At 37.3% G+C, this 72089-nt stretch overlaps 1 protein-coding gene across 1 annotated transcript; it reads right to left on the bottom strand.

Moving 5' to 3' along the window:
- Window positions 1-23907: 23907 nt before the first annotated feature.
- LOC145674452 (uncharacterized) lies at window positions 23908-66364 on the bottom strand. Its single transcript, XM_081744521.1, has 6 exons — window positions 66278-66364; window positions 54937-55081; window positions 42006-42189; window positions 37332-37451; window positions 29429-29613; window positions 23908-25032 (listed from the first exon to the last, which is right to left on the bottom strand). The coding sequence occupies exons 1-6, from the start codon at window positions 66336-66338 to the stop codon at window positions 24645-24647; spliced, it is 1083 nt and encodes a 360-aa protein (XP_081600647.1). The 5' UTR covers window positions 66339-66364; the 3' UTR covers window positions 23908-24644.
- Window positions 66365-72089: the final 5725 nt, after the last annotated feature.

Genomic DNA, 72089 nt, shown 5'->3' with positions numbered 1-72089 from the left:
AACGTAAATATTCTATTAACAGACTCACTTTTATATTTATTTCAGGTTTTGTGCGTATACTACATACGATTAAATCTCAAGAAAATGTAAATTATTTATCTGAATATTGAATCTTAGGAATTTAAATTATTTTCGCACTACATACGTAAGCACAGATAACGAGTCTTCAACGTGAACTAACTGGAAGATGCTTCGAAAGACAAAGTTGAAAGATCAGAAAGTAGATAAAGATTCTCCGGAGAAGTTCCGAAGTTCTAAGATGAAACCTTCAATAAAGTCTCCCTCAAACTTGAACAAACCTTCCTCGAGTAATACAAAGAACTTGAACCATTCGCAGAAGGTCAAGAAGACGAGAGATCTCAGACAGATGTTATCTCCATCAATTAATAAGCATTATGATAGTGAGAAAATAAGGAAAGGTCTAGAAAAGTATACACAACAAATAACAGAGCTAGAGAAAACAACACAATATCTGCAAGAAGCCATTTGCGAGTTGTTATTAAGGAGGAGAAATCGCACACCAACACATATTTCTTTCAAGAAAGCTGTTCGTAAGATGAAATCTAGAAACAAGATTGAATTGAATTTAATGAACTATCTCTCGTCAATAGAATCTTATTTTGGAAACAACACTATGGAAAGAGAGTCAGAGGTTAACTTAATGAAAATGTATGACAAGTTTGTTTGCCGAGTTAATCGCTTAAAACGTAGGCTGGGGAATTTAATAAAATATTATGCAACATCCACAATGTCTACTGGTGTCGAAGGAGCAAGTAAGGAAGACATCTCGAAGGAAACTATCAAAGCTAATGCAAGTTCTCTTTCCTATCTTTCGAGAATTCCAGAGAGAAATGTAATCTACATTCATGATCCTTCTCGTAACTGCTCGACCTGTACATCGTGGATTCAGGGAAGAAAAGAATTCCATCAGAACTTAAAGGATGGTCGTAAAAAGCCAAAAGTACAAGGAAAGAATTCTACTGCGAGGAAACAAATGATAAACCAAAAACTGAAATCGAATACAAGAAGTGTTAAAGAATTACCAAGTGAAGCGAGAAAACCACATATAAATAATTTGACATCTAAAAATCGCAGCTGCAGAAGAATGTCTTCAAAGAGATTAATGAAGTGCAAGGATTCCCCTCGAAAAATAATTCCAAAAAAGTCCAAATTCTCAACGTGTGGAGTTGTCGCAGCTGCCAACAGGAACACAACTGGTCAGCAACTAACATTTCACCAGAATTTCGCTAATAAGACCTCGAAATCTAATCAACGAACGATGACCTCCGAGAAACGTACTAGTCCCAGAGCAATTTCTCCAGAAGTTAAAGGCAAACCAAGAGGACGTGAGATTTCTAAACTTCGTTCGCTTAGCACTAAAAGTTCGACCGTTGGTAAGATGAACAACGGAGATAAAAGTGCAGAAACAAGTAAAAATGTAATTGGATTGATAACAGAATCAGACTACATAAAACTATTGTTTACTACTTACTGTATTTTCACAAAAAAGGTGAAAACAAGACGTAATCAATATCATGCTTCTCGTCACCGTGAACTACGTCAGATGTCAAATAAACTCACTGCACATAATACAAAATTCGAACCTCGTTGTGTGCCAACTGTACCGGGTGGAACTAAGGTCAAAAATCAACGGAGACGTTCCGAGAAACTTTCTTCTCAACACATATCCAAACCAAGAGCAGCTACTTCAACAAATGGGAGTAATACAGTTAAAAAGATCTCTTCTCAGAAACACAAGAAATTAAATAAACGTAAACAGGCGAAATTAAAAGTTAAAGAAAATGGTTCCGAATCGTCACCGAAAGGAGGAAGCAGCCACGTAACAAAACTATTAACGTTAGATGAATGTTACAAAGTGCTTTGCAATTCAAGGTATTTAGGTCCTGATGATTTTGTGATTGGAAAACAACAATCTACAGCAGTAAATGAAAACGAAATTACAGCAACGGAGGAATCATTAAGGAAGCGAAAGAGAGAAGTATCGCCATGTAATATTTCATGTGAAGATAACAAAAACAAAAACCAAGAGTTGGATGGATGCGGTGAGGAAATAAAACAAAAGACCAAAAGACCAAAGCTCAAAACCAGTAAAGCAAAGAAGAACAAGAGAAATAAGAAAACTCAAGTAAATGAGGACAAAATATTGAAATATATAATTAGTCAGTATTTGGATGCGCTTTTCGAAGGAAAAATTGAAGTAAAGCAACTGCAGGATAAACATTCATTTAGTGAAGATGAAACTGAAAAAGATGAGTTGAGACCCCCAATCCGTGATTTTATCCTGGAAGACCAAAATGAAAGAACTGATTTGCGTTTCAGTGAATTTGAGGAATATTTCGAAGAAGTTTTTCAAGAATTGCGACGATTCGAGATGGACAGTTGTTCTACCTACTACCCTAAATCTTCAAACTCCAGGATCAAATTTGAAGGGAATACCGACGAAGCTTTAATCACGTGTCTTCAGGAATCTCAATGTGAAAATCAACAACTGAATCGTAAGATCTGTTCTTGTGTTGCTACAAACACAGCCCGGATTAGATCACGCAGCACTTCATCAGGGAAACTTGTAATGCAAGGAAGAAATAACAAAGTATCTTTCAATGCTAAGAAAGTCAGGAACACTGAGAACTTTACCGAAGAAAATTGCGAAGCGTAAGGGATGTTTCCACATCAAGAATGTCCAATATGCTGATTAACTTTTCAAAAAAAAAAAAATCAAGTATTGTCATTCCTTTATGAACAATTTCCTCCAAATCTTTTGGATATGTTACAATCAGAAGTTTATTATAGAAATTGTAAATTCTATTTTCTAAAAAGTTTAATATTGTATTGCATGAGAAGTATCGAATACGTCCTATTATATGTTAAAATTTTCAAATTTTATATTCAACAAAAATTTTCGTTTCTATGCTTTAAATTTTGAAGAAATGTTCATCTATATAAATAACTTATTAATGATCTCATAGAAAATTAAAATTTAAAATGTATTATTTGTTTTGTTTTTTCTTTGTGAAGTGAGTTGCATCTTGATATAATCCTGACCAGCGAACGAGTGCGGGCGGCCGGTTTTGGAACTAAAATACAAACAACAGTGTTTCTAACCGGATTACTTGTAATTAATCTATCACAGTTGTTTCTGCCCTGTTCATAATAAACCACTTCACGCATATGTTCAAGTTAAGACAAACACAATTTCAAAAGTTATGTAAGTTATTTTCAGAACATTTTAAGGTACTGCAAAAAAAAAGTACATACACCCTCCATATTAATTTGGCAATAACTTGCGAATAAACTAACCTCAGTGTTGTACAAAGGAACACTGAGAACTTCGTAGCATTAGAGTGTAAGGAATTCCTACTTCATCTGGTAACAAAACCTCGAAATTCATCTTTGTGAATCAAAGTTATACTTTGGTAACTGCGCTTTCATTGTTTAAAGCAAGTTTTATTGCGTAGTTCTGAGATAAGGCGTCTTCGAAATTGCTACCAATTTGGACCATGTGATCGATCGATTGACAGTACCTTCAGTAACAAATTTGCATTGAGGTCATTTTCGGATGTGCTGCAAAAGACTGGTGACAGAGAAACTGATAATCTAACCGCCTCCGAAGGAGATTTGGATCCGCCCCTAATTAAGATGGTAGATAAAGATAACTTTCTCTGATATCTAACCTGTCATTATTTAGCATGGTTTGGTAATTTAAAAATCCAGTATTTCTACCATATTTTGAAAAATTTACTTAAAAGAAATAAGCCCAATGTTACATTGGGGGCGGTAGGGGAGTGATTAAAATTTAAAGTGTAGAGCCTGACAATTGATTTCTTATAGCTCCAGCGAAATTCAGAAAAAAATGAATTTCATATTAAAAAAGAAATACAAAATACATTTTCATGGTAACTCTTACATTCATTATGTTATTATAAAGTTAATGGTACTTTTGAAATTGATTAGAATGAATAGATATGTATTTAAGTAACAAAACCACTTGCGTAAGTTTTTCAAAATATCAAGTTAGAAGAACGAAGTTTGCCTTCCACTGCCATCTCATTGCTCAAAGATACCGGCGATGAAACAATTGGCCGGAAATCATGCGGCTGCTTCTTACATCAAATCATGAAGAAGATGAGTTCCAATGTATGGTAGGTAAGTTCAGTACTTTTTTTTTAATACAGCTGTTTAAAGACGATTGATTGCCTTTGTCTTTGAATTTCATATGTGCACACAGGATTTGTTAAACAAGATCGTACATCTGATATGTTTGAACTATATGCAACCAGTCTTCTGAAGTTAATCGACAAATGATTATGTATTACAGACACAAAGACAACACTAGGCTCCCAAGTTTCCAAATTATATTGTGTATGAAAACAGATAGTAGAATTAATTCTTTGTGACAAGAGACCTAGGGTCTGAAAGAAATTCAGAGGGAGTTCAAAGGGAATTTCTATACTCATAAATAAAAGTTGTGAATTTATTGTGTATTGAACCAATGATATTTATGCTTACATTACCCATACGCTGATGTTTTATCGATACTTTTATTTCACATTTACCAAAAGGCTGGATTACGATAATAATCCTAAAAGAAAGATGTAATCTGGTTTCACAAGGCAATCCCGAAAGATAAGCTATCCAATCCCGTAGCCCTTTAAAAAAATTAAGGAACATTTCTTCTTCACTTCCTATTTCCCCCAAAGGGTTCACATTCATCGAAAAAATAAAATGAAATTTCTTTAGTTTAACGTCCCATGATTATGCTCTTTATGCTAGAGGAGACAGATGATTAATGAAAGTGAAAGATTGTAAAATTAATTGTTGGGCTCTCACAGAACCACGTACAACAAAGACACATGCGCTAGCCAGTAGACCAACGAAGAGAACTTCCACAGTTCTCGAATGGAAACGTATCGGAATTCTTTCTTGTCTACAACTCAAGAAAATAATTTAGTTGTCAATCGATAGACCTACATTAAAACAAATACAAGCATCGTGAGCCTTAACTTGATTTAAACTTACAGTTACAAGATATTGCGCAAGTATCTAAGCTACCAACCCATAATTAATCTTTTAGTCATTAACATCTTATTACTGAGTTTTACAGGTTTCTACTGTTTTATAATGAAATCAAATAAAACGTAATTATTTTATATATATATATATATATATATATATATATATAATCTGCTTAATACACGGATTGTTAATTTCCATGCATATGCCATTATCCACAATACATCTGCATTACTGCAGGAATAACCATTACTGCATTCAATAACAACTATATAATTTATGGAGTTCTTTATTAAGCGAAACAGATTAGGCTACTTATAACATGTAAACTGCAACTTTTGAAAATCGTTGGATACACTGCAGAGTGAAGCTCTCCGTTCCCCTGTCCCACCGTGCTTACCAAGAAACTGATGTAAACACAACACTAGCGCCCTCCACGAAAAACCGCACTAATATCCTGGTCAGGTAATACCAGATACGGCTCTGGCTTGCTGAGAAGATGCTTCCACATTGAGAAAAAAAATGTAGGTGGCGTACTTAAAAAGATAGGTTAATTCCTGTAGTTTTTGGACTTAACGTACAGCAGATGTATAACTGAAAACGCATGTTTTATAATAGTTTCTGTATAAGTGTTCCATTTATACGTACTTTCTGTATGAAACAATGTAGGCGGTCAGGATTTCACATACAAATGGACATATATAACATATAGCTGACAAAGGTAACATAAGTATATGTATGTGATATACGGGAAACTGTTATATGTCAGACATCCTGCAACGGCATGATGTAACATCTAAGGGCAGTGCCTATGCAGCATACGGATAACGTATGTTCCGTACTGATTTCTATAGTAAGCAAGAGGATACCGTATATTTGTACAATATACCTTTGTCCGGAGAGCGGATTTTTTTCTGTGCAACATCTGCAGTTGCGCGCTCTTGCTTGTCTTTGGAGAGTTTACACGGAGGAGTGGAATTCAATTCCGTTGACTGTGCTTCGTTGAAGCTTACTTCAACGAAAAATAAGGATTTGTGAAACCTGTTTTTTTAAATATGAAAACCGGAAATTGTTTTGTAGAATAACCGAAAACCAAAAATATACATTTCGATTTTCTCCAGAACCGGTTTTGCTTTTCACTGAAACCGGTTTAATAGAAAAGCGAACCGGTTTTAAAACCGAAACCGGTCGTTGAGCAGTCAAAATTAACTTCATTCAATCTGGAGACTTTTATCTAATTTATTTGTGAACGAAACAGGATTATTGCGCGTTCCATGTACAGTCAAAAGCAAAATTATTTTTTCCCTGAACTGCTATAACTCTTTTAGGTAGTGTCCAGTGATTTTGCTGGTACCACAAATGTGTGGACAGATGCTGTCGAACTTTCACCTAACGTGACCACAATCGGTAAACTTCTCAAACATTAAATCAGGCTTTCGTTGTGGTCTTGATGCTGGAAGAAATTTATATAAAACTCTCCTCTATTATTTGGAGTGTGTTGCCCAATGAGCACTATATATCAATGATATTAAAATTCGTTAGCAAAATATATTATTCCATTACATACTGCAAGCAAGAAGAAAGAAAAAAACACTGTTCATACGTGAGTTTGAAAATGGTTGAAATTAACGGAAAATATCAAATCTGGAACAAATAAAGAAAATATGTTTTTAAATCTTTGTCTCCTTTCAGGGACGTATCCAAGGAAGGAAGGGTGGGTCATATCTCTCGAAATTTTGATCAAAGAAGAAATTTCAAAGGTTTTAAATGGGCTAAAAGAAAAACAGAGGGAAGGAAAAAAAAAAGAAGAGAAATAGAATACAAAATAATAATCCTAATCAAATCCACTCTGAGCTTCGGTATTATGAAAGTAGAGTGGAATTCAATAACCATAGGACGAGCTTCTCCACACTAGATTAAGCTGTTACTCTGAAGTAAATAGGCACTTAATTGGTAGTAGAATACCCACGACGCTCTAGGTACGAACCTTCAGGAATCTCCATGTAGAAACCAAGACCTTAATCCCAAGATCATTCCTTCTGTTACTATGAACACACCCCGGATTAGATCATGCAGCACCATGAAGGAAGCTTATAATGCAAGGAGGTTGTAGCAAGGTATCTTTCAATGCTAAGAAACTTATGTCTGACGCTACTTAAATGAAGAAAACTGGAGTGTAAAGGCTGCATTTATCATCAAGAATTGCCAAGATTACTTATTACCTCTTCAGCGTTGTTTCTTAGCGCAATTAGCCTGAGTAAATAGACTACTCCAGCGATAACATTTACTCCGCCAAATTTGGGCAACTAAATTCAAAATCAGTCAGTGAAGTGTGAATTCCTGCACAATATATATATATATATATATATATATATATATATATATATATATATATATATATATTAGGAAAATTGAGACAGTTATGTTCGGTTGCACCAACCAAGGATTAAGATCGGATAAAATAATCCGTTGATTATTTTTATCTTTGGATAAGAATCTTACATCGTTGCAGCATCAGTTTGTGAGAAAGGATCAACTTATTCACGAATAATCGGTACCCGTAGAATAAAACTATGACTTTTACGACATGGCTAAAACAGTGCCGTAACAACTGAAAACTGATTCACGTAGCATGTAGTAAGGTTTCGTACTAGATATGGGAAGGAATCGGGCTAATTTGACTCTTCGGCAAGGCAAATATATTTTAATGGTTGTGGACCAACATATACTTTAACAAAAAAAAAAAAAAAGAGCCATATCAAATACTGGAAAGGAAGGTGTTTCTGACATTTCAAAATATATACAGAAGCACATTTTTCTGTTTTTTTTTTTTTTTTTTTTTTTTTTATAAGAGGGTGGTGTGGAATATCTGCCGGCGAGAGCTCACGTAGATCGGATCTTACGTTAAGCTATAGTCTTATATAGCCTCGCTGCTGAAAGGGGTGCAAAGAAATATACGAATGTCAATATGTCATCAATTGTAATATCGTTCTTTTTCTGAAAGCGTTTTATTGTTTTGGAAATAAGCTTAAGTTCAACTTCCACACTACTTTCATCACAGCCATAATATTTAACCAATGAATGAAGTTTCTCTAAATTCAGAAAAGAATTCGTTTCTGGATGCAAACCCACCATACCTCTGTTTATCTTCTCTCCAACTCAAGCAAGGTTTTATCAATAAATGGCGAAAAAAAATATGTTTGTAAAATTCGTCCTATGACTTAAGTACTTTGTCATGACAACGTTGAATTTTCCCAAATGTTCTGGGAGGCGACGCTTCTCCATGCCGAAAGCAGTGGTGCTGTTCAACCGGTTTGCAACGGTTCGCTAGAACCGGTTGTTAAAACATTTGGAGTTCGCAGAACCGTTTGTTATGCCCAGACATAAACACACACGCATGATCTAACCAAGAGTGAAAGAAAGAAGCCAAAGAAATTAATGAAAACACATCTGTACTTTTCCCGCTCGCTTGTATTGTTCTGAAAACAAACAACTTTCAAATGTTTCAATTCAATGGGCAGACAGAAATTTGAATGAGCAGATAGAAATTTGAATATGAATTCCGAGATTTTGTCCGGAATACTGGGATCTGTGAGTGTAATGAATGTGATACGTACCTCAGGGGTCGTCCACATATTACGTAACGCAGCAAAGGGAAGAGAGGGTTCGGCCTTGCGTTACGAAGTATGACACGAGGCACGAGGGGGTTAACGTCTTCGTTACGTAAGTCTTTATTCTGTAATCTTTATTTTTAGTACCACGTTTATATCCAATCTTTTAAACAAATGATTCTATTCAGTTCTTCTAATTTTTATAAATAAATACAAGGTGAGTCAAAAGTCCTTGGACACCTGCATAAGTTTGAAAATCGACGGGAAAAGTAAAAAGTGATGATGAGAACCAGTGGCGGAGCCAAGGGTGTGTCTGGGGGGGCAGGCCCCCTTGCTCAAAATCTTGGCCCCCCCTAGCGCCCCCCCCCCACACACACAGAGTGATACTGCTATAGGTCGACAAACGGTTAGTTAATAGTGGCTGCAAGTTAAACTACTACCGAAATATATCTCGACAACAAAGTTACCAACTGCAGAATATCGTATGTTGCAATAGTCTGCGTTCCGAGCCAAAATCTTCAGGCTCCTTTTTGTTTGTAGTATAGCAAGATCTAATTTATCTAAATCTGTAAGGTGCATGCATTGACCTCAGCATCTGAACGTTCCTTTTAACCTCTGTCCCTTATCTGGTTGTCTTCTTTGTTTTCGACAAAGAACAAAAAAAAAATCAGTCTGCATTCTGATTTGCTTCAATGTTGAAAGTCATACTAAAATAAGATATGCTTACTTACAAATAACATGTGCTGCAGTAAAACTTTACACTCGTGTTGGACGAAAGAAGTCTTCGTACACTAAGTAATTAATTTCCATCGATTATGGCGACATAGAACAAATGCATAGCATCCATTAAATAATTTGGTATTATTATTATTATCATCAAATAATATCGAGAGGTCTTGTTTAATATACAGTAAAAGAAGAGAGCAGATTTTTTTATTATTTCTGTCATTCTCTCTGCTGTTCGTATCCCAATAGTTCGAGAAAATTAAGATACTGAATACTACCAACACCTACTATTTGCTACTGGTACTGGTTCTCCTTTTCGTCTACCTTCTAGTCTTGCCTCTAGTACGTCTAATTTCCTAACGCTCTTGGCCGTGGCAACTAAGTAGAAACCTTCTGCTGCGATGTTAATCAGCGATACTAGCGATCTCCAAGGAAAACAGAGTCAGCGCTGGGTGGACCTATTCTACTAACTAAAACCTGGAGAAATTAGGCTAACAAAAATCAATGATTCTTTATAAATAAATCTTTCAGAAGTATTTTAAACTATTTTAACTGTAGCTTAATCCCAAAACTACTACTACTAGAGAAATTCCGAAATTTATCACAGAGCCAATACTACAATCTCCTGATTACTAACCATCAGGTTAGATACCGAGATAATACAACTTGGGTGCAGCAGTAATGCTGTTTTGTGTAAAAATGTAGTTACTCCCATGATCAGGTTGTATCATCCTGTTATCTGATGTTTGTGGGACTGGTCTACAGATATTCCATTCAGTAAGTTCAGTCACTGAATACCAATTTTTATCACAGATTTATATTGATTCTGCGTCAAAATATGCATTTCTGAGAAAATTAAGCATTAAGCATTTCTGAAAAAAAAAATACATTGTAGGAAGTATGCAGAACAGTAAATCAGTGGTGACATGGATTTTCAACAGGATATACTAATTAATGCCCCTCCTTCAAATCTAATCTCAAAACTTACAATATTAATTTAGCATCGACTACAGGATAGTAGCCAAAGGCGCGTACGCTAACCACTTAGCCACGGAGGAGCTCGCCACCGAGGAAGAATCTTGGCAATCTCCTCAGTTGAAATATGTATCCATGAGGGATCAATCACACCATCTTCCGAATCTTAAACTGATGTTCTACCGCTGAGCTTTGGCCATTCGGTGTGGGTGTGAAGTGTTTGTGTATTTGAATTCACGTCAAATTCTAAAAAGTAGTGAAGGTAAACAAACGAAAGAAAGAAAAGGACCACTTATACTTCTTTTGCTGTAAGGAGTCCCGATTTAAATGTCTGTTCTAACACTGTTTGATATTAGGGAAAGAAAAACACATTTCCTCTTTTTGCTTCAAAGAGTGCTCACTTCATCATTTTAATAACGTAAAGACACATTCATTACTCAGTTTTAGAGCTCAAGGGTAAAAGTAACCAAAAGTAATTGAACTACGTCAAGATCAAAACAAGATTCTGGAACCAGGGCAGTTGCCCGGGCGCCAGCAAACTAATATGTGTGTTTATTGGTGTAGATGTAGATGAAAGGGGTACTAATCGCAAAATTTTTCCCTGGGCACCAAATGTCTAGTTTCGTCACTGATTAGGCTACAATTTTTAGAGCGTGAAATTTTGATATTTTTCTGAAATATTAGGAATACATGATAATTATTGGCAGTTTACTTTAGAGTGAAACTTAAGCTTCAAGAGCAAGGCTTATAATTTAAAGTGGGTTGGAACGGCAAATCACTGCCCTGTTAGAGTTCAGATTCTGTTTCTGTGTGACATTTGTCTCGTAAGCACTTTTGTCCTCGTAGATCCCATTTTACTTTATTATTATTATTAATAATACAGTTTATCTACCAAACTATTTATATTATTATGCGGTATTAAACCAAATCTGGAACTTGTGATATTTATTTACTTCCATCATTCTATCCGAAAAATAAATGTCATCTATACGAGATGGAATGTTTTTGGATAAAATTTAATATAACTGCTGCCATGCTGTAACTTTGAGCTTCGTCTTATTTTAAGTAGATACAGACATTGGAAGGTTTGATTCTTGTAGATTCACTTGTTCAAACGCTGTCAAAATTTGGTCTAGAGAATATGACTCCCAACGAATAACTTTCGAACAAATTTATCAAGAATATTTGTGGATGTTCATAGAAAATGGTCCTGAAATTCCAGAGCCGGAAACAGATAGGCTATAGGGGTTCCTCGTGGAAACGAATTAGACATTCCCATCGAAATATCACAAACGATTTTTCATTTTGGATTAATCTCTTCCTTCATTGGAGGCAGAAAACGAATTTTCTAAAGATAATATACTAAGAGACATTTTTCTGCCTACTATTGATAAGGCAATCACTGAGACGGAAAAACGCTTTGGATCATGTAGCAAAATCATTAGATCAATCACCACTCTACATCCAAAAGGTGAAAACTTTCTAAATTACAACACTGTGGAGCATATGGCCCAGTATTATGAAAGTGATCTGGAAATATTTAAATGTAAACTCAAAATCCTCCCAAACACAATTAAGTTGTATGAATACGAGAGAAAACCAAAGTTGATTCCTTGGTGAATTTCGTTGATCTTTTCGTCTACAAAAACGCATTCCTAGAAACCAACAAGTTAGATATAATCTCTCCGACTATATCAGTTTCTAGTGCTACATGTGAAAGGCCATTCTCATGTTTGAAAAGATTAAAGATATATAGCAATTCAATGACTGATGGTAGGTTGAAAAACTTAGGATTACTTTATATTGAAGACAATTGCTAAATCGTTAGATCTTGAAGAAGTTGTTGATAAGTTTGCTGCTGTTCACAAGAATCGAAAGATCCTCTTTTAAGTGGAGGCATGAACCTCTAAGTTATTTTCTTGACCTGTAAAAGTGTATTTCTCTGCTTCCACTTAAATCTACCAGCCACACATATTTTAAATGCAGCGATTGAATTACTACTTACTTATAATGGAAATCAATTGTATTAATGTATCCTAGTTGTTTGAAGTAGTACATTCATACATTCTCACCGTAAAAAGAGTAAAATCATGAACAACAAAGATGAAAACATCCACCTTGAAAACACACACACATATTATATATATATATATATATATATATGAAAAATATTCATTCATTGGTGATGGCCCCCTCAAAATTTTCTTGGGTCCTTCATTGCCCCCCCCCCCTGAGAAAACCTCTAGTTACGCTACTGATGGGAACAGAGGTTTGATGAGGAGCCGCAACTTTTGGAGTGTATGTCATTCATGACCGCCATCTTGAAATCCGCCATTTTGGAATCAAGTCAATTTCTTTAAATGGGAAGGGGGTGTATGACACATCAAATAACACTAGCTTGAACTCAGGAATTTAGTGGTGTAATTTGTTTTTTCCGATCTTGTACAGTTTAGAAGTTATTAATGTTCAAAGGTGGGAAATTACCTTGATACTGAATGCTACAACACATATTCTACGTGTTGTCCTTCCCGTGCAATGCACAACTGTAGTCGCCGCAACCACTCTGACTGCACACGGAGGAGAATGTCTCCTGAAATTTGGTCACAGGCTTGTTGGATGCGTTCCTCCAGGTGTCTCAAAACACGTAATGTCTCAGCATACACTATCTGCTTAAGATGTCCCCATAGATAAAAATCAAGGGACGTTAAGTTAGGAGATCTGTGCGGCCACTCCACCGGACCACGGTGACCAATCCACTTCGCTGGCAGTTGTTAATCCAACCATTCACGGACACCAAGTCCATAGTGTGGAGGGGCTCTTCGTGCTGAAAATAAGAGGGAAAATGCCGTCAGCGTTCAGTGTGGCAGGGAACACAAGGTTCTGCAGCAGCATCAGATACTGTGGTGCAGTTAAGGTGTTGTAAATGAAAAATGGCCCAATGATACGGGTGTCCCATATGCCACACCACACCACCACCTTCGCTGGACTATGTTCTCGACTCGGGTCGACCCATTTCGGATTTGCGTCACACCAGTATCGACAATTATGTTGATTAACCTCCCCGTTCAAAGTGAAATACGTCTCGTCGCTGAACAGTATGCCTTTGGCAAACGCAGGATCCAGTTCGTGTTGTTCAGTAGCCCACATGCAGAACTCCAACCGGCGATCAGGGTCATCCTCGATCAGTTTATGTTACACGTGCAGCTTGTAAGGATGCCATGATTGGCGTGCAATATCCGGACAACGGAGGATTGGCTTATTGCACATGCTAGGGACACACGACGGGTACTTCGTTTAGGACTTTTCACATACGACGCAACAACCGCCGTTGCACTTTCCTCATTGGTGGCAGTCTTTGGTCGCCCACTACGTGTCCTATCTTGAACAGAGCCCGTCTCCTGGAAAATTTGGTGATCACGTGAGCCACCGTGCTGTGAGATACCGGTTCTCTGTCTAGGTGCCGTCTGTTGTAGTCAGCGAATATTGTTCGGTAGCTGCGTCCCCTGATATAAGGATGATTTCAATCTTCTGTTCACGTGTCACACCCAATTTAGATCACCTGGAACAAAGAGAGAACTGGGTCAGTATCAAGGTAATTTCCCACTTTTGAACATTAATAACTTCTAAACTGTACAAGATAGAAAAGAAAAACAAATTCCTGAGCTCAAGCTAATGTTATTTGGTGTGTCATGCACCCCCTTCCCATTTAAAAAATTGACTTGAATCCAAAATGGCGTATTTCAAGATGGCGGCCATGAATGACATACACTCCAAAAGTTGCGGCCCCTCATCAAACCTCAGTTCCCATCATCACTTTTTACTCTTCCCGTGATTTTCAAACTTATGCAGGTGTCCAAGGACTTTTGACTCATCCTGTATTTATATTGTTTTGGAAAACTGAGAACATACAGCCTGTATAAATTGAATCATGCAGAAGGGATTTGAAGATACTACTAGACACCAGCATGACGGTGGCGAACCGTGCGTGTATTACAATGCAATAGAACTCTGTTTTGTGGCTATCGCCGCAATGCATTTACGGTACACGCGTTTCTGGAGTTAGTTGTTAGCGACCGTAACTACGGCTCGAAAATGCTCTCGTGTTCCCACTCGTATCGCTACTTCTGAGAATATATTTAAAACTTTTGATTTGAACCAATACCCACTCTATTCTTCCAAGGGGTTTTGCATGTAAAACAGAACAAACTCTTTTCCATGAAATAATATTTTCTGCAACAGAATGATCCAAGCAAAACAAGAAACTAAAAATCGGTATTCATCTCATACTGATTTTTTCTTTTTATTTTTAGATTTGAATTTTCCAAGAGAAATCGAGTTTATTCGCATTCTAGCACTGATTTAGGACAAGAAGAATTTGAAATGAGGTAAACTGAAATCCAAAGAAGATGGCCAAAAGCTTGTTCACAAACGAGATATCTCTGCTACTTCACGTATGCAGCCACGGTGAATCTATAATCTACGGGGAAAAGAACTTCTTTGCATCGTCGACACTAGGAAACTTCAAATACAGGAAGCATCCTGGATTCAAGAAAAAAAGGTCACTGTCTATTCTCTAGATCCTGTTTCACCAGTGGCGTAGGGAAGGGGGGCCCGGAGGGGCCGCCCCCCCAAAGAGGTCCTACAATGTACTTTGGTACTTTGATATTTGTAATTTTTTATATATTTTTATGTTTATATATTTTTTGTTTGCAATTTTTCTATATATACCTATAACAGCACTTGCCCCCCCCCCCAAACACACATCCTGGCTACGCTACTGTGTTTCACCTATATCTTCCTGCAGCACTTCCTCCTTGCCAATCATCGATGACCTAAGAGGTTGGATGCGATCTCCTTCGGAAAACAACAGTATGGAATTTCGAAGAATTAAGAATGGTTAATTAAACAAGTTTTTGGGGTTAACATATTATTATGATACTACCATTTTCTAATACTTTGATTTGTTGGCAAACAAGCATTTTCTAATGAAAAGTTCTGCCATTAATTTTTTTCATTGTGATAATCCCGAAATTAAGCAAAATTGACGAAAAACAAAAATCAAAAAGCGTTACGTAACAAAGGGGGAGGGATTCAGCCTTGCATTATAAATTGTGACAAGGGAGAGGGAGGCGGTAAAAGTGATCAAAAACAGCGTTACGTAATATATGAACTTCCCCTAATGCATATTACGTGTGCTACCTTTCTGCAACACGTTTTTGAATTACTCCAATGTCTTCATTAGTTTTCGAGATATGTATCATCTAAGCAATGAGTACAAAATAAAGTGGTCTTTTCATCGATATCTCGATCGATTGCTTGTCATTACCAATACTATCATTCTTCAAAAGACGGCACTTTCCTGGTGGGACATATATATATATATATATATATATATATATATATATATATATATATATATATATATATATATATATATATATATATATATATATCAATCCTGCTCTTTTTGTTAAAGCTGCAAACTATGGTTTGGGAGACCCGGGTTCGATTCCCGGCGGGAGCTTATGTGGTTCGGAATCCACGTTAATCAGTAGGTTTACGTCTCATATAGCCTTGCTGCTGAAAGGGACGCTAAACTAAAATCAACTCAACTGAACTCAAACTATGGTTTAGCCCCTCCCTTGATCATATCCTGCGCCACTGTATATACAGAGAGAGAGAGAGAGAGAGAGAGAGAGAGAGAACCGGTTGTTAAAAGATTAAAATAGCACCACTGGTCGTACGCGTTGGTGTACCACCAATGGGCAACTACCGACATCTCGCCAAAAATTGACGGCCTCGCAGCGACGATCTTCATTCGTCCCACTTCCGTTTTGTAAATTATACCAGCAGCAGAGTAGACGCGACGAAACGCCAATGAACCACAAAATTACTCCCCCAAATATGTTAAATCGCCTATGCGCGTGATTTGTTTACATGAAGGTAGGTCTAAAAACAGTTTAATATTTTTTTTATAAGTACCTGGGTGGGCGTAAGTACTGTTTCAAGCCGTGTACAAACTCTTGACCATCCGTAAAGTAAAGTAATTTGCCGTTTTGCTGTTCGATGGCTCCCTCGATAGAGAACTCCTGTGAACTTTAAAGACATGATGCCATCTATCGGAAGTGTAATGAACTCAATGAAGTAACGCGAAAGAAAAACGTCATGCTGTAGTTGCATTGCAAGGTAGGTTGCATCAGTGTTGCCAGAGCTACTGGTTTTGCAGGAGATTTCCTGCTTTTTCTACGTCCTACTGATCTACTGCAAAAGAAAGTGAAAAGTGAACGATCTCCTATGTTTTCCTTACTTCTAGAAGTTAAAGAAATATATTATTACTATTAATACTTAATTTTCATTTTTTCCTTACATAAAAAGAGTAAATTTCTTTGTATGCATACACAAAGCTCTGTAGAGCATATAGACCTTTGCTGTATATAATATGAATACAAAGATACAACTGTATGTCATCTTCTATTTGTATGATGGTTGGCAATCGTTTTGACTTGTAAGATTTACGAGTACGTCTTGTTCAGATTGGGACTTGGGTTGGAAACAGGGGTAAAAGTGAGGGGAAAATGCGGAGGACGTCCTAACCCTACTTCCAAAATAAATATCTATGGCGTCCCCCGACTTTCAAAAAAATATAGTAGGCAAAGATAGGCACGGGGGACGGTGTTAGAGACCTGCACGGGCCGGGCTTGGGCGGGCCGACTCTGTTATTTCTTTGGGCCGGGCCGGGCTTGGGCGGGCCGACACTGATTTCTCTTCAGGTCGAGCCGGGCTGGGGCCGATCAATTGCAATTCTTTAATAATTATTGACTTTCGTTAAACAATAGTTGGAATAAAGCCAAACGTTGAAGAAGTGTGTCCATGAAAAATGTTACAAAGAATGCAATAGCTATTTACAGTTTGTGTTGCTTAGCGGCTCCACTTTAAGTATAGAGGATTGCAGGCATTATGCGGTAAATTGAGCTCTGACCTTGGCCTTCACTGAACTCAAAATATAACAAGAAGGGGTGGAAATGTTTTGCCTGTCGCTAAACAATATTGCCCTCTTCACTTTATGCTATAAATCAATTAAGTTAGATTTTTGTTACAGGGAATGGAGTTTTTGTTCTCTCGATGACAGGCAAAGTTCTAGAAGGCAATGGTACCATTCGGGAGGCAAGCGTCAGGTTGTGAACCAGAGTTTAGAAAATGTTTCTGAGGGTTAGGTCAAATTTAGTACTAAATTTTGAGAAAGATTCGGGCACGAGCTATTTTTTTTTAATTTATCGGGCCGGGGTCGGGCCAAAAATTTTAAAATTTATCAGGCCCGGGCCGGGCTTGGGCCAAGAATTTCGAAAAACTTATCCCGCCGGGCCGGGCTCGGGCCGAAAATTTCCAAAACTTTTCGGGCCCGGGCTGGGCCGGGCCTAGGTACGTTCGGGCTGGATTGGGCTCGGGCCGAAAAAATCGGCCCGTGCAGGTCTCTAGACGGTGTGACGTCATGCGTCACCCTACCTTTTCAGAACCACCTTTACCCCTTTTTGGAAGAGTATCTTACTTAGATCACCTCTCCACGATCGTCAGCGAAAAATCGTCTTACATTAAGATTACGTGTGACTGTAACATATAACTACACTGTCGCTAGGTGCATGGTTAGACATTTTCCCTCCCCAATTTGCTCTTTCACTATGTCTTACTTCACACCAGGGGCGTCATTTAGGGAGGGCAGGAGGGGGCAATTGCCCCCCCAAGAGTTTGAGGTTTACATATACTTTAATCGATTGCTTACTAATGTATTAGTACAAAATGTGAAAGTCTTACGTCAATGGTGCTCTTGCCCCCCTCAAGCGAAGTCTGAAATGACGCCCCTGCTTCACACACGTGTGTATGAAACATTATAATATAAAGGGGACATGAGGGTCTTTCAGCCTCCAAAAGATTACCAATCATTGGGAAAAAATCTTTATGAAACTTATTTTGAAGTGATTAAAATTCAAATTTTTGGTTTGCATGTATTGCTTTATTTTAAAATAAAAGTAATAATAAATTCTGGACTGCTTGTTTTGACCAGTGTCCCCTTAATAATGGCAAATTTTTGCTCCACCTGGATTTGCACTCAAATGCCGCCACTTTATGAGTCTACTGCTTTCTCCTGTTTTTTACCTTCGAATCTTCTGCTTTCCCAACTGATTGGTCTGGCAGCACTGGGCTGCATTGTACGTTTAGATGTTGGAGAAGTAGGACCTAACGGGACTGTCTACAGGAACATGTTGTTTTGTGATATTGAAGAGTGAAATGGCGGTTCAATATTGAGATATAATATTCAAATGAAATGAAATGAAATCTTTGAGTTTTACGTCCCGGTTATGCCGGTTAGGCTAAAAGAGACGGTGATGGTGAGTAATGAATGAAATGGTGGAATGAAGAAAGTGGGAGGAAACGGGAGAACCCCGAGAAAACCCACGCACACGGTGTTTGTCCACCACAAAGTCCACTTGGTGGGGGCTGGGATCGAACCCGGGATATAATATTCAATTATTGTTGTATGAAGTGATCAAGAATTAACATTCTATAGACTTGTATATTTTATCTCGCCTCTGGATCCGCCACTGATTAAAGGACATTAATTTCTGGGCATATCTTTCTTCAGTCTATTAACATTTTTGCTCATTATTTTTCTCCTTTTTTTAAAAAATATTAGTCTATATTTTACTTGTTTCAGTCCATTTTGATTAATTATAGCCAGATATTAATGTTTGTTGAGGCTTTATTAGGAGTGTTTTGGCTTATAATCTCTTTTGATAATTATTCTGTGAAATTTAAGATTGAAATTGAAAATATAAATTTGTTACTTCCACACAACTACAGAAACAATAAGATAAGGAATATTCTATCAAGTAGGACGATTCGGAAAGTGATACTTACACCACCTTTTTAGATAACGATTCAGTAACGCCGTGCTGCAAAGAGTTAAAGTAAATTTGCATGGTAAATTATATACAGGGTGATTCAAAACAATACCGATAACGTTTGGGAGATGATTCCTGACACCAAGGTAAGACAAAAAGTATAGAATATTCTGGGTGCACAAATGCTTCCTTTCAAAGTTATAGGCTACCGAAAACTAGAAAAATGAATTTTAAAGGTTCATAGCTCTAAAATTATGGGACCTATCGTAGTCGGGCCAAGACCTCACTTAAGAACTAGTATGTGCACTATCTAAAAATACATGTTTCACAATCCTAAGGTACTCACCTAACATTTTTTATATAGGGAGTTTGGCTACGGGCATATAATTTGAAATAATCACCAACTACCTCTATAAAAGTTGTTGCAGAAGAACCACAAGATTCTGAAACTTGGATATTTGGCTAGGGCACATACTTGTTCCTAAGTGAAGTCTTGACCCGACTACGGTAGGTCCCATAGGTTTGGAGCTATGAACCTTTCAACTTCATTTTTTCATGTTTTCGGCAGCCTGTAAGTTTGAAAGGAAGCATTTGTGCACCCAGGCTGGTCTATACTGTTTATCTTATCTCGGTGTCAGGAATCACCTCCCAAACGTTGTCGATGTTGTTTGGAAACACCCTGTATATGCGTATTATTTTGTTATTTGTTGGACTATATATTTGCTATGTATTATATGTTATGTTACACTATCTTCGGAACGTCCTGATTTTGATAAATTGAAAGTAATTAATCACCTACCACCTATGCTGTATAACAGCTGAGTACCTGTTCTCGGATGACTCTTACCATGTTTTCTAGTGTTCTAGTAAAGCCAAACGAAGACGAAAATATAAAGTATTGGGTTTTCGGACTTGAGTACGTTACGTCGACATAACAAGGTTAAGTCGATGATTTGCACAGTGAGTATATATCGCATGTGAAACTTTTTTTTTTTTAAAAAAAAGAGAGACAGTACACCATTGACTGAACTTTCCATGACACTAGCACCATCGTATGTCTATGCAATACGATTTTCCATATTTATGCCACATTCATGTAAAGTTTCTTTTATGTATGAAAGTTGTGAACTTGCATCTAACGTAATAACTGACCGAAAACCTAAAAACCTTTCATAATTAGTATCATGGAAATACAAGTGAACAATTGTTCTGTTTTTCTGACGTCTTTAATCTCGTCAACCATCAGAGCGAAATATATTGTTTTTTGTACCTGTTTTACTATAACGCGTCGAGTAGCTTTAGCAAGAATATCTAAAAATCTCTTTTTAAATAGATGGTTGTATATATTTATCATTTTGGGGATTCCATTCAGGGCCGTGCCGTGGGGGGCGAGCGGCCCCGGGCGCCGAAGTAAGGGGGCGAAAAATTCGGGAGAAAAAAGGAAAAAAGATAGGAAAAATTGCTTGGAATATATGTATGGGGGCGCCGTCGTGTACTCTCGCCCCGAGTGCTGATTTTCCACGGCACGGCTCTGACTCCATTTCTCATTTGGATGGGGGCTCAGTGCTAGAGCGTTCACTTCCGGTGCTTGGGGTCCCTGGTTCGATCCCAGCTCGCGCCGTGTGGACTTTGTGGTGGACAAAAAACGTGCCCGTGGGTTTTCTCGGGGTTCTCCCGTTTCCTCCCACTTTCTTCATTCCACCATTTCAGTCATCTCTCATTATCACCGTCTCCTTTAGCCTAACCGGCATAACCGTGGGACGTTAAACTTAAAGATCTCATTTGGATGTATATATTTCTCTTTTCTCCACAATGGACTTACTTTTTCGATCAAATTGTAAAAGGTCTAAAAAAAATTCCCACGACTTTCACTTTCTTTCGATTCATCATGACCTCTATGTGTGATGTTCTGTACCATAGTAAACCTGAGTATTTCAGTTGTTTGCTCAATGCACTTTCGATTTTCCAGTACTTCAGCAACATATGCTTACCTTAAGAAAGTTGATGATGTTGTTTGTGAATCCGTTTGCTTCAACTGCTGGTATTCTTCCCAAGTAGCACAGCTTTTCTTGTAAACGTTAGCATTTTCACGTTTTCTGATCCCCAAGTCGGCAGAAAGAGCCTTCTTCCAATTTATATATCAACGATATACTGTATCAATTGAAGAAGGCTCTTTCTGTCGATTTGGGGATCAGAAAACACGCTAACGTTTACAAGAAAAGCTGTGCTACTTGGGAAGAATACCAACGGTTGAAGAAAACGGATTCACAAACAACAACATCAACTTTCTTAAGCTAAATGAAATGTCTTGTTGTTAAATGAAAGGTGGTTACCCTTAGTACAGAAGAAATGACAGATGGAACAGTAAGCTGAATCATTAATAATGCTATACTCCAACCAACTGTAAATTATAAACTGTTCAATGTGAAAACTTCTTTTCTCTTGTCCGAATAGTTTCTTAGGATATTCGTTCAACAGTACTTGCTGAAGCCCATCTCATATGGATATCGGGATATGAGAAGGAAATTCAAAATCACCTTCTTCAACATACGAACTGTTACTATTACTGAATTAATTTTTCAAAATGATTGCCACCACATTGAATACACCTCTTCATCCTTCAAAACCAGTAGTTAAACCAGATCTGCCAAGTTTCACGAGGGAGTATGGCACACTCGTTGTCTCAAAAGCTCAGAAGATCCTCATCACTGGAAAACCGCATCTCTTTCAGCTTTATTTTCACATAAGGGAACAGTGCAAACTCGCAGGAAGCAAGGTATGGACTATAAGGATGGTGCGCAAGAAGTTTCAGTTCTGTAGTGGTCAAATAATCGGTGCAGACTTTTGCGCGGTAAATGTCAACCGCTGGATGATTCGTTCAAGAGTCATCCTGTGAAGTAACCGAGAGACGTAAGGCACCGTTATCCGTTAAGATGTTAGCGGATTGACTTCGTTTACGAATTCAGCCGAGATAATTGCTTCAGCTATTTATTGCAAAAGGCACAATTCAGAAATTTGCTTATGTTCAAGAGATATCATGTGCAGTAACGAAGAAACCTAAGTCTTTGTTATTTCTTAATACACTGATAAAAATCCGTTCTCCGAACAGCAGTATATTGTAAAATATACGGAATCCTCTTGCTTACTACAGAAATCAGTACGGGGCATACGTTATCCGTATGCTACATAGGTTCTGCCCTTAGATGTTACATCATGCCGTTGCAGTATGTCTGACATCTAACAGTCTTCCTTACATTACGTACACATATGTATGTTATCTTCGTCAGCTATATGTTATATACGTCCATTTGTATGTGAGATCCTGACCGCCTATATTGTTTCATACGGAAAGTACGTACAGATGGAACACTTATACGGAAAGTATTATAAAACATACGTTTTCAGTTATACGTTTGCTGTACGTTAAGTCCAAAAACTACAGGATTTACAAATCTAACGTACGATTTTACGTACGACACATACAAGTTTTTTTTTTCTCAGTGTATGTGAAGAGATCTCTATTATTAAACTCGACCGAGATTATTGCTCTAGCTATCTATTGCCTAAAAGGATTTCAAAAACTAATTGTCGTTCAAGAATTATCTAGAGGAGTAACTGGTTCACTAACATTACAACACAGGGTGTCCACATGAAACCTTCCTGATTACAAATATTAATTGCATGGAAACTATTAGTGCTATAGAATAACGGTTTGCGGCATCTTGAAGAGCAACTCAAACACCTTTCTGTTGTTGATTGTTATTTGTTGCAGGTGTTCAGTAACAAAGTTATTTGTTGCACAGCGATGGATTGCACGCGATGGACCCACTCCTTGGCCACCGCAATCTCCCGACATAACCCCTACGGATTTCTTCCTATGGGGCTATGTCAAAGATAGTCTACACCACACCTGTACGTGATATTCCTGATCTTCGTTACAAAATTGAAGAAGCCATCAACTCGATCACACCGGACATTCCACACAACATGATACACAACACATGGCGGGAGATTGAACATCGACTGGACATTCTGAGAGCTACCAACGGGGTCCATATAGAAGTGCATATATAGACAAAAAAAACTGTTTGAGTTGCTCTTCAAGATGCCGCAATCCGTTATTCTCTGGCACTAATAGTTTCCATGCAATTAATATTTGTAATCAGAGAGGTTTCATGTGGACATGCTGTATCTTAAGTCGCACCTCCGTGATCCTAATAAATATTAAAAGTTTCTGCAATACATCTGTCATACAACTAAATATATAGAATTAACTATGGCTGGATTTTTCTTAATATATAAACTAACACTATGACCTATGGAGCCCATAGGTTCAATGCCGCGTTTACAAAAGCTCTCCACTGACTTCTATCCTTAGTCAATTGGATCCAGTTTCTACTTTGGATTATTTCTGCGAGATCCATCTTAATATTGTCTTCCCCTCTGCGCCTAGATCTTCCTAATGGACGTTTACTGATGGGGCTTCCAGTTAAGACTTTGAAATTGTTCATACTTTTTTTTTCCATTCTAGCTACATGACCTGCCCACGTGATCCTATGACCCTAACAATGTTTGATAATATATAAAACTTAAAGTACGAACAGAAAGATACATTTTAAAGGAAATTTATTAGGTTTCCTCCAAGAATTATAAACTTAATCTTCTCGTAACTGAAAATGATTTATTTCAGTTTACAGCCAAAGATTTACATATTTCATTGAATATATTAAATCCCTTTCGTAATTCCTTATAATTCTTCAAAGTCGCTCGATCTCCTCTTACGCTATCTTCAAACTAATTTAACTGTATTCAACTTTACAGAGTTTCTGATTATTTTTAAAAAAAAATCTCAATTATTTAAATGCAAACAAATTCATATTTAAATTTTTCTGACAACCTAAAGGTGCTTTTAGACGGGGCAAATAGAAGGCCAGAACTGGCGGGAAGTTACTGGTCCTCACCAATTTCCACTGGATTGGCGGACAGGAAACTCAAACAAGTTTGATTTTACTGGCGCGCGGCCGGTGAGTAGCACGTCACGTGGTCGGTTACTTGACTGCTGGTGGCCTGAACTGTCTTTTCAAAACATTGCCAGTATAAATGGATTATTTATTGCAAATTATTGTAATTAAACATGTCTGTGAATAATTTCTTGTGATCAAAAATCAAATCTGTAAGAACCACTTATAGGCAAGAATTTTTAAAAGTTCACCGACTGACGATACACTAACTGGCCGCTAGTAAAACTCTTTTACTTGCGGCAAGTATTTATCCGATGTATAGGCATACTTGGAGGAAACTGAGGGAGTGGCCAGTACATGTCGCCAGTTCTGACCGCCACTACTTGCCACGGCTGTAAGCACCTTAAATTTTTACTTTGAAGGTAACTTGAAGAGTGAGTAAACTACATAATAGCGCAAGTGAGACCACAGCAATGATTTCGACGTGAAATGACTCTTGGTGGTGGGAAAAGGTCACTCTCTGTATCATGTTCCTTCATTCCTTCAGTATCACCTTCCTTGCTGTTATTCTCTCCCTTCTCTGCATCTGCAGAGGGATTTTCGGTTCTTGATCCAGCATTTTCTTTCTTGCTCAGGTTTTCATCATCAGATTCATTGCCAGTGGTGATGCTGCCGGTATCTTGGACTGAGTCACCGTCATCTTCGTCACCAGAATGCATCACAAGGAGTTGAAGTTGAGAAGACTGGCCAATTGTATCCGTGGAAGCAAAGACAGAGTTACCGGAACCCAAGAAGTTATTTAGACCTGCTGACTCTTCTGAAATGACGCTCCTGAATTAAAAAAAAAAATAGTCATCATAAATATAAAAATATCAAAAACTAGTCACAAAATTTTACTCATATATCGTATAATTTAAATAATATTCAGCTTACTTTTCATTTTTCTTGAGTTTTCTACTGACTCTTGGCTACGTAATTGGAGCCTCTAAAAGAAATTCCACTATAATGTCATACATGAGCTTTGTCAGTGCCCTTATCAGACCTTTCCTTCTTTCTTAAGGAGCCTGAAAGCAAGTCTAAAGAAGAGAGAAAATTACGAGGTGTGATCAAAATATACGGCGAATAATTTTATTAGAGACAAAATAATAAACTTACAAGGAATGTGATTTGATCTCTTTTAAAGTACTGTCCTTGGCTAGCAGTGCACTTATTCCAACGTTGAATCCATGACTGGAAGTATTTCTGGAAGACTTCTTTTGGAAGAGCTTTCAGCTCTCTATCGTGGCAATCTCAATGTCCGGAATTGTGTCAAAATATTTTCCTTTTGGCACGGTTTCAATTTCTAGGAAGAGTCAGAAGTCGCATGGTGCTATATCTGGAGAGCACAGCGAATGTGGACAGATAGGAATACTTTTTCGGCCAAAAACTCGCGGATCAAAAGCCAGGTGTGGCACGGCGTGTTTTTGAAGTGAAGAAGGAAGCCATTTTCCCATTTAATCGCCAGTTAAAATGCTTTACACGGACCCACACGAAATGTTTATTTCGTCCGAAAGTTCTTGAATAGACATTCGCTTGTTTAAACAAATCATTTGTGTCACATTTTGCACGTTTTCATATATTTTTGACGTCCAAGGATCGTTGCTCCTTTTCAACCGACTCCTTGTCGAATATGAGTCGCTCTTACCGCTTGTAAACAGTCTTCAATACCACCGATCCATCGCCATACACTGATTTTGATATTTCGTGAGATTCTTTGGCACGTTTTTGCAGCTTAGAACAAAACTTAATGTTGGCGCGCGACAGACACCCTTCTGCCTCTGGAAGCCAACTAACATGACTCGTTCAAACTCGACACTGACGGAAGGTTTAGGCTTACCGGTCTTACTAGTTGAAATGTATACAACATCGATAGATGGCATTGTGCAACCAGATTCACTGTACTCTTTGATCACACCTTGTATAAGATTGTTCTGAAAAAATACCAAAATATTGAACTGGTTTTACATCCTCAAATTCCACTTAATTTAAACTCAGCAGGAAATTTGAAAATTACTACAGTTTTTGGCTGATCATTCTCTCTTGTACAGAATTTTCCCAAGAATTAAGTAGCAACAAACTTTGGTAGACAGTATAAAGAATCACGAAACACAAGTTTCAGTTGCTTTTGCTGCGTCCACAAATTGGAGAACGTTTGCTGCAATCTAGTGGTGAAATGTGTAACCTCTACTACCTTCGCAAAAGCGAGAATTCAAACATTTGCTCTCGTTCAACAGTTACTGTGTAAAATAATGTATAGGCGTAAGTCACTGTTACCCGTCAACATGCCAACGTATTGACTTCATTAGCAAAATTTCCGGAGATAATTACTCTATCTATCTTCTACGAAAGAAACAGAATTCAAAAATTCCCTTTCGTTCAAGAGTTACTGTATGTAATAACGGATAAGACGTAAACCTCCGTTACCCGTTAAGGTAACGGATTGACTCTGTCAACGAACTCGAAAGAATTCAAAAATTTACTTCCGTTCACAAGAGTTATCGTGAAGAGAAACAGACAGACCGACATGCTAACACACAATACTGTACAGGGTGACCCAAAAGTAGGTATACACCCCTGCATTGATCAAGTATAACATTCTAGCTTATAGCTTTGTTTGCTTCGACTGTTCTGAGCTTAAGATATAAGTAAAAGACATTAAGAACAAATAATAAAGAAACTAAGCCTAGCTGATGGATAACAATAAGAAATGATATAAAATGCAATGAGTTGATCAGTACGGGACTGTATACCTACTTTTGGGCCACCCTGTATAATAAGTCCCACTAGCGTGATCCTAACAATGCAATAAGGTCATCGAGACTGGCACCTCTATTGCGCGCTACGTAACAATGTACGTGTTTTTTTCTACTTATGCAGAGCACAGTTTGAAAGTCTAAAAGTCTAATGAAGAAAGTTTTGTTACGACTATATGTATTTTACTTGTAGTAAAACATACTGAAGTATCGCAATGATTAAAGTGAAGAATTTCCTCGTACTTATTATTTTTACTGCAGAGTCTTTGTCTTCCTTGCTTTGATCTCTTTACAATGCAAATTGTGAGAATGGTCATCAGCATTCGAAATGCGATTATGATGTCAGAGTGTCTTAGTTTTTCAAATATCTCGACTTATTCATTGGAAGACTATATATACATAGAAAGTGATTCAAACAGATCGTCCTCAACACAGTACAAAATTGAACATTGCTCGTAACGCACAGTTTGTGAGAAAATTTGGACAAAATATCAAGTTTTTACACTCAAAGATTTGGGAAATCTAATGATGATTAAGTAAGTGAATCAATAGGTTTACTCCTTTATCGACGGGTTGCCCAAAAGTAGGTATACACCCCTGCATTCGTCAAGTATAACATTCTAGTTTATGGATTTATTTGCTTCGACTGTTCCGGGCTTAAGTTATAAATAAAAAGACGTTCAGAACAAATAATAAAGGAACTAGGTCTACCAATCAGTACGGGTTGATCAGTACGGGACTGTATACCTACTTTTTAGCCACCCTGTATCAGGGGCGGATCCAGGACCAACTTCTGGGAGGGGCGGTGGGTTGTCATACTGCTACTTTTAAGGGCTCCAAACTTTGCGATGGGTTTTATTTATATATATAAAATAAGAAAGTATCCTCTTCTGGGGGGGCGATCGCCCCGATCGCCCTCCCCTGGATCCGCCCCTGCCCTGTATATTCAGAGAAAAAAATCTTGGATAGCTCAACAAAAATATGGGAGGATAATACGCAGAATCAGAGAAAATTAAGTTACCACAATGCTGTTTGTATACTTCAATCAGAAGATTTTTGTTGTTACATCAATAATCTTCGGGTTTCGTGAGTCATACAAGGTAATCAAAAAAGTTCGTGCCGTTTTTGATGTCCCTTTAATCATCACAGAGAAGAAACGAAATGATGCATGATGCATCGGGAGTTCTTCTTACCATTGACCTTCAGTAATACGGGAACGTTGCACACACACAGCAGTCATAGCCCATCCAGTGTCGAAGAGAATGGAGGTATCGAATCAGCTTGTACGCTTGTGTTTGTTCTATGAATTTAAAGTGGACCTGTCAGATACCACATCAAGTCTCCGCATATGTCAGGCATTCGGCGAGGATGTCGTGAACGAACGCACCGCCAAGCATTGGTTCCAGAAATTTCGTTCGGGAGATGTGAGCCTATCAGGTGAACCTAGCAATGGATGACCACATGTGTTAGATGACAAGTTTCTGAAAGCAGCTATCGAGGAGGACAGTGATCTAACGTGTGATGAACTTGCACAAAGGTTCTATGTTTCCGCTTAAACAGTCAAACTGCACCTGCATGGGATAGGGAAGTCATACAAGTTAAGCAAATGGGTGCTACACACATTGTCGGCAGCCAACAAGGTACAACGAGTGACAGCCTCTTTGAGCTTTCTCACTCGGCACCTTCTTCACACTCATCTTTGATACCGTGCTCACTGCTAATGAACAGTGGGTCCTCTATAATACTCCCAAGCGTACCAGACATTTCTTGTCGCCACGTGACCCTGATCTCCACACCTCAAGACCACATCTGCACCCACAAAGGTTATGCTCTCTGTGTTCTTGAATTGTCAGCAAGTGGAGCATTACGAGCTCCTTCAACCTGGTCAGACCTTCACTTCTGACCTCTACTCTCACCAGTTGCAAAGTAAGCATAGTGCATTGCGGCAGACGGAGACGGCATTGTAGAATCGCAAGGATGTGCTGTTCCTGCAGGATAATGCCAAACCACATGTGGCAAAGGGGACCTGGGAGGCCCTTCAGCAAATTCGTTGGGAGGCGCTGTGCAATGCACCATATTCATCGCAATCTTGGGCCAACCGATTACCACCTGCTTTATTTCCTTGACAACAACCTCCGTGAGAGATCCTTCGCAAATCAGGGAGACTTGCGAAACACACTTACGCATTTCTCTGCATCCAAACCGCCGAGTTTTATCACCAGCGTATTGTGCAGCTGCAGGAACTTTGGTAAATGATGTTGGATGCTGATGGAAATTATTTAGAAAACTTAAGGTGCGTACTGTCCACTGTATTGTTCTTTGTTTATCACTGCTCTAGAACGGCAAGAACTTTTTTTGCTACCTTGTAGAACTAGTTACAACAAATTGTTAATAAAATATAAGCTGAATTGTAATATTTTTGGGATGATACTTACCCAATTTCCGCCTCAGCTAATGGAGCTGTGTTTCCAACAACGTAACCTTTAGTTAAATTCAACACGGCATCTACGTTTGTCCAATCTTCTCCACAGGTAGGACACGTGAAATTCACATTGTTACGGATGCACTGCTCCAAGCACTTCTTGTGTATTTCTTGCTCGCAAAATTGACATACAAAGCCCTATCAAGAGTAAAATACAGCCTAAATATGATATTCATGAACATCAACATATAAAGTATGCATGTTGATATGTCATCAGTCAGGAGTCACTGTTCAGAGTTTAAATTCATAGTACGTCCTGATAGGATTTTCATTATAATGTTTTGCATACATTACTTTGTTTAATAATGTAGAATACTTGGCACATTATATACCCTAAATTTACGTTCATCCTACGTATGAAATAAATTGATATAGCTGACGAGAGTACATATCATGACCAAAAAAAAAAATATATTTTCTCTACTCACAGAAATACTTTTCTGATTAGTACACTTGTTTCTAAATTATTGGCGAAGAAAGCATGTATTGATTGAATACATACTTTTCGTTATGACTCAATGAGGTGCTAGACCTCAAATAAATAAATAAATAAAACATAGACCTTTAATTAAGTGATTTTAAAGCTATATCTACATGCAGTGGCACATAAATTTTCATTCAAAATTACGATTTGTTTTCTCTCATTTCCACTGGTGAAGTGACTCACGATACTGTACAATGAATTGACTACAATCTGAAATAAAAATAATTATCCGCTGCAGTATTTACTGAGGGATGTTATAAGTAACTAGACAACTTGCAATGGATGATATTAATGGTCCTAATTTGTTTATTTCATGTGTGGACAGCGTGAAGATTTCACAAGAGAAGCAAGATGCTGTGACTCAAAAGTACCAAAGTTGAATGATTTCGAACTTGATTGGATGGTGGGACAATGCGACCTCGCTGCAAGCCAAAGACAAATTTCTACAAACCTTCAGATTCTATTGTCTACCATCAATCAAATTCTTACCTAGTTTAGAAAACGTAAAAAGGAAAGTGTGAAACCATGCAATGCGAGCTAAGAGATCCAATACGGTGTGTGGAACAAAATCTCAAGTGAAGGCTCGAGACGTGGGAGATCATTAAAACTGAGCTGGATTATAGCTTTCTCTCACCCGCCTTATTTTGAGCACTAAGACAGAAGCCATAGTGTCAAAATCTAGATAGTTGTTAATTGTGAGCTCATCTGCAATATCATATTACTATTATAGAAAAAAATATATTAGCTATAGATTTTGTTTAGTAAACTACAGCATCACCAGATACAAGTCCTGCAAATAAACGTTGCTGCTGTGGGCAACAATCGTATAAAATCGACATTGTTTTTGTTTACAAAGCAGTTAGTTTACAAAGCAAATTTCTAGTAAACAACGAAATAAGTAAGGCAGTTACCTTCTTAAGGCTTATTTTCAACGAACTTAAAATGTTCGTTACTGAATTCTCTATGTCTGTGTGTCTGTCCGACTGTCTGTTGTCTGCTATTTGCGATTTTTTTTTTAATTTTGAATCCTGCATTCGATAGAGCATCAAGAATTATCAGAGAAAGTGATTAAATTTTTCACGTCACTCTTACCGTTCCCGAGATATTGGCCAAAAAATGGCCGATTTCCAGAGATTTAAAAAGCCATATATCGGGAACCGTGGGTCATAGAGAGATCATATTGGTGTTGCTTAATATCTAAAAGGATGGTAAATATTTTTGTACCAAATAGTAACCAATGGCCACTGTCCAACTAGCCACTGATTTAGCCAATGGTCAGTTGGCCAGTGGCTACCAATTAATATCGGTACCAAATGTTTACCATCCTCTTAGGTATTGATTAACACCAATATCATCTCTCTATGACTTACCATTTCCGTGGTATTGGCCAAAAATTGCCAATTTCTAGATATTTAAGGAGCCATAGCTCGGGAACCATAAGTTGTAGAGAGATGATATTGATGTTGATCAATACCTAACAGGATGGTAAATATTTTGGTACTAAATAGTAGCCAGTGGCCAGTTGTACAGTGGCCACTGGTCAAACCAGTGGCCAGTTGGATAGAGGTCATCAATTAATATTGGTACGAAAATGTTTAACATTCTATTAGGGATTGATTAACATCAATATCGTGTCTCTATGACTTACCGTTCCTCTGATATTGGCCAAAAGATAGTTCCTATTTCGGGAGATTTAAGGAGCCAAATCTCGGGAACCGTAAGTCAAACAAAGATCATATTGGTGTTGATCAATACCTAAGAGGATGGTGAATATTTTGGTACCAAATAGTAACCGGTGGCCACTGATTAACTGTCTACTGGCCAACTAGCCACCGTTCCCCGGACATTGGCCAAAAAATTCTAGATATTTAAGCAGCCATATCTCGAGAACTGTAAGTCATAGAGAGATGATATTTTGCGAATTTTTGCGAGAAACAGAAGGTGATATACATGTAGGAACAATCACAGGTATCCTTCCCGCTCCGTCTCTCCATTATTTTTAAGTTCGTTCTGGCAATGCTCTTGGAGCATTCTCATCTGGTTACTTATAGAACTAATTAAATTATAGCTTTGGAATTTTCTACTTGACACTATGAACCAAAAAACAAGATGTACCTTGCTAATATTTTTCTAGAGGTCTCATAGAAAATACAGTACATTGTTGAGTTCTTATTTCTGTTCTATGATTGAACTCGTATGTCAGGAAACCTCAGCTTTACTTTTGATTCAGGTCCAGAAATTCGGGTGATCGTTTTATTTAAAGCAGTTAGGTAGTTCGTTAGTTGGATTTGAGGTTAGTGTTCTTATTAGCAGTGAGACTATATGAGACGTACAGCTTAACATTGGATCCGAATATGAGCTTCCACGAAGAATGAAACCCAGGTCTCCCATGCCATTGTAGCAGTTATAACTAAGACTCTCTTAGCAGATATCGCCAATACATTATTACAAGATTCTTGGATTTATACCATTCTTGGTTTCTTGCAGACATCCATTCTCGGCTTCTCTCGTTGTGTAAGTCAGTAAGTCCCTCTTTAAACTCTCTGTAGCAATTGTGAAGTAATAAAGTTCCCATCACTTACATCCGTCATAATGCTTAACTTTTCGACGATGAGTGACAGCTGTATTGTGCCTTTCTTTCTGCAGAAATCGAATTTCATCATGCATTTTATCATTGGCGGGCACTTATATTGTAGTCGATAAGATTTCATGTTTAGTACTTCACAATGATTGAACGCGAGAGTGTCTTTTGGTATGAAGGATGTTGCGATCTCCAATAAACAGATTTGATTCAATTGCATTTCGACATCTCATGTGATTCTCTTCTGGCAACTTAATGAAGAGAGAGAGAGAAACAAGAATTTTAGGAATAATCAAAAAAATTGATAAAAAATTGCGATCTTGGCTAAGAATTTTGGGAATGATCCTTAAAATGCATCAAAAGATTGCGATCTTGGGCAATAATTAGATTTTGGATCTGGGACCACAAAATTTTTGAGCGGCCCCTAAATCGAGTTTTCATACTTTTTTTTTTTTTACACAATAAGCACATCATACTGAGTTAAGCGATAGTTTGGATTTGACTACACTATATGAAGTTCTCGAGATACGAGGCGTACAAGAAAATCTTTGATTGAATGAAATATATTGGATTTTTTGGATCAGAGGCCACAAAATGTTTGAACGGCCTCTAAATCCAGTTTTCATATTTTTACGGAATAAGCACATCATACCGAGTAAATTGTTAGTTTCGGTTTGACTACACTATATGTAGTTCTCAAAATATGGGGCGTACAAGAAAACGTTTGATTGAATGAAATATATTGGATCTTCTGATCGAAAAAAAGCTCTTGTAATGTGCTTCAATGTACTTTTGTCAAGTGACTCTTGGCGCATCTGTATTTTCATTATGCAGCAGGATATTTAGCAGTTTCGTCTGCCGCACAAGTGGCTCTGAGAAGGAATTCTAAAATTATGTTCGTCAGATATTTGTCCCTCAACAGATTTCTTTCCAACTTACTTAAATTATAGGGAGAAGGCGATATCGATCCACAAATGTTCAAAGAAAGCACATAATTGTTTGTCTTTTATTATTCTTCAGACAGAAAAATCAGTTTCTGAAGTACGCTAACCACTGCTTTTGAAGTGCGAACACATGTTCATCCTTCGATAACTTTCTATTTCATTTTAATTTCAATCATAAAAGCAAAATGGGTTCAATTGTTTATAAAATCACTTCTTACAACGTATTACTCACGAACAAACTATTATTCACGAATCACGCATTGTCACAAACCGCACAATAATGTGTTGTTTACGTCATCCTGCTACTGCTACTCTAATTAATTGAGAACTGTAAAACGTACTATTTACGTAAATCAACTAGTCTACTCTAGTCAATTGAGAACTAATAACTGAATAATTAATTGTTCACGTCAATCACCTACTGCTACTCTACTAAAGTGAAAACTGAACAACAGCATAAAGTATTGTTTACGTCAATCACCTAGTGCTACTCTAGTCAATTAAGAACTAATAACTGAATAATTAATTGTTCACGTCAATCAGCTACTGCTACTCTACTAAAGTGAAAACTGAGCAACAGCATAAAGTATTGTTTACGTCAATCAGCTAGTGCTACTCTAGTCAATTAAGAACTAATAACTGAATAATTAATTGTTCACGTCAATCACCTACTGCTACTCTACTAAAGTGAAAACTGGCAACAGCATAAAGTATTGTTTACGTCAATCAGATAGTACTACTCTAGTCAATTAAGAACTAATAACTGAATAATTAATTGTTCACGTCAATCACCTACTGCTACTCTACTAAAGTGAAAACTGAGCAACAGCATAAAGTATTGTTTACGTCAATCAGCTAGTGCTACTCTAGTCAATTGAGAACTAATAACTGAATAATTAATTGTTCACGTCAATCACCTACTGCTACTCTACTAAAGTGAAAACTGAGCAACAGCATAAAGTATTGTTTACGTCAATCAGCTAGTGCTACTCTAGTCAATTGAGAACTAATAACTGAATAATTAATTGTTCACGTCAATCAGCTACTGCTATTCTAGTAAAGTGAAAACTGAACAACACCATAAAGTATTGTTTACGTCAATCAGCAAGTGCTACTCTAGTCAATTGAAAACTAATAACTGAATAATTAATTGGTCACGTCAATCACCTACTGCTACTCTACTAAAGTGAAAACTGAGCAACAGCATAAAGTATTGTTTACGTCAATGAGCTAGTGCTACTCTAGTCAATTGAGAACTAATAACTGAATAATTAATTGTTCACGTCAATCACCTACTGCTACTCTACTAAAGTGAAAACTGAGCAACAGCATAAAGTATTGTTTACGTCAATCAGCTAGTGCTACTCTAGTCAATTGAGAACTAATAACTGAATAATTAATTGTTCACGTCAATCAGCTACTGCTATTCTAGTAAAGTGAAAACTGAACAACACCATAAAGTATTGTTTACGTCAATCAGCAAGTGCTACTCTAGTCAATTGAAAACTAATAACTGAATAATTAATTGGTCACGTCAATCACCTACTGCTACTCTACTAAAGTGAAAACTGAGCAACAGCATAAAGTATTGTTTACGTCAATGAGCTAGTGCTACTCTAGTCAATTGAGAACTAATAACTGAATAATTAATTGTTCACGTCAATCACCTACTGCTACTCTACTAAAGTGAAAACTGAGCAACAGCATAAAGTATTGTTTACGTCAATCAGCTAGTGCTACTCTAGTCAATTGAGAACTAATAACTGAATAATTAATTGTTCACCTCAATCACCTACTGCTACTCTACTAAAGTGAAAACTGAGCAACAGCATAAAGTATTGTTTACGTCAATCAGCTAGTGCTACTCTAGTCAATTGAGAACTAATAACTGAATAATTAATTGTTCACGTCAATCAGCTACTGCTATTCTAGTAAAGTGAAAACTGAACAACACCATAAAGTATTGTTTACGTCAATCAGCAAGTGCTACTCTAGTCAATTGAAAACTAATAACTGAATAATTAATTGGTCACGTCAATCACCTACTGCTACTCTACTAAAGTGAAAACTGAGCAACAGCATAAAGTATTGTTTACGTCAATCAGCTAGTGCTACTCTAGTCAATTGAGAACTAATAACTGAATAATTAATTGTTCACGTCAATCAGCTACTGCTATTCTAGTAAAGTGAAAACTGAACAACACCATAAAGTATTGTTTACGTCAATCAGCAAGTGCTACTCTAGTCAATTGAAAACTAATAACTGAATAATTAATTGGTCACGTCAATCACCTACTGCTACTCTACTAAAGTGAAAACTGAGCAACAGCATAAAGTATTGTTTACGTCAATGAGCTAGTGCTACTCTAGTCAATTGAGAACTAATAACTGAATAATTAATTGTTCACGTCAATCAGCTACTGCTATTCTACTAAAGTGAAAACTGAGCAACAGCATAAAGTATTGTTTACGTCAATCAGCAAGTGCTACTCTAGTCAATTGAAAACTAATAACTGAATAATTAATTGGTCACGTCAATCACCTACTGCTACTCTACTAAAGTGAAAACTGAGCAACAGCATAAAGTATTGTTTACGTCAATCAGCTAGTGCTACTCTAGTCAATTGAGAACTAATAACTGAATAATTAATTGTTCACGTCAATCAGCTACTGCTATTCTAGTAAAGTGAAAACTGAACAACACCATAAAGTATTGTTTACGTCAATCAGCAAGTGCTACTCTAGTCAATTGAAAACTAATAACTGAATAATTAATTGGTCACGTCAATCACCTACTGCTACTCTACTAAAGTGAAAACTGAGCAACAGCATAAAGTATTGTTTACGTCAATGAGCTAGTGCTACTCTAGTCAATTGAGAACTAATAACTGAATAATTAATTGTTCACGTCAATCAGCTACTGCTATTCTACTAAAGTGAAAACTGAGCAACAGCATAAAGTATTGTTTACGTCAATCAGCAAGTGCTACTCTAGTCAATTGAAAACTAATAACTGAATAATTAATTGGTCACGTCAATCACCTACTGCTACTCTACTAAAGTGAAAACTGAGCAACAGCATAAAGTATTGTTTACGTCAATCAGCTAGTGCTACTCTAGTCAATTGAGAAGTAATAACTGAATAATTAATTGTTCACGTCAATCAGCTACTGCTATTCTAGTAAAGTGAAAACTGAACAACACCATAAAGTATTGTTTACGTCAATCAGCAAGTGCTACTCTAGTCAATTGAAAACTAATAACTGAATAATTAATTGTTCACGTCAATCACCTACTGCTACTCTACTAAAGTGAAAACTGAGCAACAGCATAAAGTATTGTTTACGTCAATCAGCTAGTGCTACTCTAGTCAATTGAGAACTAATAACTGAATAATTAATTGTTCACGTCAATCAGCTACTGCTATTCTAGTAAAGTGAAAACTGAACAACACCATAAAGTATTGTTTACGTCAATCAGCAAGTGCTACTCTAGTCAATTGAAAACTAATAACTGAATAATTAATTGGTCACGTCAATCACCTACTGCTACTCTACTAAAGTGAAAACTGAGCAACAGCATAAAGTATTGTTTACGTCAATGAGCTAGTGCTACTCTAGTCAATTGAGAACTAATAACTGAATAATTAATTGTTCACGTCAATCAGCTACTGCTACTCTACTAAAGTGAAAAATGAGCAACAGCATTAAGTATTGTTTACGTCAATCAGCTAGTGCTACTCTAGTCAATTGAGAACTGAATAACTACTAGTATCCAGCAACTTACGACACATACACTATAATTTAGCTACAAAAATCTATCTTTGTAAAGCAAATTATGTACTTACTGTCAATATGTAGTCGTAGCACAAAGGACAAGTCTGTAAACATCCCTCACGACCATCTATAAGGCTTTCGCTCCTTCTTTTCGTCAAATATGGAAGATTGAAGAACAACTTTCCATCTCTCTATAAAAGAGAAAACATTTTCATTGATCAGTAATCCCTTTAATTAACAAAATTTTACTTTTCTGTAAACATCAAAATTTACCCTTATTGAGCCTGGTGTGATGCTTCTTGCATAGGTAGAAGCATATTGCTTTTTATCTTTATTAAGACTTATTTTCTAGTTGTTATGGGTGGTGATAGAGTAAGTAACTTACCTGTAAGTAATTATAAATTTTATTTGCAATATTGGTAAATAAAATTTGACGGATGGTTGCCATTTTTATCATGTATATGTTCCTGCTTTTGCGCTAGCATATAGAGGAAGGTGTGTACGTGGGCAGATATTTTCATTATAGCGGAATGTTCAAATTGGTAAGTAGTGCGTTATAATATAAAGTGAAATGTAAAACATTAGTTAATTTTGGCAATAATTATAAATGTTAAATGCTGATTTGTGTTGTCACATTGTAATAACCTAGTTTCATGAAATTTTAGAATGTTGGCTGAGGAATGTATCATTAATTTAGGCAAAGAATGTATGGTATGAAGCATATATCAGGTGTCCCACATAAAACCGGTACGCCTCACGTACCGGTTAATCATCTCTAGTTTAATTGCTTGTGAGGTGACAACACTGTCTCAAAAGTTGGATACACTGCATTTTATCGGAAAGTTGAGTGCAGCGGTGTGTTCGTGCAGCAGTTGTTGTAAGAAGTTCGTATTGTTGTGTTGTTACAATGTGTTATGTGTTGAATCAATGCTTGTGGTAATAAGGAACATTTGTGACAGAAATGGGACAGTTTGCATTAGAACAGCGAATTGATAACATCGTGTGATATTTATTTATAGAGCACACTGAAAAGCAAAGTGTATGCTGACAATCCTCACACAAGAGACTACCTTAAACGAAACATTACTAGAGAAATTAACATGACGCGTGTAGAATTGCAGCGTGTTGATGGTAAAGTCATCAAACGAGGTCACTGATGCCTGGATCCCCATGGCCAACACTTTCAGCATTTCTTATAAACAGTTAACGGTTTAACGTTACTATTATCTATTCATTGTTAGTTAGTTCATTGGTGCTGTTAAAGTATTATTTGAATCTCGTGCGTGAGGCGTACCGGTTTTATGTGGAACACTCTGTATAAGCCGTTGCATTCGCTGTTAATCATTCTGTCTGTCTCTCTCTGAGTTGTTGGCAAGGGTTCAATAAAGCAGACATAACTCATCGTATTTATTTCTTTCCTTTAAACGTATTTAAGAAGTGTAATTGTACGACGTAATCACGGCTATATAACAGCTTGCACTTTCTCAAACTAGGATAGTTGAAGTACAGTAACTAGGTGAGTTACTTCTCTATATGATTGGAAAAAATTAAAATGAAGTAAGAGAAATATATTTAATTTTAATAAGTATATGGGGGTGGAAGAGTTTCCGGATCCAAACCCAATTGGGGATAAGAACAATTTGCTTCTTACAAGAATGGAGTTTTTAAATGATTTAGGTGGAAAAAGTAAAGCAGATAGAACAATATCAGAATCATATTTTCATCCACACTTAATAGTACATGTTATAACATAGTTATCACAAAAGTTTTCGTCTAAATTATTAGAAGTTATCCACATCTATTGTAACACTTCTTGAAAGAAAACAAAGACAAAACCACAAAGTACAAGACAGAGATAATAAGCTACAAAACGGACCTGAGGTGGCCGAAACATAGGTAGTGGAAAGCACCGTATAATTCTTTTTATACCTATTTGTGATATCCAAAAAGCAATAGTGAGAAATATCCTTTTATACACATAGGCTCCCGAAATTAAATTTTTATCTCACTACCGGCTACTTTTACCATATATGTTGTACCTTTGAAGTTGAATTTGAGGCGTTTTGAATCTTTATTATCTTACCATTTTTTAAAAAATTCTGACATGAAGCTAAGGTAGCCAAAACATGGGTTGTGCAAAGCATCGCGACCAAACATTTTACTTATTCGATTTTAAATAGCAAAATTTATGTGTAAAAATCGCCTGAGGGTAGTGTTGACTTCAGAACTACCTCTCTTAACCACACTCCCTCTATAAAAATTGTTGGGTGAGCACAGCAGGATACTGAGACATGTATTTCTGGATAGCGAAATATTAGTTTCTAAGTGGTCTTGACCCGACTACGGTAGGTCGCATAGTATTGGAACTATGGACCATCAAAAAAAAAATTCATGGAATCACCTCCCAAACGTTGCCGGTATTGTTTTGAAACACCCTATATATATTATATGTATTATATGTATGTATGTATGTATATATATGTATGTATATATGTATGTATGCAACGGATGTTTTTAAAAAATGAAGCCCATGGACAACAGAGCAGGTCAAAATGACCCGAGAAAGCTATGCAATGTTACAAGCTGCGGAGCAACCTTCAGCTGTTATGGGGATTTAAAAATTTTACAATGTGGCAATGTTGTAGATTAATTTAAAACCATTAGCATTGCTCTTCTAATCCATCAAGCAGCTACATTGATTCTTGCTCTAATAGCTGGTGCTAGTGCCAACGTGTATCGACTTGAACAGCCATCTTTTTCGATCAATCCCAGCCCCCGCAAGTGAACTTTGTGGTGGACAAACACCGCGTGCGTGGGTTTTCTCGGGGTTCTCCCGTTTCCTCGCACTTTCTTCATTCCACCATTTTATTCATTACTCATCATCACCGTCTCCTTTAGCCTAACCGGCATAACCGTGGGACGTAAAACTCAACGATGTCATTTCATTTCATTTTGAACGGCCATCTCAAAAGAATCGATGTAACTATTTGATTAGTAGATGTACTGTGTGGTTCTTTATTTGCAACGGTGCCACATAGTGTAATTCGTGTCTTCAGATGTGAATCCGAAAGGTATAGAATTCTATATTTTTACGCTTTATTTTGACTTGTAGAATATTGGTCTGTAGTCCTTTGGGAATCTTTTTTTGAAACCCTCGATATACATTATTTAACATATCGAGTCTATAAACATATCGATATATATTATGTAATATCAAATTATCTTTTTTGTGTCCATTTTCAGAATTATAATCAGATATGTCATCTACAGTATATATCAAATCTTCATCCAACTGTCGCGAAATTTTATGGTATATACATTAACACTGACATACGGCGACAAAGTTCTCGTGTCAAAATAATAGGTCTACAGTAAATAATCACTCAAATCGAGGGTATTCGGAAACTTTTGAGTGGTAGGATATATATATCGGGTGTTAATGACTTACACCGACAAAATTTAAGAGGTTATTTCTCATATCAAAATACGAGGGACGATCAGAAACTAAGGTAACAAGGCAGATATTTCTTGAGTTTCGTCTGTTATAGAGGAATGAGGAGTGTACAGTAATTGTAATACATGGAGTTGGCAACTGTGCAGAGTTTCAGCCACCCGCCACCTACAGCGCTAGTTGTAGGTAAACACAAATGACGACTCGTTTAGAAAACTGGTCTCGCAAAGAAGTCCGCTTAGTTATTCGATTTCTGTGGGTGAAACATGTAACCGTGGCTAAAATTCTTGGCAGCTGGTAGAAGTTTACGGAGAGACTGTAGTATCTCTTCAGCATGTCGCAGAATGGTGTCGAAAGTTTGCGGCTGGTAGAGAAAACGTCACCGACAAGGAACCTAGAAGACCGCCACACTGTTGAAGTAGTTTCGCTCGGACATCATCGACCTCCTTCCTTACAGCCTGCACCTCGCTCAAAGCGACTCTCACCTGTTCCCGCACTTGAAGGAGCACCTAAGAGGCCGTCACTTCGCTTCAGTCGAGAAGGTGAAACACTTCGTGATAACGTGGCTCAACACACAAGAACAGGATTTTCACCAGTGACTGGAGACTATGTCCAAAAATAACGTAATGTATGTACAATCTGTTGGCTGTATGAAATAATATTTACACGTTTCACTGCAGGTGTAACCTTATTTTCTGATCACTCCTCGTATGAAAAAAAGCTTTCGTATGGACCTGTGGGGTAAAGTGCATAGTTTCAGAGCTACGAACGTCCAAAGTTGAGGATAAAATAAATAGCAACACGCATTATTTCGAACACGAGGAACCATAATGTGCCGGTTGATATCAACGTAAGGGAGCCACACACACACACACACGCTATCAAAAAATGCATATTTCAACGATGTACAATGGTGGTCAAAAGATTCCCCACAGGGCATGATTCCCAGACATGCTTCCAACAGAATTTCTAGATATGCACTGAACTATAGGTAGGTCCAAAGTAGGCAAAAGTTAAGCCTTGACAGCAATCAGCACAGAATGCATCGGTAAGAAGTCGAAGTATTAGAAACCGCCAGCTCCACGGTTCCTTGTGTTCGGAATACCACATTCTGTAGTATATTTCTTCATGTTTTGGACTGTCCTACCTACGAAACTATGCTTTTCTTTTACCCCACATGATCTTTTTTTGTCTTAATTTGATGTGAAGAATATCCTCTTAAAGTTTGTCGATATAGTTCATTAGCATCTTATATATTAAATGTTAACATTATAAGCATTAATCCATTTTTTACCTCCACAAACCAATTATCCTCTATAAACATATCGATCATTTGTTCTCCATTATCCTGAGGCTTGAAGGTCTTAAAGCTCAGCACTGCTTCTCTTGGAACTCCACATTCATTAGCATTAACAATCATGGCGACCACTCTCTTGAACATCTCCAGCTCTCTCGGCTTATATTTGGGTGGTGACAACCTATCAGAGAAGAAATCAAATAACTTAGGCTCTGGTAACAATGTAAATGCATTTTTCTCTAACTTTACCAACTTAAATTGTTGAGATGTTGGAAAGTTGATAGCACTGAATAGCTTACATTTTAAAGTATTATTTTTACATAATTTTCTTGTGAGAATACATTTCTAACTTACATTTTTTGGAAATTATCACTGCGATTCCCCGATGCATACTTGATGGGAAATTGGCTTGTAACACTCAATTTAATTCATCCTATAGGCCTATATATACAGTATCAGTGGCGGATCCAGCGCGGATCGATCGGGGCAATCGCCCCCTCCCCCTCAGAAGAGGAAACTTTCTTATTTTATACATATAAATATAACCCATCCCAGTGTTTGGAGCTCTTAAAAGTAGCTCTAAGTAGCAGTATTACAACCTACCGCCCTCCCCCCCAGAAGTCCGTCCTGGATCCGCCCCTTATACAGTATATATTCGTTAATATTTCCATATTTGATAAAGAAATCAGTGAGCTTCAAAATTTCGGGAAAAATGTCCATCATTAATTTTTAACAAAGCTAATGTTCATTGTATTTATTGAAAATGATTTCCGGAATTGTTTTATAATTTCTTATGGCTAAAAATAACTTCGGTAGATGGCCATGATTGATTTGGTCCAGGAAATTTCGTTCTGAATATTAACTAATTAATATTTCTTTTTTTAGCCGAAAATACAGTTCAAAATCTAACTTTGGCCCCCTACAACTTGAAAACTAAAGGTCTGCACACAAAAATTTTCGCATGTGTACAAAGGAGGTCATGGTCAATGGGTTATGTATATCGTGTAACGTATATAAATCTTGAAATGCGCATGTAACTTTTACTTACTGGCCGGCGCTTCAGCTCTTGGTATAGTATTACGCTTACGCTGAGTATAGTAGACCCTATTACATTTACGCTTACGCAGAGTACTCAATTATAGTTGAGTATTACGCTTAGGTATTGTCAAGAATAAGCATAGTTCTTATGGTAGATTTTAACCTGACATAGAAGGTCATGAAATATTGTAACGTGCGGAGATTTAGTTTCCACTTGCAGACCATCAAATTTCGAATTTCATGTTTTGCAAGAAAAGAACGAATTTAAACGAACTCACTTGTTCTGCATCAAACTTGGCGTGGTGATAGATTTTGATGTGCTATACAGGGTCTGTTCAAAAGTAATGAAACTGGCCAGCGGCTCACTTCTCGGCAAGGGAATTTGTAGTGGGAGTCTAAGCTAAGCAACGCACTAGACACCAGTCGCGTCCGAGCTCTGATGCAGTAAGGATAACGCATGGCGCAAAAGCTGTTTTTGAGTTTTCGTCATGGCAGATTTTCAGAAATAATTTTGTGAACAGTTATTTTGCACATGTTGAGGTGTTCGGCGATTAATCTTACACTGAAACGACGATCAGAATTCAGGATATTTTTCACTTTGGCCACAGTTTTTTCCAATCCGCTCGTTGGAGGGCGTCCAGATCGCTCCATGTCCTCAATGGTCTCCCGTCCGTTCTTGAACTTACTGAAGCACCGGAAACCCTGGGCCTTGACAGGGTGTTTCTTTGTAAGCCTTCTTGACCAAGGCAAGAGTCTCGAAAGCAATTGTGTCCAAATAAAAGCAAACTTTAATGCGAATGCTCCATGTGTTAATTTTTCTGTTGTGGCAAAAACTCAAAAACAGCTTTTGCGCCACGCGTGATCCTTACTGCATCAGAGCTCTGGCGATTGATGTGCAGTGCACTGCTTAGCTTTGACTCCCCACTACAAATTTTCTTTCCGGGGAGCGCGCTGCTGGCGACTGGAGCGCCGCGCGACGACCAGTCTCATAACTTTCTGGACAGACTCTGTATAAACTGTGAAATATAGTGTGCAGACTTTCGGTTCCTGAGTTATGAGCCATCAAATCTGAGATTTCATTTAAAATAAATAGCCGAACTCATACGATCTTGATCAAATTGAACATTGTGATAGATCTTGATCTGCCAAAGAACTGTGGGAAATATTATGGTGTGCAGACTTTTTTTCCCATGAATTATGATATATGAAATTCGGGGATTAGACTTAATGGGTCTTATGCAGAGTCGCTCTGACGCGTGATTAGTGCCATACTAAAGAGTTCGACTAACATATCTAGACTGCGAAGGAGAGACAATATAAGTAAAAAATTGGCCAAAATGAGATAAGTCAAAATGAGATTGGAGATCTGTGTGTCATTCTCCACCTCTGGTTAACTTGGTATAAGTTAATTCTAAACGTGAGTTGAATAATCCCGTCTTTGTACTGTTAGTGCACGTGATTTCTAATTATGTTTGGTAAACTAAAACATCGCCTCCTGAAAGCCTGTTTTTTGACTTATACTGTTTATCCCACGCAGTCTAGATATGTTTCCTGCAGTAGTCAAGAATTTAGTATGACGCTAATCATACGTCAAGGCGACTCTGCATAATTCCCAGTGAGTTTTCTAAATTAGGTATAGTAAAGTAAAAGGCAAATTTTACTTTTCCTCGTTAGACACCGTACAAATTATAAATATTCACTTTTGGCAATTTTTCTGTGGATTAGTTTCATGAGGCTACAAACATGCCAAACTTAATCATTGTAGTCTTACCGGAAGTGCCTAATAGTTCGCAGGTATCTCATTTACTAGGCGAAATGAAAAAAAAAAAAACAAGTACACTTTTCGTAACAATTTTATTGTTACACGAAAGCCTGTATCTTAGTTTACTTTTCTATATAGTAGTTTCCACCGATATTAAGGCAGGTATCGCATCGTACAACATGCTTTGGAATATTATTCTAATAAAAGTCGGCTACCTGATTTGATAACCACTGCAACACGGCCGTTTTGACTTCATCAGCACTAATTTAACACTGAGGCACAATTTCATAGAAGAAAATGAAATTTTTGAGTTTTACGTCCCACGTTTATGCCGGCTAGGCTAAAGGAGACGGTGATGAGAAATGAATGAAATGATGAATGAAGAAAGTAGTAGGAAACAGGAGAACCCCGAGGAAACACACGCACACGGTGTTTGTCCACCACAAAGTTCAATTGGCAGGAGCAGGGTTTGAACCCGAGACCAAATGCACCAGAGATGAACGCTCTACCACTGAGTCACCACGGCCCCCACAATTTCATAAAGAATGCTACTTGAAATGTGATGAAACGTATCAGATAACGACGAACTTGTAATGCGTCTGTTCACCTTCACTTTTTTATCGAGAGGGGCAGGGTGGCTCACTGGTAGAGCGTTTACCTCTGGTGTGAGGAGTCCCTAATTCGATCCCCTGCCTAGAAGCTTATGTTGGACCAGGCCCGCAACCAGAAGGGGAATAGGGTGCTGCCCCCTCAACTTTCCGTGGCCCCTCCAGACCTCAATACAAAATGCTATTATTCATGCAAAAATCATAATTTAGATATTTGTAAGAGATTTTTTAATGACTAGCCCCCCCCTAACATATTCATGCCCCCCAAACTTCTGTGGCTGTTTTTGGGCTTGTGGTGGACAACACCGTGTCTGTTGGTAGCTCTTTCGTGGCTAAGCCTTTGGCGTGAGAGTTCGATTCCCGGCGGAAGCTCATGTGGTTCGGATTCACGTTAATCAGTAGATCACGTCTCACATAGCCTCGCTGCTGAAAGGGACGTTAAACTCAAAAAGTCAACTCAACTCAACTCAACCTTGTGCTTCGGTTTTCTCAGGATACTCTCGTTTCCTTACACATGCTCATTCCACCAATTATTCCATCATCATTCATCTGTCTTAATCATCTGTATCCCTTGGCTTTACAGCCATAATCGTGCGACGTTAAACTGAAAGATTCAGTTACATTTGATTTTCACTTTTTCGTTAACTTTCTGCACCAAGTCTTCAATGATGCTAGTAGGTCGCCCATTTCGTTCCCCATCATAAACATTTGTGCGGCCATCTTTAAAAGGTCTAGCCCATTTCCGTACCATTCCATCGCTCCTAATGTTTTCTTCACACACTTCACTAATCTGGTGATGAATTTCAGCTGCTATCACGCCTTTAGCACCAGGAAAATGAATCACAGCTCCTACTACATAGTCGGCGAGATTCTCAGGCGGCGGCGGTGGCATTTTAACTTCGCACAAACAAACGTAAACATGGTCGAATGTTTCCTTAATAGCGTCTGTGACTTGTCAACAGGAGTACAAGGCTACATGTAGACACACAGCGTGCATGCGTGGCGTGCTGACCGCAGCACTGCAGCGGTCGAGTATCAAAACGGTACTTACAAAAAAAAAAAAAAAAAAAAAAAAACTCGAATCGTAAATAACATGGGGGAAAGTTTTTCAGTTTCTCATAAAACCATATTAAAGTTGGAAGATTTTGTTTTTGGTGATTTACTTAGGTGATGCTATCAAACACCTACAAGCACACCAAATTTAAATTGATTGATTGATTGATTGTGTTTTACGTCCCTTTTCAGCAGCGAGGCTATATGAGACGTGAACCTACTGTTTAACGTGGAATCCGAACCACATGAGCTCCCGCCGGGAATCGAATCCCGGCCTCCCACGCTAAAGGCGCGTACGCTAACCACTTAGCCACGGAGGAGCTCGACCAAATTTAAAGTTTTTATTCCAATTCCAATTACGTAAAACACGAGCTATGTAAAAAAGAGAGAGAGAGAGAGAGAGAAGTTCATTTAAATAACATGTACAATTTTTTCATCATTCATTTTACCTCCTAAAACTGTAAAAATAAAACTTTCAATAATTTCCGTTTTAGTTAATCTTCTATAGCTATAAGCTGTCGAATTTCGACTTTCCACGCCAACTAAAAGTAAGCTACCCGTAATTTTATGTTAATAAGTCAGTTTGTCTAAGATCGTCAGTAAAACTTAAGGAGCCGTAGGTCAGTATTGAACCAAATGTTCAACGTCAGACAAGTCTTCCAGGAAAACTCGGAATTTGACATACAATTCACCAATTAACAGATTTTAAGAAAATATACCATTTCTTTATAGTGATACACATTGAGGTTTATAACTAATTAGTGAATGGGGTTTATAACCAATTATAGTATTGTTCTTGCACTTAACACTAGTATTTTTGAACAAGCATTTGCACTACAATCTTAACGAGACTTATCTTCAGAGTTTTAAATTCACAAAGACTACGGCACAGCGTCATTGATACTATTGTCACTGAATCTAAGAGGTATGTTATTGTGCTGCCAAAATGTCTTGAGCCGTGGAAAAAATGCGAACTAAAGCTCACACCCTCACACACCCACGCGTTGAGCCAATAAGGATTCAGCTGTTGCTAAGCGAGAGAAAGCGAGTGGAATTCCTTCAGCCGATAGCAGCGCTTGCAACGGAAGACTAAGGATCAAGTCAATGTGGCACATTTTTAGTCAATAGAATCGTATTCGAGTTATCTCCGCTGATCAAATTAAATGCGTGTACATCCGAGTAACTATGTGCAACTTCCACGCCGAAAAATGCTCCTGGAAGACCCATAAAATCGTAGTTGTAAATGCAATAATTTGCAAAAGTATGACTGCTCCTTTTTAGTCTTGAATTTTATAATTTTCAGACGAATGCCCTGATATTACAACACTACAGTGTAGATGAAGCGATGGTCCCTTATTTTGATAAACGTGAGTGTCAAACAGACAAGACTATCCGGTATAGCTTCAAGGTGTGGGTAGGAGTAACGCGTGTGAGATATGCGTTATGATGGATGGTGTTCTATCAGGGTAGACGGATACAAATCAGTAAAAAGTACAGGAATTTTAGACTCACTGCTTCTTTTGTTCCAGAGTAAACAAGTAGACTAAACAAGTCGTTATTCATAAACTACCGTAAGACAGGTTATTTTGCACTTCAGGGGTAACTGCATAAAATATGATAAGAGTTGCAGAGTCCTCTGTCGGTAAAACCATGAACTGTAAAGATAAAGTCTCAACTGCCATCGTAAGATAGAACATCTAACTGTATTTTGGCTATAATGTTGGCGATTAACTTCAGTTCTAATTACGCGGAGGGTTTGTTGTTGTAGAGGCATGGAAAGAAGCCATTGTAAAGGCCGAAAAAAACAATAAAAGATATCTCCTATAAGGATTTCCGTCAAAGTCAAGTCAATCTCGTAGAATACTACTGTGTATAATGGGATTTAGAAGCAATAGTTGGAATTAAAGTGTGAAACGTCTTAAAGTCATAAAAAATAAAACTGGAAGGAGGTGGTTTTAACCTCTAATTGTAGTTACTTTGCGCCGGTCCAAAGTAACCCCTTAGATAGGAAATTGCTGCTGGTACTTCTTGCCTTTTAATTTCCTATTTAGATAGATACCGGAATGGACTTCATGTTGGAAAATAAATTACAAACAGTGGTGGATCCAGAAAAATAGTGAGAAGGGCTTCATTCAGAAAAGCTTAGTTTTATTTTTATTTATTTATTATTTTTTTAAGAAATCACTAGACTCTCGGGGAGAGGGGGGGCTTGAAGCTTATACGCATAGGAATAACTAATTAGGTTTTTAAAAATAAATCATTCAATGTTGGTAGGCTTCAGCCTGAAAGTCTCAAACTCCATAGATATTCTACTGATTACGGTTGGGGGGGATATTATTGGACATAAAGAGCAAGTAAGGCAAATCAGTTCATGGGATTTTTTTTCTGTTCCTGAGTTGGCATTTTTGTCGGACATATGCTAAACTATCAGAAAGTGGTTTCTGTTCCTTTACCAGAAAATACATAATCTTCTTTACAAATATGGTCATTTGGGGCAATACCGACACCCTAAGAACATTAACGCTACTACAAGATTGTAATGAATTATTAAAGAAACGAATTATAGCCCATGATTAAGTATATTATTTCAGCTAGTTGACAGATACAATACATGTTACACAAAAGCAATGTGTGGCTGTGGAGACACAATTGAAATGAACGATGAAGTGTCGGGTCTTCACGAAATTTATGGGGAAGACCGACAGGTTGTTGGGGTAATACCGACATCAACATTAAAACCTTACGTATTATGATAGTGTCACTAATAATTCTACAACACACATTACTGTTCGTAAAGTAGTTCATGGACTTTAAACAAGCCCGGGAATCTATAAGTTTAGGAATGTAGAATAACTTTATTTACAGCTCCGGAAAATATTTTTAAAATGTCACTGAGTTACAAATGAGGGAAAGAATAATCACAAAATTTGTTCAGTTGCAAAAAATATATATATATATATATATATATATATATATATATATATATATATATATATATATGAAACAAGAATTTCTATGTACTAAATGTGAGCTAATGCAGAGAGCAGAACAATTCTGTACTTCATGATAAAGTCTTTGTTAATTTATGTTAATCATATGTTTCCAAAAATGTGGTTATAGATTAAAATATTAGTGTTAGCTTCATATACAGGGAAGACCAAACACTCCACTCATATTTGTCTGAGATTTCACATTGTTGACACACAAAGAAGGGATCGTCTGGATGAAGAACACAGTCCTCGTTAAACTGATGAAAATATTTTGTACATTGAACTCAATCAGCGGAATTGTTTTTGCCGTAAACTAATCTCGGCAGATAGCACAATAATTTTCTTTTTGAGTTTTCTCATTTTTTGTTACTGTGTTTTGCAACATTTTTATGTCTGTACATTCTTTTGTGTCACAACCTTTTGATTTTTTTTTATCTTATTATTTTTCTGTGCAGATGTTAAAAGTTTGGCGCTATTGTCCTTCGCTTTACACTACCATATCTCATTTTCTTGGATGAACCCATACCCGTCTAACATAATTAACTTTTCTTCTAGTGCGTGTTCATTTTCAGTAAATGTTGTATGTTCACCAAAATGTTTCTTGCAGTTAACTTTCAATAACCTGTCACGTAATGTATCCGAGGAACTTGAAAAGCTCTTGAAGCAGTGGCAAGTAGCATTGCATTGTTTATGGCCTCTATGGCTACTGACATTTTGTTCAAATTCCAGGAGCATCTCATGCAATGGAAAAAGCATGCAGATATTTTATTTTCTATATGTTAATACTAATGTAGTATTTTTATATATAGTTATTAAAAATCACAACGAAAGGGGAGGGGGAAAGCATCTGTCGAAATTGTCCCAAATGTGAGTGTCGAAAGTACCCCGAATGTATATGTTGAACTTAACTATATTTTTTGCAAGTTAAAAACACTGCACACTGATGAACCATTACCTGTAATTGCAGAACTTTCAGCTGTATGTTGTCCACCATGGGTGCTGAAGAATACAACTTTTACTTCTAAACAAGAGCTTAACAAAACATACTCGAATTTTACAATAACCCATCACTTCTCACATATCTCTTACACCTTACCTCATAAACTTAGACCTTTCTCGTCAAATTATTCTATTCATTTTTAAACTTTTACAGATATACATTCCATACATCCCACAGTTTCACTTAGTACTGATTGCGCCAACTCCTTCACTTCCAGGTAGAATTGACAGCGCTTTAAGCTTAGAAGTGTTGGTATTCCCCAACTGTCGGTCCAGGGGCGTCATTTAGGGGGGAAGGAGGGGGCAATTGCCCCCCCCCCCAAGAGTTTGAGGAATACATATACTTTAATCGATTGTCTGCTAATATACTAGTACACATCGTGAAAGTTTTATGTCTGTGGTACTCTTGCCACTCTCAAGCAAAGTCTGAAATGACGCCCCTGTGTCGATCATCGCCTGAATGACTATATCTGTAATTCATATTAAGTACTGATGCCGGTACCATCATTCTAATATCAATATTTGTAGACTGCATGCAGTTTTGTGTAGGAAGTGAAACGTATAAATACTGAAGGGAAAACATTGTACGAAAACATTATGTTCGTATGTTGAACATTCTTTTTTGTATGTTGTGCAAAGTAACCCCACCGATGGGATAACTTTACACCAAAGTTTATATTTCAATAACTATGACCATACTAAATGTTTACTAATGCACTTGCACGAATGTTTTCCTTTATTATCTAGGTATTATTCGCCTTATTCAGAATCGTTTTGACGTATGATTAGTGTAATACTAAAGGATTTACTACTGCAGGATACGTTAGTGGAACTATTTAGCATGGCACTAATCACGCATCAGATCGACTCTGCATAATACCCTATGGGCCTTATGCAGAGTCATTTTGACGTATGATTAGCGTCGTACTAAAAGCCTGACTACTGCAGGAAATATATGTTATTCGAACTGTTTAATATGGCACTACTCACGCGTCAGGACGACTCTGCATAAGTCGTTTTATGTTTAAAATACAGCGTTCTAAATCATTTGGTTTAAAATTCCTTAAATCTGGTGCAAAGTAACCCCGTCTTACGGTACCACATAAGAAGTATCAACTTTATTTTTCAAATCACTCAATCTTTCACAAAAGTTGGAGAAGAGTGGGAACGAGATGAGCAATCCAAGGGAACGAAAGTATGAAATGCCCGTTTTCATTCAAAGCTGCTATGAGAAATATGCAAAAATAAACCTGCAAGATTAGCGGGAGAAACAAACAATAGTTTGTAAGTGGAATGGCATCAATGTTGTGATTATGGCTTCAAATTCTTGTTTCGTTCACCCAATACACCAGAAAAGGAAAAAGGAATGATTATTTCCCAGCCTGATATATTCCTCAAATACAAATCAAACATGGAAGTAGTTGGCAGGTATAATCAGAACAGAAGTCTATACAGGAGTGGTCGGCAAGTATAATCAGAACATGAGTCTCTACAGGAGTGATTGGCAGGTATAATCGGAACATGAGTATTTACAGGAGTAATTGGCAAGTATAAGCAGAACATGAGTCTTTACAGGAGTGGTTGGCAGACACTGTATAATCAGAACATGAGTATTTACAGGAGTGGTTGGCAGGCACTGTATAATCAGAACATGTGTCTCTACAGGAGTGGTTGGCAGGTATAATCAGAACATGAGTCTTTACAGGAGTAATTGGCAGGTATAAGCAGAACACGAGTCTTTACAAGAGTGATTGGCAAGTATAATCAGAACATGAGACTTTACAGGAGTGGTTAGCAGGCACTGTATAATCAGAACACGAGTCTTTACAGGAGTGGTTGGCAAGTATAATCAGAACCTGAGTCTTTACAGGAGTGATTGGCAAGCATAATCAGAACATGAGACTTTACAAGAGTGATTGGCAGGTATAATCAGAACATGAGTCTTTACAGGAGTGGTTGGCAGGCACTGTATAATCAGAACACGAGTATTTACAGGAGTGATTGGCAAGTATAATCAGAACCTGAGTCTTTACAGGAGTGATTGGCAAGCATAATCAGAACATGAGACTTTACAGGAGTGATTAGCAAGTATAATCAGAACACGAGTCTTTACAAGAGTGGTTGGCATGTATAATCAGAACATGAGACTTTACAGGAGTGATTGGCAGGTATAATCAGAACATGAGTCTTTACAGGAGTGGTTGGCAGGCACTGTATAATCAGAACATGAGTCTTTACAGGAGTGGTTGGCTGGCACTGTATAATCAGAACATGAGTCTTTACAGGAGTGATTGGCAAGTATAATCAGAAATGAGTCTTTACAGAATTTTAATCAGAAAAAAAAAAGAAATGATATTACCATTTGATTTCAGATTGTACTTATGTAGCAGCAAAAAGGTTTCGATGGAAACAAAATAATTTAGCATTTGGAACAACAGATGCCATAGCCATCGCCACAAGATATGAATCGTCAAAACAAGCATGGAACAGGAGGGATATCAAAAAGTGGAAACGTGGGTATCAGATATGATAGCATAGATCCCTACGTTGATCTTAAAAAAAACGAACGATTTGTCTATCACTCAAAGAATGTTATACAAAACGTCGAAAGTATAATGTTAAATTGTATGTTTAATATGATATATATTACACAAAGTAAGAGAAATGAGAAGATATACATAATAACTAGTTAAAACTGATATCTCATTATAGGCTGTATAATGATCCCTGTTTCAAGTCCATATACTGTAAAATACTTATTAATGTTGTGCTATAAATAATCTAATAGCTTAATAAACACAAAAACTACTAAGTTTCATGTCTCCAATGCCTTGTAAACTGAATCTAGTATTAGTTAATGTAATTTGTGGATTTTACAATTTAGGATTGTACATTTTCCGGATGTCCCATATTTGGAGCACCCAATTATATCACAATCTCTGACTGCATAACATTGTTATCAAAAATTATAACTATATTTGACACCTTGGACAACATATATAAAGAGTTTTTTTCTTTAGTTTATTTTTAAGACACTTCAAGAATATCTAGGTTAGGAGCTTAGAAATCATCATCACCATCATAGGTATTCTGCCATTATTGGGAGGATACTTGCCGCAACTGAGAAGCTTCCATGCTCCGCAATCTTCCTCTAACCTTTTCGTCTTCATGTAGAATTTTTCTGATTTGATATCGTCCATCAATTGTATCCTTCTTCGTCCTCTTCCTCTCTTTCCTGCCACTATACTCTTTATTACGTTCTCTATGATACGCTTCCTTCCTCTTAGCCAATGTCTCAACCAATTTCTCTTTCTTTTCTCAATAATATCTAAAAGCTCTCTTTTCTCTCCCACCATTACTAAAAACCCTCTCGTTCATTATCGCTCGACCCAGCTAATTATCTCTATTCTTCTCTACAGCACATTTCGAATGCTTCCAGTCGTTTTTCATCATTTTTGTACAATGTGCATGTTTCTGTCTCATATACTACAATACTCCACATGAAGCATTTTATGAGTCTTTTGTCTTAACTCTTTATTCAAAGTCCCACAAAATAGTATTTTCTTCCTCGTAATGGCTTCTTTCGCCTTTTCTATCATTGCTTTTATTCCACGTTCACACTTCATGTCATCACTAACAATACTACCCAGGTATAAAAAGCTAGTCACCTGTTCTATTTTCTCCCTTCCTACTTCTATATTTGACACCGACCGCTTCGTTCCAATCACCATGGCTTTTCTTTCTAATATTTTATTTTCATCCCATATTCTTCACAGCCCTTCCTCAAGTTTTCTAACACCTTACTGATTTTCTTTTCGGATTCTGCTCCAAGTGCTGCATCATCTGCAAACCATATACATCTAACCGTTCTACTTCCTACTGAAATGCCGTCTTCATTAGTTTAGAAAAAGAGATAATATACTGTACTTCGCGCGAAATGCTGTACTGTATGGGTGAGAAACATGGACATTACGCAAAAGTAATGAAAAAGATTGGAAGAATTCGGAATGTGGTTGCGGAGAAAAATGGAGAGAATTGGCTGGATCGAACTGAAAACGAATGAGAATGTATTAGAAACAGTGGGAAAAGAAAAGAATATGTTTAGATGTAATTGAAAAGAGGAAGAAAAACTGGTTGGGACATTCGCTAAGAAGGAACTGTATCATGAGGGACGTGTTATAGGGTATGGTGGCAGGAAAGAGAGTATGAGGGGAAAGAGGCTACAGTTGATGGACGATACCAAAACAGAAAAATCGTACGTGAAGATGAAGAGGTTAGTGGAAGGTTGTGGAGCATGGAAACTTCTCAGGTGCAGCAAATGACCTGCCAACAATGGCAGAATATCTATGATAATCATGTGTCCAGAAGTAAGATATACATTTAAGGGAGGGAAAAAACGTTACTAGATGAATACAATGATAGAATGTCAAAGAACCATTATATTAGGATTTTACTCTCCTAGAAACGGAAATGCTTACTCCAAAATTCTCTTGCTTTCCATTATAACCAGGCACTTCCTCACATCTTCTGAGCTATCAGGTTGAGTATCATCTCGAAAGGCAGTGCTCACTTCATCAGCATCTTGAGCCACTTTCTCCATTTTGAAGATTTCAAAGCTGGTATCTGTGAAATAATAATAATAATAGTAATAATAATAATATGTACTTCTGAATTACATGTGTTACACAATTAATTTATTGCTTAGTTAAAATGAAATCAACCTAAGTCCAGCCCATGGGCAGAGCTATGAGGGGCATGGAGGCATCCACCCAACTTTTGACAAAAAAAATAAAATGCCACCTATAAGATGTCCAGCTACCAATGAAAGAAGAGTAAGAAAATGGTCAAAAATGAGTTATTCATATTAACTCCTCACTCGTCTAGACAGTACTCCACAGGTCCGGGACCGACCAAAAGGTCTGCCTCCCAGCAGACAATTACTAATTCCGCCCATGATCCAGCCACAGATTTATCAACGTCATAGTAGAAGAAGAATGTCTCTTTAAACAAAATTACAAATCTACACTATTAGATATATAAAGAGTAGACGTCGGTGACGGCAAATTGTGGAGGCGTTAAAATATTAAATAATACTTTTGATAAAGTGGACACTTTCAAATATTTAGGATCAATATTAACAGACGAAAATCATATTCACGAAGAAATTAAATGTCGACTAAAAGCAGGGAATTTGTGTTACTATTCGGTTCAAAATCTCTTGTCGTCGCGAATTCTGTCGAGGAATTTGAAGCTTAAAATATATAAAACGATAATCATGCCTGTTGTTCTGTATGGTTGTGAAACATGGTCGCTTACTCTGAGGGAAGAACATAGACTGAAAGTATTTGAGAACAGGATCCTGAGAAGAATATTCGGACCCAAGAGGAACGAGAATGGGGAATGGCGGAAGCTTCATAACGAGGAACTACATAGTTTATACGGTTTACCCAACATTGTTAGGGTCGTCAAGTCTAGGAGGCTTAGGTGGGCAGGTCATGTAGCTAGAATGGAAGAAAGTAGAAACGCTTTCAAAGTCTTGGGTGGTAGACCCATAGGAAAACGACCATTAGGAAGACCTAGACGCAGATGGGAGGACCATATTAAGATGGATCTCGCAGAGATAGGAATACAAAGTAAAAACTGGATGCAATTAGTTAAGGATAGAAGTCAGTGGAGAGCTTTTGTGAACGCGGCACGGAACCTCCGGGTTCCATAGGCCATAGAGTTAGTTAGTTAGACGTCGGTGACTCATCATCGACCAGGTCATACAACTATAATGTAGAAACGTAAAATTCGCAAAGAATACTCCTTTTGTCACGAAAATTAGGGATAAGGAAGGATTTTTGAAATACGCATTCTAATGGGGGGAAAGAGGACTTAATATTTCCCCCAACAATTGTGTAGCTCAAGAGACGAACCCCTCGTGTTAGATAGATGAAACTTGACATATGAACTCTTTATTAAAAACAAGGAATATACTCTATATTTCGGAATTTTAGAAAATTTCGCTCTAAAGAAAGGAAAGGGTACGTTTTCAAAATAATCAAATTGCCCTATTTTTAATCAGAAAGCGTCAAATGTGAGGATTTGGTTAAGATGGAGATCTGAAATTTGGTTTATGGACTTTTACTTTGTAATTAAAATAAGGAAACACGTATGTCAGCGTTTCTGATAATTCCGGTGCAAACAGGGGCGTCATTTAGGGAGGGCAGGAGGGGCAATTGCCCCCTCCCCAGAGTTTGAGGAATACATATACTTTAGTCGATTGTAGTACTAATGTACTAGTACAAAACGTGAAAGTTTTCAGTCTGTGGTGCTCTTCCCCCCCCCCAAGCAAAGTCTGAAATGACGCCCCTGGGTGCAAAGGGTACCGAATGTGGAAAATGAAATGAAATCTTTGAGTTTTACGTCCCACAGTTATGCCGGTTAGGCTAAAGGAGACGGTGATAATGAGAGATGAGTGAAATGGTGGAATGAAGAAAGTGGGAGGAAACGGGAGAACCCCGAGAAAACCCACGAGCACGGTGTTTGTCCACCACAAAGTTCACTTGGCAGGGGCTGGGATCGAACCCGGGACCCCAAGCACCAGAGGTGAACGCTCTACCACTGAGCCACCGTGCCCCCCTACCGAATGTGGAGATTCGCTTAAACTGAAGATGAAAAATTCGGTTTATAAACTCTAAAATAAAAAATAATGGAGGGAGGAGTACCGTAACTGCCGTAGATGGCAGCCCTGAAATACAAAATGTCCTTGGAAATGAATAAAATCAGACGAAATGTCAGCATGAGAGTTACATAAAAGGCTATTGTCATCACCAGTGTAAGGTGATTAATCAGACAGGAAAACGAAGTTAAATTCTGGACTATATGAGTTCGCGGACTCATGTGATATTAGGTAAATAAGCAAAGGAGCATGATATGACAGTGTTTCAAACCCAACGTCATATTAATTAACCTAGAACTTATATTCTGCTGTAATGGATGGAAATACAAAAATTATACAGAAATTAAAAATTAATAAGAGGGGAGTTGCATCTGAACCGAATGTACTGAAATGAGGCAAAATTATTGGTTCTATCCCATTTTATGGTGGGAGGGGTCTTAAATTAGTAAAATCCACTGAAGAGATATGTTACTTAATTTCACAATCGGATTGCACAAGTAATGAAAGTACATCGGGATCATACTTTTTACATGTATAATAAGGTACAAATACGAAATAGAAAATATGCTCTTTATCGCATAGTACTCCATAAGGAAATCATGATGAAGTGAAGCGGTGTGTCAAGGAAGTGCACAAAGTGATCATACAAGTGTCGTAAAGCTGTGAAGTCGGGTCTCCTGGGCCAAAGGCGCGCACACTAACTGGAAAAAGAGTGAGTTGCTTTATTTCATAAAATCAGCAATAAAATTCTTCTCAGCTTCGTGAGACATTAATTTTTCTGAAGCAGAAAATAAAGATGAATTATGCCCAAAACTTGATTCAACTGTGACCGATTGAACTTCGAACTGTGATTGTGAACTGTGACTAGATTGATCACAGTTCTAAATTGTCTAGTATGCCTACTTACTGTACTTTTCCATGTTTTCGAAAGTAGTGCTTTCAACGATTTTCCAAATGAAACAAAGCTAAATAACGTACTTCGTGTCTGTTTTAATTACTAGTAAATTTCATATACTATATTCCAAGATGAATTCTAACATTTGTGTTTTAAAAAAATCACTCCCAAATCGGTCAGCTTCCTGGCTACGTGCTGTGCTTGACGGAGTTAAGGTAAACACCGAGTCGGTTACGTGCTCTTTCTTCTGTCACACAGAAAAATCCTTTGTCCAAACAGCAGTAAATTCTACAAATATACAGTATTTTTATTTTTACTAAAGAATTCAGTACGGATCATACGTTATCCATATGCTACATTCGTACTGACTTTTCCCCTTTAGATGTTGCACCGTGCGCCTGTAGGATATCTGACATCCAATAGTCTTCCGTATATTACATACGTCAGTTATATGATATATACGTCCACCTGTATATGGGATCTTGACCGTTCATATATAGTTTATTCGTTCGTAAAGAAAGTACGTTTATTCGGAACACTTGAACGAAAAGTACGTATAAAATATACTTTTTTTCTGTTATATGTTTTCGTCCTATTCACGGCGAAATTAAACTACCGCTAATTTTACAGAAATTATGTGATATCTTCAAATAGATAAAATATAAACGAAAAGTGAAACAAGACCTCGCTAGACAATATTATTTTACATGAGATACCGTTATCACGACTCATCATCAATTTTTGGTAGGATGGGTTTGTCAAAAGTCAGGAGTCATGATCGTTGATGAAGGTAATCCATCTACCAGAAGTAATAGAAATCTACTCCAACTTCCTGTTTCAATATTGTTCTAGATAGAACAAGAACGATAAGAGATAACAAGAAACAATATTTTGGAGTCAAGACCGGACAGACCGGTTTAAGAACAGGTACCAAGTTCTCTCTTAAATCTCTATTTAAGTGTAGCGGGGCAAAAACCAGTCTGTGATAAAGTGTAATCATAATATTGGCGGCTGAGCTAAAAGAATTACCTAGAAAGATTTCGTGGAACAATATGATTACAAGTACAAAAAATACTTTCATTCAGATATCGAATTACACTGGGAAAACTGACTTGGTCAAAAATACCAATTTGTTTGGTCAGAGCATTTATTTAGTTAGTTTAATCAAAATATAGTCATTTATACCAAACATGTTTGGTCATGAACATTATATTTGTTGGTCAGGGCGTTTGGTTGACTAATTTGGTTATGCCAACCAAATCTTAAGTGATTCGATAAAGATTAGTTTTCCTGACCAAAGTGTTTAGTTACAAAGTCGACTTGACTTCTGTGTAATCTTTATGGAAGCTATCAGCGGTTTGAGCGTATGAAAGTGACAATTTGGCAGCAGAAAATGATTCTTTTATTTGTGTGATTAAGTGTGCAAATCGAGGTAAGTTTACTTTTTACTACATATTACTTTACTGATATTTAATGTGTATTGGTTATTTTAGCACCCGTAAATTTCGCCTAACAAATAGGCCTTTATATGCAGATGAAGCGGTAAGTTCCATTGAGGACGCTAGAGCAGGGAGCAAAATTATAGGGGCAGGGTTTGGAGCATTTCCTATTCCCCCCACTAGAAACTTCCGAAAAAAAAATAAAAAAAAAGATACCCTAACACCAGAAGTCTGCAAAATAAACTGGTGCATTCACAGTTTACAGATACACAAAATCTAAAATACACAGAAGAAGTAAGGGATATTGTTTAGTTTCTCCTCCAGATCACTTGGTATTGACTCTGGCTCACTTGGTAGTACTTACCATTTCTTTATTTGTAACTGTGACGTAGTCATGAGTATAAATACAGTGTGAACGCATGGCATAAAAAGTATAGTGCAACATGAATCATACAAAACATGAACTAACTTGTGCTAAGTGGCCACTAAAAAGCACGAATGCTATCTATCCGAGTCAGTCAGGAGCACAGCAGGATGTCCAAGTGTTAGCAATGGATGTGTCTGTAAGGAGCAGACACGTCAGAGACGGTGGGCATTCTATAAACGAGGTAAATAGCACGACTCAGTCTAAGTCACAGTACCACCTCCGGAACTGTAGATGGATTTGGGAGAGATACTAAATGTCATCCCGTAGTTTTTCATGCCATACGTTTTCACTCCGTTTATATTCATGACATCACAGTTACAAATAACGAATGGTAACCACTGCCAAGTAAGCCAGAGTCAATACCAAGTGATCTGGAGGAGAAACTAAATAATACCCAAATTACGGTGCATAAAACACAAACCAATTTGTGGTAGGTGGCCACTAAAAAGCACGAAAGCTATCTAACCGAATCAGGGCAGGAGCGCAGCAAGGGTGCCCGAGCGTTAGCAACAGAGTGCGTCCTTAGGGAGAAGACGCGTCTGCGACGGTGGGTATTAATGTAAACTAGGTTGTTAACAACGGCTCACTCTGCCACAGTACCGGCTCCGGAGCCGTCGATGGATTTGCGGGAGATACTAAATGTCATTCGAAACGTGAAGCATAATTTTGAAAGAACTTTTCATATGGAATCCAAATATGAGAATCCTTACCTGTGAGATCGATATTTCTTGAGAAATACGTTAATAAATGCGTGGAAGTTTACGTTTGGCACATCACTCAAAATAACTATTGAAGAAATATAAGCTTCCCTAATTTACTTCTTACTAACCCCAAAAAGATTTGCACTGGGCGACATGAAAATATCTCACTTGTTATAGGTAAAATTCAAGCAGGCTACCGGAAGTAATTGTTGAAAAATCACAATTCTTTTACGATTTGGGTATAAACACAGCTTGCGGATTATGGGATAAACCTACAGTGAAAAATATAAGAAAAGAAAAAAACGAGATGGCCAGTTAAAAGCACGAATGCTATCTAACCGAGTCAGAATAGGGCACAGTTTGCGAGTACACCCGGTAGCGCAGGCGACGTCCAAACGGAGCAGGCACATCAGTGATGGTGGGTATACTCAAAAACATGGGTAGTGAAAAGTTTTTTTTTTTTTTTTTTTTTGCAATGATATGAGTTTCAATAGCACTTATCATGGTTCCATACTAGTAACGCTTCACTTGTAAACATAAAATTCACCTTCTGTATATTGTCATATTTCATGAAATTTTACAAAATTATGTTTCCGTAAACTGAACTAGTACCAAAAAGATATTCGATTGTATACTTTAACTTCTATTAGGTATGCGGAAAATATTACATTCTTCAAAATATTCGATCAATATATTATCTAAAAAAAAAAATAATTCTGTGGCTTGGACCAAAACGACCAATGTGAGAGATTATTGAAATATATATATATATATATATATATATTATTGAAATAAATAGATAAAGAGTTTACCTTACTCATCTGTACTATTTCTTTTCTGATAAAAACAATCTAGTTTTATCATTTTTCGTGACAATATAGGTGTCAGTACTTAATCAGCTGAGAATGCTCCAAGAGTAGTACCAGAACGAACTTAGCGGAAAGATAGAGCGGGAAGGATAACTGCCATTGTTCCTAGATGTAAAAATAAATCTTTTGATCCGCACTTTCTTCTCTTTCTCGCAAAATTTCTCAAAATATCATCTCTCCATGACTTATGGTCAGGAGCGTCATTTCACATTTTGCTTGGGGGAGGTGCAAGACCCCTTGATATAAGTAAAATTTCGCGTTTTTCACTGATTTACTACTATTCTGTTGATAAAATCTATATACATCTCAAACTCAGGGGGGGCAAATGCCCCTCCCTTCCCCCCTAAATGACGCCCCTGCTTACGGTTCCCGTGATTTGGCTCCTTAAATCTCCCGAAATCGGATCTACCTTTAGGCCAATATCACGGAAAGGTAAGTCATAGAGAGATGATATCGGTGTTAAACAATTTGGAATAGAATGTTGAACATTCTCACAACGATATCAATTGATTGTCACTGGTTACTACTTGGTACCGGTACCAAAATGTTCACCCTTCTCTTAGGTATTGATCAACACCACTATCATCTATGAATTATAGTTCCAGAGATATGGCGCCTGAAATCTCCCGAAATAGGTACTATTTTTGGCCAATATGTTGGGAACAGTAAGCCATAGAGAGATGATGTAGGTGTTGGTCAATACCGAAGAGGATGATAAACATTATGGTACCTATATTAACTGGTGGCCACTGGCCACCGGTTACTATTTGGTATAAAAATGTCCACCATTCTCTTAGGTATTGACCAACACCATTATGATCTCTCTATGACTTACGGTTCCCGAGATATGGCTCCTTTAATCTTTGGAAATCGGTTACTTTTTTGCCAATATCTCGGGAACGGCAAGAGTGACGCAGAAAAATCCATCACTTTCTCAGATAGTTTTTGATGCTCTATCAAATGGAGGGCTCAAAATTTTTTAAAAAAAATCGCAAAATAACAGACAGACATAGAAACTTCAGTAACGAACTTTTTAAGTTTTTTAAAATTACTAATCGTTTTTTTCTCGTTTTTTTCAGTAGAATAAAACTCGTTCGATACTACATAAACATAGTGTCTTGTATTATTGAACTCCCTAAACCTTGGACTCTTCCCAACAATAATTCCTGGATGTGCACCTGGGGGCAATTCCTTCCACCTGATTTCGAAAAACGGATGCTTTTTAATAAATTGGATACTAATGTTCTAATAAAAACGTGAAACTCATATGTCGATTGGACAATTTTGTTCCCTCCCCCTTACAAATTTAGAAATGATGCTACTGATTGTCCACCAGACGTGAAGCACATTTTCAAATTTGAGACTAGACGCGAAAGATGATAATTGCTGTCTCGTTTTCTAGTCCAGAATCGAGACGAGACGAGAAATTTTTCGGACTAGTTCACCCTAACACTTACAAGGGAGGTGGGTAAAGTAATACGCGGGGATCTGCATATGTTATATATGGTTGGAAAGATCACACCGAGTACACCTCACATTTGAAATATCTCATTTGAATTATACACATTTATTATCCCAGTCGTACATAGCGACGTCGAATATCTTTATCTACATAATTTTCGATCCATAGCTTGTTTTTTTTTCTTTATAATTTGTGTCCGTCATGTTGGATCCGCCATTTTGACTTGTAAACATTTAATGTCAGATTCGTATTCAGCTACCTTTTAAACCTATATATACATCGCGTCCCAAAACAATTTCATTATAGCTTCCTATTTTGTCCACATTTTCTGGTGTTTCGAAATGTGCCTTGTTCGGTTCTTCAAATGGTCGCCACATCCCTCAAAGGCACTATTCAAGCGAGATGTTTCACATGTGAAGCGTACTCGGTGTGATCTCTCCAACGATATATAACACATGCAAATCTCCGAGTACCACTTCAAGTACTTCCCTTGTTAGAACTCAAATACTATTCTAGTATCACATGATTCATAGTATAAACACTACAAAGTGATTGTACGATCATAATGAAGAGCATTTATCAACGTTTACAGATCCCTGGAGTCATTACACAATATGCTCCAATAATAAATACGGTTTAGGTATTGTTATAGCATCTCTTCGTGGACCTATCATGATGCTGAAAGATTCTGATAACTCTAGATGGAATTTTTGAAAAAGCAGGGCATAAATTTTGAAACGAGAGGAGAAAGGAAAGAATCCATTAAAAAACGAGACGAGATGGAACTCCTACATTAACGAGACAAGACGACAAAACTATTTCTCTTCTCGTGAGCAATAGTAGTCAAAACTGAGAGTTTCCAGGTAATTCCATAGTAATCCGCTCTCACCAAACCAATTGAAATATAGTCTCATCGAAGATGGAGTTTCAGCATTCTAATTTCATATATCGTGCTTCCAACAACCAATAGATGTATCTCAGAAAATGCGATTTTGAGTTAATACCGGTGCCACATGGGTCAATCCATCTGAAGTGGTCCAAAGATGGTGAAAATGGATGCTCGACCTTCTCCAAAAATTATAGAAATTGGAATGTGATGACCCTTATGTATGAGAAGGTTAATAACATCATTAGCGTTCTTGTATGTACAAGTGTTCCTGAATGGTGGCCAACTTTGTTGTCAGCGGAATGCCAATTTTTGCATTTGCGAGCGTTTACGAAAACTACAGTTACTCAGGACATATGAAACAGATAAACACCAAACAAAATCGAATGTTTAGAGGAGAGACCGAGACACACGGAAAATATATATTCTTTCTTCTAAAGAAATATTCAGGGTTGCAAACTAAAACATGAATTCGCCAGAAAAAGTAGAGAAAATTACACTTATAAAGGGGCTATATTTTGGAATAGCCTAAAGTGAAGGGTTCATAAGTTTGTGCTGAATACTATTGCATGTAAAGAGTTTGCACAAATATCCACAGCTATGATACTATTGGAACCGTAGATTTATGGGGGTCCAAAAGTTGAAGTTTGTGATTTTGATGCCATTTTTGGGGCGTAATATCTCAGGAGAGCAAAGTGCTAAAAATTGCTGCTTAGCCCACAAAGTAATTATGTATATGAATAAACTATTGCAAAGAAATCATTACTGATATTACATGGAGGAAAAAAGTGAGGACATGGGAAAAATGCGAAGAAAGCATGTGCGTGACAATGGTCGTAGCCCAAAAAGATTTAAATGTTTGGATATGTTTCATGCTAGATCTCAAAAAGTACACATGGTGCAGCAATTACGCCGCTTTTGTTTGTGTTCAGTTGTGCAAAAGCTTGCGAGTGGCGTTTGTTCCGTATTTTTAGCTCCATTGTCATTATCAAATCTATGTCTGAGACGGGTTTAGCTCCCCCTTCCACCTACGATGCCCATCGTTGAACTGGACCGCGGTATTAAGGCACTCAATGTATCAGCAAAGTATCATTGAAATCCAGTACCAGTTACGGAAGTTAATATGTTCACAATGTTGCATTATAAAGGATAGATAGATGTAACGCAACCCTGTGAACATATTAACTTCCGTTCCAATAGTATCATAGCTGTGGATATTTCTGCAAACTCTTTACATACAATAGTATTCAGCACAAAACTTATGAATGTTTTATGCTATTCCAAAATACAACCCCTTTAAAAGTATAATTTTCTGTTCTTTTTCTAGTGATTTCATGTATTGGCTTGCAACCCTGCATATTGATTTAGAAACAAAAATGTATATTCTCCGTGTACCTCAGTCTCTCATGTAAATATTTGTTTTCGTTTGGTGTTTGTCTAATTCGTACGTCCTGAGCAACTGTAGTTTTCGTAAACGCTTGCAAATGCAAGAAAATGGCACTCCACCGACAATAAAGATGGCCGCCATTTAGGAACACTTGTACAGTACATACGACAACGTGAATAGTGTTATTGATCTCATACGCAAGGTTCGTCATACTCATTTTTTTTAATAATTTTTGGAGATGATGAGGCAACCTACTCAGGACCACTTCGTATGGATTGAACCCCCCCCCAAATTTCGACTTTTATGTAAATTTAGTCTAATTTTAGGGCAACTTTAGAAATTTTAATATAAAATACCCTCAAATTGAGTTTGAACCCCTCCCGAAATAAATTCATGCGTACGCTACTGGACCCATAAATGATTTTACGAGGTCTCGCTATCACCCCGCTCTCCCATCAACTTGATATCTCAGGTATGAAGCCTGCACCGTCTACGGTTCTTACGGATTCTTACAGTGATCTGTAATGTAAGATCGTATATCGTGGTACCGGTGTTAACTCGAAAACGCAATATTTTAGATACATATATTGGTTATTCCAAAAAGGGTACCGGTATGTGTTAATGTACCAGAAACAGAGAAACAAAAACTATTGCATTCGCTTAATATTAATATTCGTTTGTGTCCTACATAGCTGCAAACAACTTTTGGCGGCGTGCACTCAAAATGGAGGCCGGATGGAAATATCTGAACCGGCTCTAAACATGTGATTAGAATAGTAACTATAATACTAATTCGATATCTGGATGAAAGTATTCGTACTTCTAATCACGCAGTTCCAAATATCCTTTTTAGGTAATTGTTTGAACTCATTTACTAATATTATATTATTACACTTCATCACAGATTAGCTTTTGTCCATCCCTTTGTCGTTTACTTTGCATATCACTGTTATTTTTTTTCACTAATTATTACTCCCGCTTGTTTCATTACGTTCCCCTGCGCATAAAGCTATTTGCAATTAACTTATATCATACATTACCGTTAATTATTCACAATAAATGTTAATTAAAAATTGCAATTACACACACCTAACGCCTCTGCTGCTTCACCCCTGCTGCGAAGAAGACGTTGAGGGTTGCGTAACTGCATCCTTTTACGTCATTCTCCCATAATTCCAGTGCAACGTTGCCATTTAACAAACCTCAGACGTTTACACAGAAAGGTGAATAAGTATGATAAATTAACACTGAAGGGAGAACGCTTAATGTAAAATTAAACATGTACATGCGATAGTACTCTTATTGAGAGGCATTGTTTTGCTTAACGTGCAATCATATGTGTTTCTTTAAAAATGCGCACTGTTAAAGAGTTTTTTTTTTTTTTTTTTCAACTTTGAGACTTTCATCATACACAGTTCCAGGGATGCACCTACAGGGGTCACCAGGTTCAGACCCCTTCCCTAAAGCGTCTTAACTCAGCGTACACTTTCTCAATAAAACTATACTTTACGCAAGGGTGCCCACAAAGGGGGGCTATGACGCAAACTGCGTCATTGAAATATTTGGGAGGGGGGTAAAAATCTATATAAATATGTTTGAGTGGGTATAAAAATTAATCGAAAAGATTTTTTTTTTTCATGGAAGAACACCTACGGATAGACAATTAAGGGGGGTGCGTCATGGACATGAGGGGGGTGGGCACCGCTGCTTTACGAGTTTTACTCGTAAACAATGATTGGTGTAGCATGAAAAAGAACCCCGCACAATCCTTATGAGAATTTTATTTTGGTGGAATTGCTCGAAACCGCGGTAAGTTGTTGATATTGGTAAAAATAAATGAAATGATATCTTTAAGTTTTACGTCCCACGGTTATGCCGGTTAGGCTAATGGAGACGGTGATGATGAGAGATGAGTGAAATGGTGGAATGAAGAAAGTGGGAGGAAACGGGAGAACCCCGAGAAAACCCACGAGCACAGTGTTTGTCCACCACAAAGTCCACACGGCGCGAGCTGGGATCGAACCAGGGACCCCAAGCACCGGAGGTGATATCTCTACCACTGAGCCACAGCGCCCCCACATTGTTGATATTGGTATCCTAAGAAAAATACTAAATGGGCACAACTTCCAATCACTGACCATTTGGCCACTACAGGGTCACTGTTTTGAAAACAGCAGAAAATAACGAGGTTCTGGATTTCGGTGGAAGTGATTGAAACCGTGATATGTTGTAGTTCTTGTCATCCTGAGAAAAAGATTCAATGGACACAACCACCAATCACTGACCATTTGACCATTACAGGGTCAGTTTTTTTAAACCAGCCGAAAACAACGATATTCTGGATTTCGGTGGAAATGACTGAAACCGTGATATGTTGTAAATCTTGCCAACTGAGAAAAAGTTTCAGTAGGCACAACCACCAATCACTGACCGTTTGGCCACTACAAGGTCACTTTTTTGAAAACAGCCGAAAATAACGATATTCTGGATTTCGGTAGAAGTGGTTGAAACCGTGATATGTTATAGTTCTTGTTACCCTGAGAAAAAGATACTATGGACGCAACCACCAATCACTGACCATTTGGCCACTACAGGGTCACTTTTTTGAAAACAGCCGAAAATAACGATATTCTGGATTTCAGTGGAAATGACTGAAATCGTGATAAAAAAAATATATATATATATATAGATAGATATATTATAACTCTTGTCATCCTGAGGAAAAGTGTTAATTTGTGGCTTCCGAGCAACTGTAGGTCAGTTGGTAGACCATTTGTTTGCATTCAGGAGGTGCGGCGCGGACTGGTCATTTTGTCTAAAGTTTTCCAGGGCTTTCCTTTGTATTGCAAGATGAATATGCTAAAAGGGATGTTACTATGCTTAAAGGGCGTTGACCATTACTCTCTCCATACCTTTTCCAAGTTATAGGATAGGATTAGATCTAAACCTTTTCACGATTTCATACAATTCCACCAAAATCCCAGAATATCATTATCTTCGGCTTTTTTTAATAGTCTCGTAGTGGAAAGACGATCAGTGATTGGTGGTTGTGCACATTGAGACTTTTTTCTCAGGATCAAAATATCTACAACATATCACGTTTCAAGCAATTCTACCGAAATCCAATTACCATAAGGATTGTGAGGGTCCTTTGATCTTACACTTCATCTGTACTCTCTCTCTTATAAAACCACTTTAGTTACTGTATATCATTTGTTTTTTAAAAAATATCGTATTTTCGGGGGCAGAATAATACTAGGGAGAGTCAAAACCGGTTTTCATAAAAACCGGAAACCAGTTTCTAGAAAAAACGAAATCCGAAAAACCGACATTTCGATTTTTCTCCAAAGCCAGTTTCGGTTTTCATCAAAACCGGTTCGGTTTTAACCGAAACTGGTTTCGGTGAACACTTTCGGAAAACACACAAAGCTATTTCTGGGAAACGAAATCGATTTCCGGAGAACAATGAAACATAATTCTGGTCAGAAATAGAATCAATTTTGGAAAAAAACCGGAATCAGTTTTGAAGAAAACCGGATACGGTGCAAAACGAACCGGTTTTGGGAAAACTGATAACCAGTTTTGGCGAAAAATAAATCGTTTTTTGGAGAAAACCAAAACAGGTTTCGCTGAAAATCGTTTTTTGAATTTTTAAAAACCGGTTTCGGTTTACATAAAAACCGAAAAACCGGTTTTTGCCCACAACTAAATGATACCCGTTCAATACCACATAGACGTAATGGTTTGTAGTATTGGACTTTCCCCAATGCTTGGATCCCTCCCTTCCAATAAATATTTATGGGTGTGCTCCTGCACGAATTAGACCTAGAAGCGACAGTCCTATTAGCGACGGGAATTGTTATCTGGTCTATGAGCGACCGATTCACTTAAGATTGAAATGATGGAAGCTATATGATTCCCTCTCGTAAAATATGTTTTCCTCTGGCGTTATTAGCGTTCGAACAACCTTGCTATGAAAAATGTACTTGCCAGTGATACTGTTCGTCAAATATATATTTTCCTCTACTGTGAGTGCAAATAAAACTTATCTTAATTTTGAGTTAGATTTGACACAAAACATCAAATAACTTAGTCAGACAATAGGGGTATTTCCTTTAAAATATATTTCTATGTAATTAATTATGGAAAATCCAATTGTAATATCCCCTTTCTTCAAAAACTCTGCTTTCTGTACTTAATTTAATTCAAACCTAATTACTGACTAAGCAAAGCAATGATATATTTTGTTTTGGAAAACTTAAACATGTAACAGTTTCGCCAAATAGAGTGAGTGTGCCTAAAGTCAGCCGTCTCCAGTAGTCAGCCATTTTCATTAAAAAGCACATTAAATAAGCATGCGGTAGCCTGTCATCCAACAAATAGTCAACTAAAACCTAAATCAGACCTCCAGTAGTCAACCTTATGTGTTCTGACCTGGTGTGAAATCTCGTGGCAGAAAAGAAAAAATAGCATTTAAGGTCTGCTGATGAAAGTGTGCAAACTATGCATTTTGTTATTAAAATATAAGGAAGAAACTTAACTTCTCAATTAAGTTAAAACTATATTATTGTAAAATAGTATGAGTTACTGCTTTCTTCGATGCATGAATGTTTGTAGTTCGTTAAAAATTTCGTGGTTGTTGATATAAAACAAGATACTGCGTAGACACAAGGAAGGCTGACTATAGGTTGGATTTTTGATAACGTTTTCCGGTACTTAGAGGCTGACTACTGGAAATATGCATAATTTGAGTTATCACATTAGAATTTTTCACTTTTGCAGATAAAAGCATGCTCGAGACAAAGAAGTAGCGAAAAAGGACCCTTGACTTCATTTTTCAGTGGTCAGCCCCCCATTACTTCCAACATACGACTACTGGATACATATATTCCAGTAGTCAACCACCTATCATTCATTCAATTTAAATGCACATTTCTGCAGTTGAGACAACGGAGACCAGAGATAGGATGGATTACTAATTTTCTTATGAAGTAAGAAAATTAACGGACTACAATAACAACAAAAAAAGGACTACAACTGCAAAGAATTTGTTGGGTTGTGAATAAAATTAGAGGATATGGAGGATCTCTCTTCAACATTCTGAGTTCGCCTCTATTTGCTGTAAATAAATACTATGAATAATGAAAATTAAATATTTTTGTAACGTATATTGCAATAATATCTGAACTTATAAAAAGTGGTTTCAGACAATGCGGAATTTTCTCTTTTAATCCCGATGCTGTGGACTACACCAATTGCATTCAAAATGCCTTAGAAAATATGAGTGACAGTAATCCAACTGATGACCGATTCCGCAGAACAACTCCAACAGAAGAACATTGCGACGTACCAATCAAAGTCGTTGAATATTTGAAAACTAATCTTAAGGAGAAAGGAATGAATGTTGATCTAATTCTTGAAGAAATCGCAAATGCTAAAACATTTATTGTTGCTAATTCTATTACGTATGGACAGAAACTAGAAATCCTCAAATTCAAATTGCTTCCACATCATTGAACGAAACCAACACAAATCTACAAGATGACAAAAATTTAGCTGTACCATAGTTAATAGTGAAGTGTCATCTGGTGTGTTAGAAAATATGGTTGCAGGGACATATGAAACATCCGCTTCTGGTTTGTTAATACCTAATGAGGAACATGAAGACAGAACAACGAACTCCACCAAAGAGAGCGAAGACAATGAGAACATTAACTCAGATGAAACATGCCTACAATTATTAGACGTTGCAACACATGACACAGATGTTCCATCCCATTTGGAAGAGCATGAGATTTCTAAGAATCCAAGAAGCTACTTATCTTTAACGAACGTATCCCTTCCAGATTTTGAAAAAAAAAACACCTCTCTTGGTCTGGACCAATAAATAACAAGAAACCTGCGGCGTTATCTAGCAAACAACTACTAAATGCGATTTCTTCAAGAGTCTGGAGAAACTACGAGGATTTAAAAAGACTGAGGAAGGAAAAAGCCGGAGAACAAGAAACACGTCTAAGATGGAGAGAAATTAGAGGAGACTGGAAATGAAGGATAAATTCCTAAAGAATAATTTTCTAAAGGACAAAAACAGAAAGGCCGAGGAGCATGAATAATTTAGAAGAGAAATCATCGAACCGATCTAAAGACCGTAATAAGTGTGCAGCTTGCACCGAAGACTTAATTAGTGACGTTCAAGATGATGAAATTAAAAATATAGGATGTGACTCCTGTGAACGTTGGTATCATCTAAAATGTACAACTATGAACAAATTATCATATGCTCAAGATTCCAAGAAAGATTTTGTGCGCCCTGCTTGTGGTTAAAAAGTATGCTGATGTTATGTAACCAAAAGTTCGTGTTATTTAGAAAATTATGATATCACGAAACAGCTTATTAGTTATGACAGTTTTTTTTAAATTCTTATACTGTGTTGATACTAATACTTTGTTAAGCACTCTGGTTTGCTTAAGAACATGAGCCTATGCTCATTTAAATAAGTTTGCATGGCACATTTTAGAAAGTTAGCTTAATATGTATTCTTGAAACGATATTATTTAAAGTGTAATATTTTGCACTTCTATTAGATATACACAAAGGTTTTAGTGTGTACTCTGTAACAGCTAAGTTTTATATGTATGTCGTTTATTTACGTTTATATCTGTGATATTGAATGCGGCCGACTACTGGGTTGAATACTGGCTGACCTCTAGATAACTGGTGGTCGACTACTGGATATTTACATGTTATTTTGGAAAGTTATTGAAAATCGAGTTAATAGTTTACCTTCGTTCATAATCATGTTATATATTCATGTTTAAAGCTTTGTTCGTTGTATACACGACTCCAAAACTGCATTACCACCTGCAATTCTCCCTTTCCTGCAATAGTAGGCAACCCAAA

Source organism: Thermobia domestica, chromosome 17, assembly GCF_964235325.1.
Source record: "Thermobia domestica chromosome 17, izTheDome1.hap1.1, whole genome shotgun sequence".
Classification (NCBI taxonomy): Eukaryota; Metazoa; Arthropoda; class Insecta; order Zygentoma; family Lepismatidae; genus Thermobia; species Thermobia domestica.
Note: the sequence above shows the minus strand (reverse complement) of the source record. Positions and strands in the feature narration are given on the sequence as shown.

Bases quoted from the DNA above. Each gene is read 5' to 3' on its own strand.
- LOC145674452 (XM_081744521.1), bottom strand. From the start codon at position 66,338: ATGCAGTTACGCAACCCTCAACGTCTTCTTCGCAGCAGGGGTGAAGCA. The intron at 42,190-54,936 runs GTAAGCATTTCC...CTTCTCTGATAG, and splicing joins GAAAGCAAGAGAATTTTGGA to GTTGTCACCACCCAAATATA. The intron at 29,614-37,331 runs GTAAGTACATAA...TACTCTTGATAG, and splicing joins GCTACGACTACATATTGACA to GGCTTTGTATGTCAATTTTG.